Source organism: Hibiscus syriacus, unplaced genomic scaffold (assembly GCF_006381635.1).
Source record: "Hibiscus syriacus cultivar Baekdansim isolate YM2019G1 unplaced genomic scaffold, ASM638163v2 tig00110348_pilon, whole genome shotgun sequence".
Classification (NCBI taxonomy): domain Eukaryota; kingdom Viridiplantae; phylum Streptophyta; class Magnoliopsida; order Malvales; family Malvaceae; genus Hibiscus; species Hibiscus syriacus.
Window position 1 is genome coordinate 504,574 of NW_024062699.1, and position 72,089 is coordinate 576,662.

Here is a 72,089-nt window from a genome sequence, read left to right on the forward strand (position 1 = left end):
TCTGTTATTTTGAATATAAGATATCCAACTAACATCGGAGTATCTTTCTAAGACAGTAGGATCTCTGGAATAATGCAAACCATAATATCAATTATATCTAAGATATCCAATATCCTTGTTATTGCTTTCTAGTGATTTTCACTTGGATTGCTCGTGAATTTGTTTAGACTGCTTATAGTAAAAGCGATGTCTGGTCTCGTACAACTCACGAGATCCGTTAAGCTACCTATGACCCTTGCATGTTCCACCTGGTGAACACTTTTACCTTGATTTTTAGAAAAATGTGAACAAGAGTCTATTGGAGTTATGGCTATACTAGAATCATCCTTGTTAAATTTTTCAAGGATCTTGTCCAAATAGTGTGACTGTGTTAGAATATGGCCTTCAGATGACCTTTTAATTTGGATGCCCAAAATCGTATTCCGCCAATCCCATGTTTTTCATATCAAATCTCAAATTTAGCATGTCTTTGGTATGTTTTACTATTTCATTGTTACTCCCAACAATGATTATGTCATCAACATACAAGTATAGAATAACATATCATATATTTATAGTTTTTACATGTACACATTTGTCACACTCATTTATCTTGAAATAGTTTGTCATCATGACACTATCAAACTTATCATGCCATAGTTTTGGTGCCTGTTTAAGTCCATACAAAGACTTCACCAACCTACATATTTTCTTTTTCTTTACTTAGAACTACATGACCCTTAGGTTGTTACCTATAAATTTCTTCATCAATATCCCCATTTAGGAAATTTTTTTAACATCCATTTGATGTACTTTTAGATTTCTCAAAGCGTCAGTTGCAAGTATCATTCTTATGGATGTTATCCTTGATACAAGAGAATATGTATCAAAGTAGTCAATGTCTTTCTTTTGATGGTATTATTTTATTACCAATCTACCCTTATACTTATCAACTGTTCCATATGTTTTCATTTTCTGCTTGAAATCCATTTAGAATTTGTGGTTTAATCCCCGGAGGAAGATCCACTAATTTCCACATATGATTCCACATGATGGAATCTATTTCTCTCTTAATGGCTTCCTTCCATAAGGTGCCTTCAGAGGATCATATAGCTTCACTATACATTTAAGGTTCAGCCTCCAACATAAAGGTTAGGAATTATATTCCAAAGAATTTTTCAACCTTGCTCATTTACTCATTCTTGCCTCTATCTCAATTTCAACCTCTTGTTGATCATCTAGTCTATCATCATTATTAGTCTCTAAAGTTCACTTTATTGAACTTTGATCAACTTTCTTAGATTTATAAGTGAAAATATTTTAAAAAAATGATGCATTCTTTGATTCCATTATCTATTCTTGTGAATCTTAGGATTCTTTAATTCACACATAAGAAATCTATATGCATTCGTAGCCCATGAAAATACAATCCATGGTTTTAGGACCTATTTTCATTTGCTTTCGTAATGGGGCCATTACCTTGGCAAGACACCCTTATATTTTCAAATAGTTTTAGGAAGGTTTCCAATATTTTCTATAATCCATATGGTTTATTGTCTTTTTTTCTTTTGGGGTATCTTATTTAAAAGGTAATTAGTTGAAAGGACAACATCCACACATGTTTTGTGATAACCAGAATTGCCTAACAAGGCATTCATCAATTCTTTCAAACTCCGATTTTTCCTCTCAGGTACTTCATTTGATTGAGGAGAATATGGTGGTGTTACTTTGTGAATAATACCATGTTGTAAACAAACTTCACCGAATGGTTCAACATATTCACCACCACGATCACTTCTTACTATCTTGATCTTTTTATTAAGTTGGGTTTCAACTTCCTGCTTATAGAGCATAAATTTCTCTATAGCTTCATCTTTGCTCTTAAGCAAATATACATAGCAATACTTTGTTCTATCATCAATGAAGGTAGTTAAATATTTATTCCCCCTCTCGTTTGAACAAATTTCAAGTCACAGATAATATTGTGAATTAAATCAAGTGGTTCGGTATTTCTTTCAACAGTTTGAAAAGACAACCTTGTTAATTTTGCCTCAAAACATGTTTCACATTTATGATTATAATTAATATGAAATGAAAGGATATTTTCTAAGTTAATTAATCTATGCAGAGCATCATAATTAACATGTCCAAGTCTGTTGTACCATAAATTAAATGACACAAGCATATAAACGGAAGAATAAACATTGTTATTATTCATGCTTTTGGCTTTTATAGAGATAACATTGAGTTTTCACATATCATTCAATACATATCCTCTACCCACAAGCATTCACCCTTTAGACAAAATTAGCTTTTAGGATTCAAAAACATTCTAAAGCCGTGAACATTTAGGAGTGTTCCAGAAATAAGGTTTTTCCATATGCCAAGTACATAAAATACATTTTGTAGCTTGAGTTCTTTTCCAGAAGTCATCTTCATGACTACAATACCCTTCATCTTGATTTTAGAAGTCATAACATTACCATGTAGAGATTCTCCTCATCGTTGCAAGGTGTCAATTTAGAAAATGAATCCTTGTTGAAACATATATAACGCATAGCTCCAGTATCGAGCTACTATTCTCTTGGATTAAAGTCAACCAGATTGACTTCAGAGATCACAACATATAGATTTATAGCCTCCATATCATTAGATATTCTTTCCACTACATTATCCTCGTGATCTTTCGCTTTCTTTGGATGCATGTACTCAGAGGATTTGTGCCTCATCTTTCCAAAGTTAAGGCACTTCCGTTGTTATTTCTCCTTCTTGGAAATTCCACATTTTGGTCGTAGTTTTGACCATTAGTCCTCCTAATTTTAATTCATGGACTAGGAACTCTGGTAGAGAGCTTATGGTATGCACAACCTATTCATTCGAAAAAGAAATCCATCTACACTATAAAACTTGTTAAAAACACCTTTTGAATAGTTTTTGTAAATTTCAGAGAAATCTGGATCAGAAGAATAAAGTTCCTTAATGTGTTCAAAACCCAAAATAGTAGCATGCATTTGAGTAATGAGTGTGTACCTTCAGGATACTGCATTGGCTACAATGTTATCTTTCCCTTGTTTGTATATAATCACATAAAGGAAAGATTCTATAAATTTAACCCAATGAGCATGTTGTTTTCTTAATTTACCTTGATCGTTTAACCACTTTAATGATTCATGGTCCATATATATAACAAAGTCTTTAGGAATAAGATAATTTTCCATACTTCAAGTGCATGAACAAGTGAAATGAGTTCTTTATCATATATGGAGTAGTTGAGTTATGCTCCTTTTAACTTTTCGCTAAAGTAAGCGATAGGTTTCTTTTCCTGCACGAGTATTGCGCCTATACATATGCCTGAAACTTCACATTCTAGATTAAAAGTGATAGAAAAATTAGGAAGAAAGATAATGGGTGTAGAACATATCTTACCTTTAAGTAGGTCGAAATCATCTTGTTGTTATGGTCCCCATTTGAATTCAACTGACTTCTTGATTATTTTTGGAAATGGTGGAGAAATCTTTGATGAAACATGAATAGAAGCTTGCTAAACCATTTAATTATCTTACCTCGGTGATAGAAGACGGTGTGGGTTATTCTTGAATTTCCCTTACCTCCTCTTCATCTATATGGATACCCTATGCACTTCATGTTAGTAAATAAATGTTCTCGTCATGGAACTTTGAGTACGAAACACATGTGTCTGACATAAGATTCAAAAGAAGGTGAGTAGATAAAGATATCATCAAAGTAAACAATAACATAATTACCTATGAACTCTTTTAGAACGTGTTCATTAACCACATGAATGTACTTGGCGTATTGGTAAGACCGAAGGTCATGACGAGCCATTTATAGAGTTCGAACTTTGTTTAGAAAGTTGTTTTCCACTCGTTTTTTTCATTCTTTAAGATTTGGTGGTAACTTCTTTTTAAATCTATCATCGTGAAGATGCATGATCCATGAAGTTCAATTAGCATATCATCAAGGAGTGGGATGAGGTGTATATATTAGATTGTTATCCAGTGCTCGGTCTACAATATACACACAATCAGAATTTACCATCTTTCTTTAGTACAAGAATCATTAAAACAACATAAGAACTAAGGCTTTGACATATGTGCACTTTTGTAACAATGCTTCCCCTTATCGTTCCAATTCTTTAGTTTCTTCAGAATTACATCAATATTCAGGCCTGAATGGAATTAATGAACCTGAAATAATGTCAATTTGATGTTCTATTCCTTGTTTAGGTGGTAATCCATCCATGGATTGCTTAAGAAATCTGTGAAATCCTACAAAAGAGAAACAAAATAACTAGGTAAATTTATAAGGTAAGTAGAAATTGAAAACATGGTTTCTTTGAAACCGATGAGGATGCAAGTTTTGTTGTGGGAAAAGGTTTCTCTCAGGTCTTTCTAACTCGCATAATTGTTTTTGACACTCTTTTTTTCTATCAAGTGGATTCACTCACCTCCTGTAGGTCATGTTTTTTGCTTTTATCAGTTTTGACATCTTTTGCCTCTTTTTTTTTAAATTCCCAACCTCCTCACAAATTATTTTCTAATCTGGAAGAATATCTTTTGGATGCATCGACCTCAAACTGTAAGGTTTATCGTAGATATTTAAAGAGTATTTGTTTTCTTTACTATAGTAAATGACATCATTGTCATATTGTCATAGTTGTCCCAAAAGAATGTGAGATGCTTGCATTTGAAGTACATCACACCACACATCGTTAGAATATTTTCCCATCTTCAGACTAACGAGGCATTGTCTTGTGACCTTTAATTCAGAGCTCTTATTAAGCTAAGCAATATGGCTTTGGGTGTTGTTGACAAGGCAAGTTAAGTGTATCCACCACGTAACTGCTAATCAAATTAACATAACTTTCATTGTCAATAATCAAGGAATATGATTTATTATTTATATTAAATATTGTTTATAAGATGTTTGTACTCTATATATTTGAATCATCGATTGTTTTTATGCTTAGATTTTGTCTCACAACTAAGCATAATACATCAAATCAATCATTATCCGAATCATTTTGTTCATCGTTTTCCATATTATCGCGACAATCTATTTTTTATTCTGACCAACTAATGCCCTCCTCTCAGATTAACATGGTTTTTAAGTTTGAATAATCTCAACTGATATGACCATAACCTTTGCATTTAAAGCATAAGGGTTCTCTTATTTGATACTTTTTAGGGTTTTTGGTCATATCTTTATTAACCACCTTAGTCTTTTCATTCATCGTTTTCTTATTCGCCACAGAAGGTGGAGTAGAATATGAAGTGAGATTAAATGAATTACCTTTGTAAGAAAATGAAGTACCTTGATAATGCTCTCTAATTCTAAACTTTTTTGAAGTTGTGCTTCGATTGTTATTGTTTTCTTCAATGTGTCTTCCAGAATTTCGTATCCATGTAAATCAAGAAGATCAACTATTCTTATGTTTAAGCCAACAACAAATCTTGACATGGTATCTTCTTCGTCTTCAGTGATGACTGCTCAGTTTATGAGGGACTACATCTCCTTGTAGTATTCGACTGAACTTTTTCTTTGTCGAAGTTGGTGGAGTCTTTGTTTTACTTCCCTCGTGTAGTGTGTCATCAGAAAATAGTTTCTCATGAATATTTTTAGCGTTGCCCATGATGTAATGTCTTGGATATGGTTATCTTGGATTGCTTTTCTAGTCTGCATCTGCCAAGTGTGAGCATAACCAAAAAATTCCATAGTGATAAGTGGTACATGTTCATCTATGGGACAGTCATGGTAGGAAAACATGAGATCAATTTTTCCTTTCCAATCGATGTAATCATCCAGATCGTAGTCTCCTTTGAATGGTAGGATTGTGAACTTTAGTTTTGCAAAAAGTTTCGGCTTTGAAACTGGAGTTGTCCTCACCTAGGAACCATCACATTATCAACTTGTCTCGATTGATCAATTGATGGTGGTTGTTATTGTTGTCGTAAGGTGAGATTGAGTTCGTCAAACCGTTGTTAAAGTTTGGTAAGTACATTTGTATGAAGTTGTATAGTATTTGAGAGAACAACAAGTGTCTCGTTGAGTGCTTTTTTTCTTTTCATTCTGAAAATCACAACACTCAAATAAAATTTAAAAATAAAAAGAAAATAAGAAACCTCACAAGTTACTCCAAGGAAGTAATAAAACGAGAGGCAAGAAAGTTAATCTTTTACTCTTTAAAACTCTCTTCTCCAAAAAAGCTTTTCAATGTTTGTGTCGGAGTTCAATCACTAACTAATAGAAAACATTACTAAAAAGCTCTAAGAGGCCAACAAAGGTATGACTCCAAGAGAACGAGAATAAAAGGAGGAAGAAGTATGCAAACTCTTTTAATCCTACTAACAAAAGGAGAAGAATGTGCTAGATGATGTAAAAGAACAAAGAAAAGGTAAGACAAAGGAACCTAGGGTAATAAGAATCAAAGAAAGTTGAAAAACCTAAAACTTGAATCACTGGATGAACTTGAACAACATTTTTAGGGGTTGTCAATCTCCAAAAAATTTGAATATTTTTGTAGATGTTTTCCAATGGATTTATTTTGAATCTAGAAAATTTTAGAACCAATTTTTTTCTGAAATTTCTTTGAAAATTCATCAATAACCAGTTCTTAAATCTATCGAACAACCTTGAATGAAGGATCATAGGGGTCTATTGATGTTTGATTGGCTTGAAGTGTAAATTTGTCTTAGGATGAAGAATGTTCTTGTGAAAAATCAGCTCCAAATTCTTTCATTTGCAATTTCTAGATTTTTTTTGGCTTTTTATCTTTTTTTATTGCCTTTTTATTTCCTTTTTCTTTTCTTTTGATTTTTATTATTTTTCCCTTTTTTTCAATGAAAACAGAAAACTAACAAGAAGGAATTGAAACTAAATCAAAAGAACAAAAAAATCTTAAAAATGATGAATCTTAGCAAACAAGCTTAGTTGGGGTACCTTGGCGGTGTATGCTTGCAAGAACGGTCAAGAGCACTTGTTTCTCTCCAAGCATCATCCCAAATATGATACCAATTGATAGATAAGTGGCAACGATTAATGAACATTGCTCTTCGTTGAAAATTCAAACCTAACAAGCTCTAGACTAGATCAAAGAATGAGATGATGAGAGAGAGATGTGGGCGGCGGCAATAGGTTTTTGGATAGATTAGGATTTGCTGGAATTAAGACAATTAGAAGATTAAGATAAAGAAGATAAAAGAAATTGAAAGAATAAACACAAGTAAAGAGAAGAGATAGGATAGGATATGATAGGATAAATTACCAAATTAGGGTTTTTGGAAAAATTGATCATGACACATAATGGAACAAGAAGATAGGTGTTAGATAGGGGATAATATAAGGATTATGAATATGAAAACGGAATTGAAAAACTATGAACGGATAAAGAGAAAACTAAATTTGAAGTTTCACCTAGTTTGTATGTGTTGTCGTAAAGCTTATGGATATGGTGAAGGTGGCGTCAACTTGATGATGATGATAATATGATGGAAATATATGGATAATGGCCAATCAAACCCTCCTAGTCACAATGAAAAGGAAAACTAAACAATAAAACTCTAATCAGTCCTCCTAATCATAATGAAAAGGCAAACCGAAGTGTGGAGATCTATTTATGAAGAACTTGAAAAGAACTCAAAGGAAAAGAATATTCGAAGGCACAAGGCAATCATCTCTTGCAAAAATGTATTCACATTGTATTATTATTCTAGAAAAATGTGCCTTTACAATGGTGGGAGGAGCCTCATTTATATAGGTGAGGAGAAGTCCTTGTTGTAACACAACTATGTAATAAAACCCTAAATAAAATATATTCTAATAGCAATGAGATGGACGACATTGATGCTAGCCGTTGATGTAGTGCTGGTTGTGATGAAATCAAGGAGTTTGAATGCATGATGAAACCTTTCAGCTTGATGGATGGTCTTGATAAGTCTTCTAGAAGATAAGTTGGCAGGAAATCTTAGTAAGTAGATTTGATAAGTGCTCAATCCTCTGATAAGTGGGGTGATAGGCGACCATGAAGGGGTATGGATTTATTATTACCAAAAATTACTCTTTTACCCTTATCCTAATAAAATAAAAGAAGAATAATTAAAAAACTAAAAACTAAGAATGAAAATAATCCATGCTTCGTGATTCAACAATGGATACTTTTTCCAAAGTTTTAGTAATTTAAGAGGGTTTGAAGATATTTTCAGGACTATCTTCTTGAATCTTGCAATTTGATCATGAATTAACTTCAACTTGTGTTATGGAGATCCAAGTGGCTATGGGAGAAAGGATGAATGAGTTTCCTTCCTTGAATTCTTCTGTCTCTATGTGGGCTTAGATTCTTTTGTTGATGAATACTTGGACTGAAGTATGGACCTTGTTTTTTAGGAGTTTGACCCAGTTTCTTGTAATTGAGCCTTGTGGAAGAGTTAACCCATTTTCCTTAGATTTGTGGCATGTGGTACATGTATCACAAGGGACCGATTCTTTTTCTGGAAAAGTGCATAATTCTCAAGAACATGCATATATGAGTTACCAAACTTATATATAATCAATCATAGGAACTAGATACATGTTGGGACACTTTCATACCACTTCATACATGTCCAAATACACTTATACCATGCTTCATAAAACATGTCACAACACCGTACAAGGATTTTGCATTAAAAGTCAAAGTTCACTTTTAATACAAGTCACCTAGTCCAATTATGCAATTTGGGTCATTTCATGCATCCTATGAGTCTTAACACATTTAGTACACTTAGTTTAACTTGTCTAAGCACACCAAACACCTTCTTAAGGTACAAATCAACATTTGGCTAATTTTATGATCAATTCAACCAATAACATGCATTCAACAATTTTGATCAACCAATCAAGCAATTAACAATCTCCTATACAAAACCAATGGTCCACATAACATGCCACATTTATTACAACTCAACATATTAACAAATGTCTAGGTTCCAAAAATGATTCTCAGATTGCCATTACATGGGTTCAAACCACATACGCTTTATTTAGAAATGCCTTGCTCGACCACTCTAGATGCTTACTCTTTGCCTCTGACTCGACTGCTAATCATCTGAAAAGTGTTAAACAAAGAGTGTGGACTGAAAAGCCCATTGAACAACTAACATTCTAAGTAATGCACATTACAAAGCTAAAGGAAAACCCTATATGCAATCACAACTCACTTGTTTTTACCTCAACATTTATTCTAATGTATTATGCTTTTATACTCACATATCGCATCCTAAATAAACATAAATCCATAATACACATAAGCCATAAATCATTAAATAATCAATAGCAAACACATACACTCATGCACTATTACCTCTTTGGAAAATCACACACAATGCACACATTATTTAAATTAAAGATCAATGACCTTTTGTTCGAAACACATCTGACTCATTGGACAAACAAACTCCATACAACTCTCTTTTATTTGTGGATTCACTTATATCTAAAACCATAAATTTTATAGCAAAGCTCAATGCACCAACCTTACCTCGTGTTCTTCTCGGAGCATAACTCAACGCACCCCATATAACCCCATATCACACACATATAGAAAAACTTAGAGTACTCTTTCCTAGGCATGTCTTTCATATCCAAATGTCCTATTAAGAACAAATAGTCAATTAATCCAAGTTCATCAATAGTGGCTATCAATGATGCATAGTTTTTCACATATACGCTTTCAAACACATTTTGAAACATAATCAGATATGGTTGTCATGGTCAACCTTATATGGACATTAAGATGGTCAACTCGTCCATGTACACATTCACATATATATACATTTTCAAATACATATTTGAAATCCCTATGCATCATTCGCAACACAAACACATTTCACATAGCACATTCACATTTCCTATTACATTTCATATCGCATTTCATATCAATTAAATGTGTCAATAACAACTCATTTAAACCAGAGTTCAAGCTAAATATACACCTTAAACTACACATTCTTTTCCCCTTGAACATGTTCATCCACAAATAATGAAAGCCACTTACCTTTGTTGTCCATTAACCAAAATATCCTCCGAACACTTAGAAAACGCTCACCAAATACAATATACCATTTTTCCTCAACAATCAACACATCAAACACCTTGGAAAGCAAAATAACACATCTAAAATAGAGAAGAAATTTTTATTTCCAAAATAGAGCAAAAAGAATGAAATTACTGAAAACGTTACCGAAATGACTCTCAAAACCTTCAATTTGACCGACAACACTTCTCCTCAATAAGAACTGATCAAGAACAACTAATATCACAACTAAACTTAACTAAAACCTCATAATTAACCTCAACAAATCCTAATTCCCAAATTTCTTAAAAAAACACTGAAATCAAATTTGTTTTAATGAAATCGATATTCAAATCAAATGAGATTGCAAAACTGATTTAATATGATAATAACATCATAAAAAATCTTAATCAACACAAGAAAATCTTGAAAAGAAATCAAGAAAAATAGCTCATTAAATACCTCCGAAAATCACTTTTAATTCACAAACTTCTTTTTAAATAATTGTTCGATTAAAATCGTCAATCACATTTAATCATTAATCACCGAAGCAATAAAAGAACGAAGAAAAAGATAAATACTTTGCTGGAAAAGAGGATGAAAATCAACAATAGCAACACCTAGGTGATCAAGGAAGAAAACGATAAAAAGAAGAAAAGAGAAGAAACAATCTTGATTGAAGAGGGAAAATCAAGAATAAAGGAACAAGAATCAATAACAAAGGAATAGAAAATAAAGAATAAGAGTTTCACCCCTTAGAGAGAATTTGGGAGAAAAAGATACGATAGTTTTTTTATGAGAGAAAATGAAAGGAACTGTTAATGAAACTTAGAAATGAAAATAAGCAAAGATTGAGAGAATGAATCTAGATGGAAATTTGGCTAAAAGAGAAATTAAGATGCGGTTAAGCTTGGAGAGAAAAACCATTATACATAAGCCTTGGTAAAATAAGCTTCATAGATTATCGATTTGTGATATTTTACAATTTAGTCACTAAAATCATGATTTTCAAATTATTTAATTTAATCACTTTGTAAAACCAATTATAAATTCCCAAAAATATAAATATATAATTACAAACTATTTTAAATCATTTTAGTAAATACTTATCATTTAAAAATACCAATATTAATATTTTTACCAAAAATCCAAAAATTGACCCGACTACCAACCCGAAACTACCGACCCTCACTTTGGGACGTTACAATTATCTCCCCTAAAAAGAATTTCATCCCTTAAATTACTTAATCAAACAACTGTAGATACTTAGCTCTCATCAATCCCTCTATCTCCCACATCACCTCTTCGGTTTTATGGTTACACCACTACACTTTCACTAATGGAACTGACTTATTCCGAAGCACTTTCACTTCACTAGCCAGGATCTTAATAAGCTCTTCCTCGTAAGAAGAGACAACACGAACCTCAATATTATCCTTCGAAGCAACATGCAAAGGATTCGATCGATACTTACGCAACACTGACACATGGAACACATCGTGAATATGCTCAAGCTCAGGCAATAACCTAAGATGATACACAACCAGGTCATATAAACCTCAGACTAAGATTACCCTTACGTCCAAAACAACACCTTCTTCCAAGGCGAAACCTTCAAGAAAAAAAAGTCACCCACTATATACTCAATCTCACGACGCTTCAAATCAGTATAAGACTTCTGTCGATCCGAAGTAACCTTCAAACGCTTCATAATCAACTTAACCTTATTTTTTATCCTGAACTAGATTCGGACCAACAATATGCCTTTCACTCAACTCAGACCAACACAAAGGAGTATGACACTTACAACCAAGCAACGCCTCAAACGGTGCCATCTGAATACTCGCCTGATAACTATTATTATAAGCAAACTCTACAAATGGAAAATAACACTCCCAAGAATAACAAAATCTATAACACAAGCCCAAAGCATATCCTCCAAAACTTGAATTACACTCTTCGACTGACCATCCGCCTGTAGATGATAAGTCATACTAAGACTAAGCCTCGAACCCAAAGCCTTATGCAAACTCTTCTAAAACCTCGACATAAAATGCAGGTTATGATCTGAAATAATTGAAAAAGGAATATCATGCAACCACACTATCTCTACTATATACAACTCCACCAACCTTATTAATAAAAATATCATACGCACCATCAGAAAATGCACACTCTTAGAAAACGATCAATAATCACCCAAATCAAATCCTTCTTTAACAGTGTCAATGGTAAACACGTCACAAAATCTATCATAATACACTCCCACTCCGAAATAATAATCTATTGAAGTAACCCAAATGACACTAATGTTCACTTTTACACGCTGACAAACCAAACATCGCCTCACAAACTCAACAACCACATGCTTCAATCTTGGCCATCAATACAAATGTCGTAAATCTTGATAAATCTCCTTACAACCTAAATGCATCACAAACGACCCATTATGTGCTTCTGAAAGAATTTCACACCTCAAACTTGAATCCTTAGGAAAACACAAACTACCTAGAAAACATAAGACACCCTCAAAATTCAACAAGAAAACACCACCCAAACCATCTCTCGTAAGTTGCAACTTCGCTTCCAACTTCCTATCACTAGTTGTAAATCTTAAATCCGTTGCGACCACATAGACTTGATTTGTAATTCAGCGACTAACGCTCCATCCTCAGACAAGCTCAAACTCGCAAACAAAGCCCACAACTCACCCATCGACTTGCGAATCAAAACATCAGCAACCACGTTCACTTTACCCGAATGATACTCAATCAAACAATCATAATCCTTCAACAACTAAACCCAATGTCTTTAACTCAAATTCAATTACTTCTAAGTAAGGAAGTACTTGAGAATTTTGTGATCAGTGTAGATGACACACCTCTCACCATACAAGTGGTGACGCCAAATCTTTAGTGCAAACACTACCGCGGCTAACTCAATATCATGTATAGGATAGTTACACTCATGCGACTTTAACTTCCTCGATGCATAAGCAACCACTCTACGTCTTGCATCAACACGCACTTAAGACTGATAATAGATGCATCACTAAACACCACAAAAATCTTTTTCCGACACTAACTGCATTAAAACAGGAACCTCTATAAACACCAGCTTCAACTTCTCAATACTATTTTGCCTCTCTTCCGTCCACTCAAACTTAGCATTCTTTTTCAACAACTTCATCAAAGGAACAACAATAAGTTAAAAACCTTCCATGAAACGACGATAATAACTAGCTAACCCAATAAAACTACGAACTTCGGTAACACTCCTAGGCAACTTCCATTCGACTATCGCTTTAATCTTATTCGGATCAACCCGAATACCCTCAATTGAAACAATATGTCCAAGGAACGCTACCTCACTCAACCAAAAATCACACTTAGAAAACTTCGCGCACAACTTCTTCTCTCTCAACTTCTTCTCTCCTTTTAATATTTTGGATTGATGAATCATTGAGTACATTTAATAATTATGTAACATAAGTATAAATAAAATAATTACATATTTAGTATCTCAACTATCACTTTTGATCAAAGATAAAATGTTTAAACTCAAACCCTAGCCTTCCTTGATTGGGTTAGACGCTCAACCGTGGTTAGAGTGCATGTTATGATTGTTTCTCCAAATTATATATTAATTATTTTATGTTATAAAATAACAATATATATATTTTTTTTATTAATCTATAGTACTTACAAATGGTAATATCTGATATAAAAAGATTTAATCATTTGAGAATAAACGTTCAAATATCATATAATTTTTTGCGTTCAAACATGAGATCTCTAAAAATAATAATTATTTCTTTAATCGCTAAGGTAATTTAATTCATACACAATATATAATTAATTAAAGTTATAAATTCACCCAACTATCAAATTTTGAACCATATATTAAAACAATAGAGATCTTTTTTTTTTAAGGATAAAACAATAGAGATCTTGTATGAGCAAAAAAGAGACAGGTTTGAATAGTCGACATCTACCCAACCACAATTTGGCAATAAAAGGATGATCCTTAATTGGAGGAGTCGTCACACTTCCACTTTTACCCTTCTATGGTTGACACCCGAACCGCCCATTGCATTAAAAGACAAGTTTATCCGCTTTGGCATACCAGTTTCTAAATTTTAGCCAAACTGCTCCTTTTACTTTAATAAAATTAAATGGAATAATGCTCTAGAATTAGCAATAGCCATAACAACAGGCTAAACTTGGAAAAAGGTAAAAAAAAACTAATTAGAGGAACTGGATAATTTTAAAATTATTATGAAGATGAAGTAATTTATACAATAATTAATAAAATCGTTAATAATTAAAAGAAGTTTTAATAAATTATCGATCATTTTTTTATAATTTCAAGATTAAATTGAATGAAAATGGAAGTAAAAGATTAAAATAAAATTTTAAAAATTAATACTTTTAAGTAAAACGATTAGTATAAAAGAAATTTATATTAAAATCACCCTCGACTACTTTACTGATTACTTAACAAATCACCATATTTACATAATTATTCTTTTTTTCACTATTTTCCCCTAATTTAGCCCATAACAACTAGCCTAGCTGTTCCAAAGCAATTTACGTGATGTGCAAATTATATTCAAATTAAAGAGCTTTAATGAGCTTCCTAATTGTTTGTAGTCAAGTGCTTCTTTTTCCTTTTCTTTTTTTATTTCTAAGGAAATTATTAGGCAATCCTCCCTTGACTTTCGCGTCATTTCTTGATCTCTTACACAAATAAATAACTTGTAAAACTACACTAATACAAACTACATTAACGAGAGTTAATACAAGTGATTAGAATTAAAAATTTGAAATTATAAAACTAAATTCAAAAATTTTAAACTTATAAGATCAAATTTAAATTTTATTATTATAAATTTCAATTGAATTTTAAATATGTCCTTACACCCCTACCTAAATTCTTTAACCAAAAAAATCTGATAGAAACTACATTTCTCGCGGCTCAGTGCACAACACAGCAAAATCTCAAAGTATATCATATAATACCCCAAATTAGGTTGATGTTCATCACTAGTTTCAAGTATTATTTATGTATACAGTACGTCAAACCGTATTTATAGTTAAAAAAGGCAAACATAACAGACCCGTTGGAAAAAAGTTATACATCCAACAGGTTATGGATCCAATCCATAATACTGTCTTTGTTTCACAAACATTTACTCTGTTTTTCTCTCTTCCGTATCTTTGTGTATTTGTATATGTATTCCTAGTATTAAGTTTGGTCAAGCATCATCCTCAGAAATTAAAATCAGAACCCAAACTAGCACCTTGCTCGGCAAATATATCCAACAGGGAAATTGCCTGCAATTTTTAGCAGCACAAGTAAAAATTAATATCAGAACCCAGTCTGGTAAAACTAAGAAAATTTCCAAATTAGCATCACAGTTTTGGCCGTGTGAAAATTTTACCTCCGGAATGTTGAGTTCAAGCCGGAACTTTGGACCATCGTAGTGATGGAGAATTGGTCTAAATGAGTCTTCTTCAAGTGGCTCGCAGATCTTCCTTGTGATAACACGAACCTGCGGAGAATAAAAAACCATGGTATTGCTCAAAGATACTAACAAGAACATAATTTGATATAAATTGTAAGAACCAAATGAATACCTGAGCAGGGAATCGTGATTCGCCGGGGCATTTCTTGTCCTCCCAGGCTGTTGGGTCAATGTTTGATCCACCAAAGCTTGCAGCCTGAATAGAATAACATCAGACCATTATTAAATTTAGAAAGAAAAAAAACAGTATCAGAGTTAAGGAATAGTGTCGGCACCTCAAAAACTCCATGGAGTTGGTGGGTGGAGTAGTTGTAGAGGAACAGAGGCAGGCCCGGAGTTATTGCCCGGACTGAATCTCGGTAACGTGGAGGCAATCCTGCATACGATTCATAACAACAAAGTAGGACCCAATCTCAAAAACAGTAATACCTTTACAATTACAGAGGAAGAAAACAGGAGCAAAGACATACCAAAGAGCTGTTCCTGAGATTCTCTTCCATGGTATCGTTGTTGCAGACAAAGATATAGCCTCCTACAGTTTCATTCCTAGGCAAAGCTTCAGATGGTGGCAGTGTTTTAAACCTCTTATCGGCGGCAGTCTTCCAATCTTTATCATTATTATCGCTATTGTTCTTCTTCTTCTGCTTCCCATTTTTGCTTCCATGATTCTCCTCTGTTTTGTTTCTGTTAGCCTTCGAATTAACACTGAAATTATTGTTGCTTGCTGGATTCGAATAAATTCCTTTATTGAACCCTCCGTTGATCCCTAAATTCTTCTGGGATCCAACCGGACCGAACCCTATGGCGTTGTTGGTAGCGGCTCCGATTTTCCATCCATCGTTGTTGAAAGAGTTGAAATCGGAGACCTTTGGCTTCAAGTTGTTGACGGAATTAACGTCACCGCCGACTGTGATATCGAAATTCCTCCTCTCATCGGGCCTCTTGGGAAGATAGGAATTGCTCCATATGGAATCGTTGAGTGAAAGATTAGCAAAGTTTGAATTTTGGACTCTTAGTTGATCACTGAACTGCCAAAAGGATTGCTGGTTGTTCTCCATATCTAACGGAAGATAATTTCACAAACTGGATAACAGAGATAGAGAGTTCAATCCGTATTAACTTACGAAACTCCCAAGTCCTATGGTTTAAAGCAAGGCAATGAGAGAGAAAACAAGGTTTAAGGGGGGTGTTAAATAGATTAAAGGCAAATGAAACTTGAGAAATTTCGTGGAAGCTGGGTTGGTATTTTAAGATTAGGTGTCAACTTGTCAAAATCGAAAATTAAAATTAATTAATTAATTAATTAATCTCCACTTAAATAAATCTTGATTTGCAAAGGTAAGTAAGGGTGGAAATGGAGGAAGTCTCACTTGTGGCACTTTAATATTTGATTAAAGAAATGTATTATTGGTTTTATTATTATTTTTTAATATTTTTGTTGAAAATTACTAGAATCTTATTATTTATGTCAGTTTTATTATTATTAGGTATTTTATCGATTTTGTTAATATATCTAGTAAAGTATTAACTAAAATATTTTTTTACCGATTTTATTAATATTGAGCACTCTACTAAAAATATTAAAAAATTTTAATGTTTTAAGTATAAATAATATTTTATATAATTTTTTTATTAAAAATATTAAAAAAATAATAACAAAATTAATAATATATTTATTTAACTTTATATTAAAACTATAGTAAGATAAAACTCCATGTGAAAACGAGTTCTGACCAAATAAACGCGGTTTAACGTGGCAGAAAGGTGCTGAGTCTTCTAGGAGCTCCTTTTTCCCTTCATTTCGGTGTTAAAGGCTTGAAAAGCAATCATTATGTAGTGGTCTAATTATTTATGTAATTTTATTTTGGTCAATTAATTATTATTTTTAAAATTATATTTAAAGTTATATTTTAATTTTTTTTAGAAAAATTAATAATATTGATATGTCAAGATAAAATAATACCATATTATTATTGAAAAATAAAAAAAATTATCATATTAATAATTTTATTTATTTTTAATTACAAATGATCAAAATGAAATAAAAAATATAATTTTATATATGATTTTTTTAAAGATATTTGGATGACTAAAACGAAATCTTGAGAATAGTTGAAGGATTAAATATGTATTTTACTCAAAAATTAAAACAAGGGTGTTCTCTTTATGGGATCAATTCACAGGTGCGTGGGTAGTTTCTACACGTGGGAGAAGGCTTTTTTATGGGGGGGGGGGGGTATCGGTTTATTGGTTTAACGTCGAATCGGTCGGAAGAACCGGATGACGTCATAATTATTTAAAAAATTAAATAAAAATACCAAAAATATTTAATAAAAAATAATTTTTTATATCACAAGTCATATTCAAAGCAAGTCATAACATATATAAGTTAAAAACCATAAAATAAAGTGAAACAAAATGATTCAAATTAACTACAACATAATATTTAAGGTAAAACATATTAAATAATAAATATAATTATATAACTATAATTAAAAAATAAATTTGGGTTAAAAAATCATAACAAAATTATATATATAACTATAATTATATAACTATTTTTCCTCTTATAAGCTCGAATTTTAGCTTCAATCGAGCTTCTAATTTTTTTTGAGTTCAAGCCTTTTTGAGTTCAAGTTTCAATATTATATTTCGAGTTTGAATTGAACTTGATAATTTTTAGCTTGTGAGTTTGAGTTGAGTTGAGCTTACTTTTAAAGTTTTCAAGTTCGAGTCGAGCTCAGCAATACTAGAGTTCGACTTGGCTCTTTTAACAAACGACGTTGTTTGGTTTAATTTTTTTTTAAAAACAAAATCCCGGTTTTTTCCGATTTTCAGCCGGTCCGGTTCGAACGGTTCAGCGGTTCTGGCCGTTCACTAATAGTGGTTCAAACCGGTTTAGATTGAACCGGACTAAGCAGCGGTTCCGATTGAACCGGTTGAACCGGCGATCCGTTCTGATTTTCAAAACAGAGTTTTGGGTTACCTATGGGTCAGGTGATCCTTTTAAGATATATTAAATTAAGAATGAGTATCTAATTGACCTAAGTCGAGTTAAGTTAAAAATTTAAATTATTCGAGTTAACAATTCATGTTTTTTTTGCTTTAATTTAACTTGAATTTTTAAGTCAAGTCGAGTTTAAGAAATTCGAGTCGAGGTATTCGAGTTATATATAAATTTTATTATAATTATTTATAGTATTATGGTTAGAATTTATTCAATTTTTTTATTTTCTCTAACCATAATATATATATATCTTATATTCTTTTGATATTAATGTTATTTAATATATCAAATACAATTTAAATTTATAAATACATTTAGATATTTTAAATAAGATATTTTGAGGATAAAGTATCGCTGAAAGTAAAAAAAGTCAGAAATTGATAAGAAAAAAGAATTTGTAAGCAAATGCACTTAAAAGATCAAATTGAATAAATGCAAAGTTAAGGGATTAAATAAAAAGTATAATTTTAGTAAAAAAATAAAAAATGACATTATATAGGTATTATATAGTGGTATATGAGCATGTTCAATCTCAAATAAAATTTACTTAACAAATCATTGTAGGTGTAGTGATTAAATACTTGTATGCAAATATATTGGGCGTATGTTCAATCTCAAATAATTATTTTAATTTCATTATTGAAAGATTATATAAAATATAAATCAACAAATAAACTATTATAGTAATTTCATTATGCAAATATTTGGAATAAAAATATAAGTAAAGTATATAAATGTTAACTCTGCTTTGTTAATTTACCGATTATTAAAATATAATTTTATCATATTTCATATAGATAACAGGTTAAAATCCAGCTGAGACAACTATTAATTTTCTAACGAAAAAGATATAGTTTAAAATATATAAATAATCGTATGATTATTTTATAATTTTTAATAGTAGTTTTATTATTATTATTTTTACTCTACGTAAAAATATCAAGAGTTTGGTTTTGGGCTTAAAGTCAAAGGAAGAAATGTGGAACTTTTGTCGATGATTTCAAACCGTACTGGTTCCAAAATGGATGCAATTGTCAAGCTCAAGTTGGAGCCCGTCCTTGAAGAATAAAAATTCAAGATTGCGACTTGTGAGGCAAGATAAAGATCGAAATGTGAAAACCCTAACTGACCAAGTTGATTCAATTCATGGTGACATCTTTTCCTTTATTTTTAAATCGAGTAAATATATATTTTGATATTGAAAGTTTAATTGACTGTTTAATATTATTTTTTGGGTTCAATTGGGGTATTTAAGTTTAACTTAGTAGTTGAAATTAACATCAAAACGTCTATTTTTTAAAAATTGGTGCTTATGGGAAATGATTTATATAAATCAATTTAAACCATAAGGTTAAGTTTAGTTATGAATTTGAACATACAAGTCAAATTCATGTATTTAACAGAACACTAAAATTAAGTACCAAACAGAAATTTGAAAATCCATATACCTAATTAGATAAAATAAATAAATATCAAATTATACATTGGAACTAAATTTGAGTATTATATATATATTTACCTTTCAAGATAAACGAACTTAATTTTTACACACCAGAAAAACAGTTCTACCATTTAAAAAGTACTAATTAGCCCGTGATTTTGATTTTTCTTCTACTTCACTTTTTCGAGCGGGTTTGAAAGCAACGTGTAATGCTATCTAAATATTAATATTGAGTTAATCAACTTTGTCGTGGTATGAGTGATGCATGTTAATCAAATTATGAGAAAACGTTTTTCTTTTTGGTACAAGCATACGTGGCATTGATAAATAGATAACTTGTTACGTCATTAGCATGATTTTCAGAATCGGATCGATTAACGAATTAGTCATGTTATTAGTTCATTGGTTTAATCGGTCGAATCGATCCGACCGGTCGGAAGAACCGGACGACATCATAATTATTTAAAAAATTAAATAAAAATACCAAAAATATTTAATAAAAAAAATTATATCACAAGTTATATTCAAAGCAAGTCATAACATATATAAATTAAAAATCATAAAATCAAGTGAAACAAAATGATTCAAATTAACTACAACATAATATTTAAGGTAAAACATATTAAATAATAAATATAATTATATAACTATAATTAAAAAATAAATTTGGGGTTAAAAAAATCATAACAAAATGATATTGTTTGATTTAATTTTTTTTTAAAACAATCCCACATGGCTTAAGATACATAGAAGAGCATCCCAAAAGTCTAAAGAGTAAAAATATGAGAACAAAACAATCTCACATTGCTAAGAAACATAAAAACGCATCACAACTAACTTCTATAAATAATAGAGGTAATTTGGCATTCAAAACCATGGAACCTTTTGGTGAGCATTGAGTGAACTATTCTTTCACTTCAATCAAGCTCGAATTTTAGCCTTCAATTGAGCTTCTAAATTTTTTTTAGTTCAAGCATTTTTGAGTTCAAGTTTCAATATTATATTTCGAGTTCAAATTGAACTTGATAATTTTTAACTTGTGAGTTTAAGTGGAGTTGAGCTTTCTTTTAAAGTTTTCAAGTTCGAGTCGAGCTCAGTAATACTCGAGTTCGACTTGGCTCGTTTAACAAACGACGTTTGGTTTAATTTAAAAAAAAAAACAAAATTTCCTATTTTTTTTCCGATTTTCAGTCGGTCCGGTTTGAACGGTTTAACGGTTCTGGCCGATTCACTAGTAGCGGTTTAACCGGTTTAGATTGAACCGGACTAGACAACGATTTTCAGTTGAACCGATCAATCCGGTCCGATTTTCAAAACAATGGTCATTAGAGGAGGATGAAGAATTTTAGTGTGGTCAGTATGGGAAAAAGCTAATATTAAAAAATTCAAATACGATAGGCCTTCTCATTTTCAGCCACCAAAAACCTGAATCGAAGAAGTAACCTATTCAGCATTCAAACTAGAATGTATGATATTTAATAGATTTGTTTTCTAGATGATGGGATGGCCTGTTTTCTAGGGCATCAAATTCAACCAAAGTCCGTTCCGTTCTGTCTTGATAATAAAACTAATACAAATAGTTTTGATATTAGTTTTGAATAGCTTGGAATAATTACAAAATAACATAGGTTTATAATTATTCGAATATGCAATATCTAAGGAGATCAATACTCTCTTTTACCGTTGTATCCACTAAATGAATTAAACACAATTACACAAATAGTTGTAATGACGATGATTTTTAAGGCATCGGAGTCAAGTGGCTGTTTTGGTAGTTAAGCGACTGAAAACCAAATGAACACGTATCATGTTTTCTCTTTGGTTATCTCGCCAACTGTTTAAATTTCATTTCTAAAATAAGCATTGTGGCGGATTTTACTACCCACAATTTCAAAAAGCAAAGCCAAGCTGTTTCATTAACTCTTTTCTTTTTCCTTGTCGAGTAAGATTTGGTAGGGATATTGATAACTTGTATGACAAACTTGTTGAGGGAGAGTGTATTAAAAGACGAACGTTAACTGAAACAAAAAGGAAATGTAAACATGTTGTGTGGAATAACATGAAGACAAAGATGAATAGCAGTTGTGACTGTGTCTCAGAGACTCAAAATGAGGGAAGCTGGATCTGCTGACTCGACAATTACAAGTGTACGGTCATCTTATTAGAGTATCAAGTCGTTTCTGTTTAGTTAGTTGGACTGAAGGTTAGACAGCTATGGCTGTTAAGTCGTTTTAGACTGTTCTAATTTTTTATTTTTTATTTTCATCTGTCGAATTGAGCATTGAGCTTCTTGTCGTTATTGCTTACTTCTCGTGATTCTGTTGTTGATTGTCCAATTGAAGTTTGTTTTCTGATTGAAGTTTCCTTTGGATATCGGCCACGATTAAACATCATTTTGTCCACTGCTTCATTGAACGTTTCACTGCTATTTTAAATGGTTTACCACCAGAATGAGTCTTTCATCACTGTGATCCATGGTAGCTGAGCTCAATTCCTTCTGATTTACGTGCTGTTAGTGCAGTTCTGCTTAATGTTGATTGCTAGGAAAACTAGATTGCTAAGTCAAATTAATATTACTGCTCATGCCACCATTCAGCAACCATCTGTACAAGCCAGTCTCCCGGAAAATGGGGTCTTGAGTGGGGTTTGGAATTCGAGATGCATCTTCCTGGTCTGAGCCTAGATCTGGGACTGTAGGATTTAACTCGGGTGTATCAACTTCTGTCCTTCTATTTGGAAGTGGCGGAAGGACAGGGATTTGTGAGAGGTTGATGCCTGGAGCAGTCAGTGGTGTGCATGAAGATGTGACCTAGTCAACAATCTCTCACCGGAAGGACATGGTGTTAACGACATGTTGCTGAAATCTGATGGAGGTGACTAAAATAGTGACCTGACATGTACCCTCGATGGTGTGACCGGAAGATGGATGATTGAGATGCTAGAAGCATCAATGCAAATATTAATGCTCTTAAAGTTTGTTTGTGCGTCAAGTTACAAACTAATGGAACAATGCCATTGTTAATGCCATGTTTGAAAGAATGAAAGGTCCTCAATGTTTTCAGCTCGGTTTGAGTTTCAATGTATGCTATTATATTTTTATTTCATTACTAAAACTTTTATTAAGGAAGAATATTTGTTGGAAATATAAACCACAAAATGAGTCGTTAACAATTGATTAGACAAATAAAAATATATTGAATAATCGAGGTGAAAATCACTGCTTTAGAAATAAATTCGTCTCGATGTGTGTAATCACCGCTTTAGGCGGATTGTCCCTCGATGTTAACACGGTAACTCCAAATTCCGTACACGTAAAACCATAGTGGACTACCGGTGATACTGCTCTTCTGATAGCAACAAAAAGAATAACTCGAAAATATATTTAGATAAGAGGATATGAGAGTTTTGAGAGTGTTGAGAGTGATATAGAACTCTCTATTTATAGGCTAAGCTTCAGGGGTAAAATTATCCAACGGAAATCATATATAAAAATTTGATTAATTTCTGAATTAAAATCGTGTCTGAAACTGTTGCAATAAACGGATGGATTTAACCTCAATTCAGTTCAAGTTCGTGCTTTAACACTTAGCCATTTGTAACTCGAGGTAATTAACTCTGTAACTCTTGTAATTACTTTGTAACTGACACAATAAATACTCTGAACAGATATGTAAAATTTTCATGATTCATTCAACATTTCACAAACATTAATTCAAAAACTGACAATTTAAAGTTTTAATTTTCAGAAATCAAAACAACAACTGATTAGTTAGTTGTTACCCTCTGAAAATACAATCGCCTATAAATATCAGACAACAATTCTTTTATGCTTGAGAAAAATCCTTACGAATTTTCTTTAAAAAGATAGTATCTGAGCGGATGTGTCTTTGACACGTATTGGCACGAGTCGAAACAAGACAGACGGACGGCAGTAGTGACGCGTAAGATTTCCCTTTGTTCTCTATCACTCAACAAAGGATGGAAGAATGAACACTATAAATACTCAAGCCAAATGGTATTTCCCACTCAATGTGGGATAATGTTTTTCCACATTACCAACATTCCCCCACTTATACGAAATAATTCTTCTGAAACTCAAATTAAAACCTTCTCCGATGAGCAATAGTGGAATTAGTTGCTTAAGCACTAGTGAACGTATCTTGATCTAATACATAGTGATGACGAGCAATCATTCTCTTAGATAAATAAAACTAGTCTTGAACTTTCTAAGATAAGGGTAAACTCATAACATACAACTAACCCCTTTATCCACCGAAGTCCTCGATGTGCTAGATATATATACATAAGTGTATATTAAGCCATCTTACCTCAGGATTTTAGTAAGTACTCTAGAAAAATAGTCCAACGTTTTTCATAAAAGGTGGCTAACCCTTCTCACTTTCGTAGGTTATTTCATCAGGTGTATCTCAACATAAACCACCCTGAAAATTGACTATGAAATAATTAAAAGCCTTTTACAATGGCTCAACCTCTAAAAAGTTATAGCGATTTTCTTCAAGTTCACTACAAATGAACCACCCAAACTCTGGGATAAAAAATCATTAAGAATAAATATTCAACCTCTTTAGTCGGTGAATTTAATATGTCTTTCTCCCTAAGACCATCCAAACTTTGGATTTGAATTCATTAAGAGTTTTCCTTAAAAACTCAACCTATTATAGAGGTAAGTTTATCTTGACCTTCTCAATTAAGACTACCCACTCAACTCTAGGTTATGAACTTATTAAGAATAGATATTCAACCAAGGTCGCTAAATTCATCAAGTCTTTCTCACTAAGACCACCTAAAACCTGGCCTATGAATTTATTAAGAGCAAGCAAGCTCATCATATGCATGTACATCATTCATCATATGGATAGGTTAGTAAATGTACATTATGAGTCTTTCCATGGTTTCGTTTGACCTCATTAAACTTAGATAACTAAGTTGGGTATCCACCATGAATTCCTCAACCAATGGGCTTTAAATCCATCACCCTTGATGAATCTAGGACCAGTTTTTAACTTAACCCTTTGGTAAGTGGGTTTGTTAAGTTCTTTTCTGACTTCACATACTCTAAAGAAAATAATACATTCCTTATTAAGTGTCTAACATATCCATATCTTATGTGAATGTGTCTCATCTTACCATTGTAAGCTTGGTTCTTGGCCACACATATCACAGCTTGTGAATCACATAATAAAGATACTAGAGGAGTCAGTCTTCCCCATAACAAAATTTTAGCTAACAAATTTCTGAGCCAATCGGCTTCTTTCCTAGCTAAGTCAAGAGCTATAAACTCTGACTCCATAATGGAACAAGCGATACAGGTTTGCTTCGCAAACTTCCATGAGATCCCTGCTCCACCCAAAGTAAAAACATACCCACTTGTGGAGCTTACCTCATCATTATCAGAAACCCATTTGGTGTCACAATATCCTTATAAAACAACATGATAACCAACAAACTCAAGTTTCCAATCCATTGTGCCCTTAAGATACTTGAGTAAGTGTCGAAGAGCAATCCAATGTTCACCATTTGGATTATGAGTATATCTACTAAGTCTGCTCTTAGTGTAGGCAATATCAGGTCGAGTGTAGTTCATTAAGAACATCAGGCTTCTAATTATTTTAGCATATGCAGTTTGGGAAACACTACTTCCTTTATTTTTAAATAGATGTATGCTAGGGTCATAAGGAGTTCGAACAGGGATGACATCAAAACTGTCAAAAATTTTCAACACTTTCTCAATGTAATGTGTTTGATTTAGAGAAAATCATTTTTATGTTTTGGTAACTTTAACCCCTAAGATCACATTGACTTCTCCCAAATCGGTCATATCAAATTTAAAAGACAAGAAATTCTTTATTTTGTTAATGAACTCAATGTTAGTACTAAAAATCAACATGTCATCAACATATAAACTTATGATGACACAATCAATACCAAACATCATCGAATACACGCATGCATCCAAACCATTCACAACAAAACCAAAACTCATGATAGTTTTGTGAAATTTCTTGTATCGCTGTTTAGGAGCTTGCTCGAGGCCATAAAGTGATTTTTTCAGTCTATACACTTTGCCTTCCATACCAGGCGCCTCGAAGCCAAGAGGTTGCTCCATGTAGATCTCTTCATCTAGATCTCCGTTTAGAAATACAATCTTTACATCCATTTGATGTACTTGCAACTTGTGAATGGAGGCTAGTACAAATAATGCTCAGATTGTTAATATTTTTGTCACGGGAGAGTAGGTATCGAAGAAGTCTAAACCAAAATTTTGAGTAAACCCTTTGACGATTAGCCCTGCTTTATACCGCTGGATCAAACCATATAGTCTGAGTTTCTTACGGATGACCCATTTGTTGCTGATTGGTTTCAATCCTCTAGTAAAGTCAACCAGTTCCTATGTATGATTAGACATTATTTATTCTAGTTCTCCATTGATAGTGCTTTTCCAGAAACTAGCATCAATAAATCATATAGCTTCTTCATATGTCTTAGGATCGTCATCTAACAGAGACACTTGAGCTATAGGATCGAAAAGAGAGTCTAAATCATTTATCTCAGTAATAAAGAAAGTTATGAAATCTGGTCTAAAAGAGGATTCAATTCTTTGTCTTTTACTTTTTTTAGGCTCGAATTCAATCTCTTGAGAAGACTTAGCAAGTACACTAAAAGAAGTGGATGATTATTTTTCTATTTGTGTTTCCTCATTTAATATAGGTTTCTTTAGTGGAAAGATATATTCAAAGACAACAACATCCCTAGATTCACAAATAAAGAAGTCTTGTAAACATATGAACATGTATGCGGTACTATTTGTAGCATACCCTATAAACACCACAGCCACAGTTTTAGGACCGATTGTGGACTTCTTAAAGTCTCAAGCCCACTTTAGCCATACATCCCCACACTTTCAGGTATTGCAAATTTGGAACGTAGTCTTTCCACAACTCGTATATAGTTGAATCACTGTTTTAGGAAAGTACCAATTTATCTACCTCAAAACCTAACTTAATGCATGCCTTTTTTAAAAGTTTACCCCTTATTAAATTTCTACACAAGACAGGTATATATAAGACATTATTAAGGGCTAAAGTTTTACCAGAAGTCAGCTCGAGTAAAACCTTACCTTTTGCTCATCACTTTAAAGCTGCTAGAATTTCTCATGTACACACATTCACCTTTCTCCCCATCCTCAAACTCAGTGAAAAATTCCCTCCTTGCACAGAAATACCTAGAAGTGCCAGTGTTCACGGTCCATTCAATATTATTCTCCAATAGATTTACTTCCAAAACCACCGCGGTGATGACATCATCAACATTGTTCTTCATATTGTTCAACTATGGTTTGTTCATATTTTGGCAATTGAAACGGTGTTGACATTAATAGGCTTTCTAGATGACTATTCTGCACACATAACACTTGAAGGACTTTTGGCTTTGGTTATCCTGATTTTTTGAAGTTGGCATTCTTTTGAGGTTTCATCTTCTTGTTTTGATTTTCTCTTTTGAAGTTTGAGGTCTTTTTAAAATTAGACCATAAGGCAACAACAAACTTAACCAAGTTAGCTTTAAAATATAATTGACTAATAGAGTTAGTAACATTATCCTTTAACCAGATAATCTCTTCTATCTTCATATGGCCCACAAGCTCTTCAAGTGAAATGTCCCCTTTTTTATGTTTGAGAGAGTTACGATGATCGAACCATGACTTGGGTAGCTTATCGATCAGAATGTTGGCTTGCAGAGCTTCACACATCTGCATTCCCTCAGTAATGATGTCGGAGACCAATTTCTCATAATTTGGACTTGATATATGATCAGCTTGTCGTCAGTCATTTAGAATCTCAGCCACTAGCCAATGACGTATTTCTTAATGCCTGCATCATCAACACCATACTTCTTCTCCAACGTGTCCTAAATCATCTTGGCACTTCTTTCTTCCAGGAATATGTCAAACATCTTGTTAGACACGTGACTCAAGAGATGGCATTGCACTGTCTTGTTGCCTTTCTCATACTTTTTTGTTGTAGAGATGGCAGCAGCACAACAACGAAAGTAGAGACGACATCAGGTGTGGCCTCATCAATAGTACAAATTTTCTCTAAAAAGAAATGCCAGGAGAACAAGCACAAGCTGAGACGAGACGGACGACGGCAGCGATGGTTGTGTGCGAGATTTCCCTTTGTTCTTTATCACTCAACAAAGGATGGAAGAATGAACACTGTAAATACCCAAGCCAAATAGTATTTCTCACTCAATGGGATATTGTTTTTTTTTGCATACCAACAATATTAGTTGGTGGAGCTATGAGATTTTGATTTAGTGGTTTTTATTTCATGGATTTTAAGTTGAGGGTTTAATTTTATGTAAAGGTGAAGTTCTCTGGTGTGGTGATTCAATATTGAGACAAGGTTAGATTAATAGTGTCTGGATGAGGGTCTGTAGTCGATAGGCAATTGGATAGTAGTGGCTCCGATAGAGGAAAGAGATGATTTTGGGAAATAAGAATAGATATTTGTTTGAATTTTGTAGATTTAAGATCAAATTGTTATAATATGTCTAGGTTTAGGGTGTTTCTTATAATTAAGACCAAATTAACACAATTTATAGAAAGGTTGAGGGATACATTTTTATTAGGCTTAATTAGAAAATAAGTGTCTAAATTATACCCTTTTTCTCAAATAGTTGTCCATACCTTTTTCGATTTATCCAGGTGTAACGTTACAAACGTAACCATTTAGGTACCTTGACCGTAATCGTCATTAAATTCTATCGATAAATGACATATGTCATGTTATGAAAATTTAAAATTTTTTAAAATAAAAAATATTATTATATTAAAAAACTCCAAAATTTTTGAAAAACTTAAAAAAAACTCAAAACTTTTGAAAACCCTAATTTCAACTCATAGACTAAAGTCAACCGACACTCTTTGTCATCGATGAACCTCCACCCAACTTTACCTCCATCCGACGACTGATAACCCCAAGAAAAGCCACTGGAATAGGAGTCAATCGATGTGTGTGCCTCGATGAACCTCGACATTACAAATCACAACCTTACGTGATCCCGATAACCAATTGGCGACAAGGATGACGACGTTTGACTAGAAAGATGGCAAGGATGACGTCAACGATGACTGTGGTCAGCAAGGACAACATCGATGGTGGTGGTTGTGGTCGGTAACGACGATGTCAGCTGATTAATGTGAGGTATTTATGATTTTTAGGGATTTAATGCCTTTTTGTAATTTAAGAGAAATTAAGGTTATTTTTTAAAATATTATAATATTTATATTTTTAAATAAAATTCTCAAAATAATTAGAATGTAACACATCACTTAACGGAATTTTTAACGAACGTTATGGTTGAGGCACCTAAAGTGGTAACGTTTGTAACGTTAGACATCTAAAGTGATAATATTCGTAATGTTAGGCACCTAGATGAATCCAAAAACAATTTATGAAGCTATTGGAGAAAAGAGAATAGTTTAGGCACTTGTTTTCTAATTAAACCTTTTTTATACCAATTTATAATTTTCATGTCATATTTTATTGTAAGTTAATGATTTGTTTAGAAAAACCAAAATCGATTGTTAGATGATTGATTAGTTCGTGTTATTGTTTGTTGATTTCAAGTTTGGAAATAACACAAAGTATTCAAGCAACTCAAACATCCAATCCATTAAACTGTAAACAAGGCTTATAAACTTGCTCATATGACCTTAAATGCTAAATATTTCACCTCATTCAACCATTGCAATTATGTGCTTTTCACTATCAATGATCCAAAGAATTTAACATAAACAAGTCCAGCTCCAACATTCAAGGAACAAAAAATATAGACAAAATCAAGGGTGAACTATACAATTAACCATTTAATTAGTCTCTTTTAATTTGACCACCATTTTTGAATTCTTAAATCATACCACTCAATATTTAAATGCATTCAATCAAGTCACTAGCAGTTAACGGAAGTGATGACATAGCAATTAATAAAATTGATATATAATTTACATTTAGTCCTTATTACTTACACACAATCTATCAAATTGGTCATAACTTTAAATTAATTCGATATATTTTATCCTCCAATTTATGATGACACGTGTCACGATATCATTGGAGGGCTTTTATTAATTTAATTTATATTTAATTTAAAGATTTTTTTCTCCAATCAAATGGTGACATGTGGCACCATATGATGGAAAGAAAATAAATTGAAACAACATTATCCTTGGAGGGGGAGGGATTCAAACCTAAGACCCCTTGAAATTAAAAAGGGCCTTAACCATTATTCCAAGATTAATTTTTGGTATAAAGCTTACATCAACTAATATTTATCTTATAATATAATAAAGGTCAGAACAATGAAAATAGAAACAACACTAAAACGACTTGATTCGAATAAATTAATAATTTAAAATATATTGTTTATTTTCAACCTGACCCACCCAAAAAATATATTGTATATTAGACTAGCTCCAACTTGTTTCGAATAAATTAATATTTTAAAATAATTAAAAATATAAATAAAATTATAAGTCGAATATAGACAATATATTTTCTAGGTGAGTTGAATATTTTTTAATTATAAGTCAAATTAATTTTATACTTATAAAATAATTATAAGTCGAATATAAAAAATATACTTATAAAATAATTATAAGTCAATATAAGTATATTTTTTAATTATTTTAAAATATTAATTTATTCAAATCAAGTTGAAGCGAGTCAATATAAACAATATATTTTCTGAGTGGGTCAGGTAAACATTTTTGAGCCATGTTTTATAATATTTTGATATAACAAATTAAGGCAAAATGTTTTTGGGCTTGATTGAATTTGTTCAAAATTTTTAAAAATAATTCAAAGTCCATTAAACTAGAATTTGAGCACAAAACTGTTTTCTGGGTACGTAGTACCGATACTGTTCTTACAGTATCGATACAATATGAAAATACCTATACTGTTCATGTGTTAAAGAAGTATCGATACTCTCTAGGTAGTATCGATACTACCAGATGTTTTCCAAATTTCTCAAATTCCAGAATGCAAATAGGTATTAATACTCAAAGGGGTACTGATACTACTTTACACTGTGGTATCGATACCAAAGCATAGTATCGATACTTGTCAAGCCCAACGATCTTTAACGGCTAGTTTCTTTAAAATGTACAAAGATAGTACCGATACTAATTAAAAGAGTACATATACTCACTATCTTGGGTAGTTTTATTTTGCATAAAATTAATTCCCAATGGCTAGAAACGACCACAAACTCATTCCAACATATAAAAACAAGTCGATGACACTTGAAGAAGGTTACCAACACCTATCCACGAAACCAAACACAAAAGAAGAACTTTTTATTTTTTCCTTTCTCTTGTAAATATTAGTGTTTTTGTGAGCTTAATTTTGTAAACATCTACCTTGTTAGATTTTCTTGTTTACATCTTTTAAACCTTTTGAAAAAGGGGAGTGGTTTTATCTTAGCCATTGAAAAGATAAAGATTTGTAGAAGTTATCTATTCTTCATAGAAAAAGAATAAACAAATTAGTGAATTTGTTAGAAAATCCTAAGTGATGAGCTTAGGTAGTAGATGTACACTTGGTTAAGAAGTCGAACCATTATAAATCTTTGTGCATCAATTTTCTCATTCTTAAATCTCCTCAATCCCTAAATTTTTTTCTCAAATCCACTTCAACCTCTCTTAGCAAATCATTTGGTTGTTCAATTTGAGCTTCATCGAAATCCCAACAATTGGTATCAGAGCTTGACTCATTATAAGATATAACAACATTGAGACAAGTCTTTAAAAAGCTCTATCGATTCTCAACACAACCGATAAGATGGTTTCAACCTCCAGTTCCTATTACATTGAAGACTCTCAACTGATCTACAAGCAGGTTATTTTAATGGTGCAAATTATGCCTATTGGAAGAATATGATGATGCTCTTCACTCAAGCCAATGATCTAAGAGCTTGGAACTCATTCATGAAGGGATATTCTTTTCCAATCAATGATATGGATGATTGGAGTGATAGAGAAAAAAAGAAGTTCAAATGCCAAGGAGATGTGGGACAAGCTCAAAGTCATTCATGAAGGAAACAATGAAGTGAGGGAAACCAAAATTAGTCTTCTCAACCTAGCTATGATAATTTCAAGATAAAAACCGGATGAAGATATAAAAGCTATGACGGATAGATTTTACGTGATTGTCAACGGTCTCAAGGGATTTGGAGAAGTGATACCTTACGAGAAACTTGTAAGGAAGATGATCTGCTCTCTCCTAAAGTCTCGGCAATCGAAGAAGACAACGATTATCGAAGCTAAGAACTTAAAGTCATTAACTATTGATGGGCTTTTTTGTTCTCTTCTCACTCATGAGTTAATGGTAAAGAAAGAAGAATAAAATGAAGAAATAAAAACAAGAAGAATGAGGTAGATATTGCCTTCAAATCCACCAACGAGTAATCAAGACTCAAGTGAAGAGGTGGATGAAAAGAAGAAGAAGAGATGGATAAGCTCATCAAAAGATTCAAGAGATTCATGACTTCTAAGGAAGTAAAACATGAATCAAGGAAAAAGAAGGGTCTCCTGGTGTGCTTCGAATGTCAAAGAATGGGGCATGACAAGTATGATTGTCCCATCCTAAAGATAAAGGGATTAACTAAGAAAAAGGCATTTGTGGCGGCTTGGAGTGATGAAGATGACTCCAATGATGAAGATGAAGTAGCAAACCTATGCCTCATAGGCATCAAAGAAGATTCAATGGTAACTTTTAGCTCTAGTGAACCAAATTCCTATTCTTTTAATGAGTTACAAGTTGCCTATGATGAATTGTATTTGGAATTTGAGACTATGAATTCCAAATATAAGAAATTGATTTCAAAATACAAAATTGAAAAAAAAAATTCTCTTGAAAGAAAAATTAGATTCTGAAAAGTAAAATGAAATTTTGAAAATTTATTTTGAGCTTTCAAAAACCAAAATTGAAGATTTGAAAAAAGAATGCTTTGATTTAAAAATTAAGCTTGAATACTTAACAAAAGAAAAGGAAATCATTTTAAATAATTCATCTAATTTCATAATGACAATATGCTCACATTATCATTATCATAGTCACAATGAACATACTTGTCCTTTAAAGAAAGGAAAACGTTTTAAAATTAAACAAGTATGGATTCCTAAAGGGAGAAGGGCATGAAAACTAAAGTTAAAGGATCCAAAGCAATTTGGGTACCAAAATCTACATAAATGTCTCTTGTAGTTGTGTGAGAGAAATGGTGATGAAAGTGAATATATTCAAATACTCTAGCCACACTTGATATGGAATGGGTAACCTCTAAGCTTATTTTGATTATCTTGCATAATTGGTTGCTCATTTAGTTTAAGCATGCATAAGTTTTGATTTTAAATAATTTTATGTTTTCTATCTCATGTATGTTAAAAAGTGGTGTGTTGAACATTTTCTAAAGTTTTAATGATTTTTCATAAATGTTTGTTCATCATAATGAATTTTGGTCAAAATTGGTTTTAATGTTTTGTTTTTACAAATTTTAATTTTTGACCTTAATTTAAATGTTTATGCATGTGATTTATTGCATATTATATGTCTCTAACAATTGATATCAATTTTTCAAATGCATAACATTTTTGGATAACTTTATGCACATTCACTTAAATATAACAATTAATATTGCATAAAGTATATTAGACTTAGATATATTGAATTTCATGTGCTACTAACATGTTTGTTAATCTTTGTTGAAATTCAATATCTTTTAAGTGTCAAGTTTTTGTTTGGAATGCTTTTATTGAGGGGAGCTTTGATTTTTCAAATGATTTTATGCTAAAATTTACCACTTACTCTCTATTGTTATTTTTGAAGTTTAAAAATGAATTATTTTTTATATAACAAAAAGGGAGAGAATTATGAGTTTGAAAAAAATCAATTTCTCAATGAAAAAGAGGAGCTTTAATATTTTTTTCAAATATTGCTATTTTTTATTAAATGTTTTATTAAAGGGGAGTTTTGCCAAAATAAATTTTCAAATATTTTGTTATATCAAAAAGGAGGAGATTGTTGAACCATGTTTTATAATATTTTGATATAACAAATTAAGGAAAAATATTTTTGGACTTGATTGAATTTGTTCAAAGTTTTCAAAAATAATTCAAAGTCCATTAAACTAGAATTTGAACACAAAACTATTTTATGAGTTTGTAGTATCGATACTGTAAGAACAGTATCGATACCACATGAACAGTACCGATATTGTTCATGTGGTACCGATATCAAAGGTAAGAGAAGTATTGATACTCTCTAGGTAGTATCGATAATACTAGATGTTTTCCAAATTGCTCAAATTTTAGAATGTAAAATAGGTACCGATACTCAAAGGGGTATCGATACTACTTTACACAGTAGTATCGATACCATAAAGCATAGTATCGATACTGGTCAAGCCCAACGGCCTTTAACGACTAATTTATTGAAAAAGTACAAAGGTAATGCTCATTAAAAGAGTATCGATACTCCCTGTCCTGGGCAGTTTTAGTTTGCAAAAAATTAATCCCCAACGGCTAGAAACAACCACAAACTCATTCCAACATATAAAAACAAGTTGAAGACACTTGAAGAAGGTTACCAACACCTATCCAAGCAATCAAACACAAGAGAATAACTTTTTATTCTTATTTTCTTTTCTCTTGTAAATATTAGTGTTTTTGTGAGGTTAATTTTGTAAACACATAACTTGTGAGGTTTTATTGTTTACATATTTTAAACCTTTTGAAAAGGGGAGTGATTCTATCTTAGCTATTAAAAGGATATGGATTTGTAAATGTTATCTCTTTGTCCTAGAAAAAGAAAGAACAAATTAGTGAATTTGTCAGAAAATCATAAGTGAAGAGCTTAAGTAGTGGATGTAGACTTGGTTGAGAAGTCGAACCACTATAAATCTTTGTGCATCAATTTTCTCATTCTTAATCTCCTTAATCCCTAAATTTTTTCTCAAATCCATTTCAATCCCTCTTGACAAATCATTCGGTTGATCAATTTGAGCTTAATCGAAATCCCAACAATTATAAATAATATATTTTAAAATATTAATTTAATCGAATCAAGTCGTTTTAACATTGCTTTTATTTTCATTGTTTTGGCCTTCATTATATAATAAAATAAATATTAGTTGATGTAAACTTAATGCTAAACATCAGTCTTGAGTAGTGATTAAGGCCCTTGTTATTAATCTAAGGAGTCTCGGGTTCAAATCTCTCTCCCCTCTAAGGTTAATATTGTTCCAATTTAAATTTATTTTAGATGGTTTCACGAGGAAAAACATTTAAATTATGTACCAATTTAATAGATTATGTTTAATTATTAGTGCCTTGATTGAATTCATTTAAATTATTGGATGATCTGATTGACACGTATATATACCAATCTAATTATACTTCCTCTTGATTACCTTGAAGCTGGATGATCGGATAACATCATCGTCTCTGTTGAGGGCCGCTTCGAGAGCTGCCGTTGATTCCGGTTTCGTAAAGTAGGTAAAGAGAAGGTAAATGTCGTCCAAGTAAGTGTTGGTTTCTCGAACTTTATTTTTCTGAACATTACCTCCTCGTACTTCTGGGTAAGAGAAAGCCTTTCATCTTCAGACATGTCGGGTCTCAAAACCGCCATTGTCTCGTACAGTCGGAGCCCCGGAGGACACTGGGGTTCCTCTTTATCTTCCAATGCAGCTATGCCAGAGCCGGGTTGGAAAGGCGGGTCATCGTCGGAAACGATACCACCTGTAAAGAATGAACCTGAGAAGTCCAATGTCTGGGCATTGACGGTTAAGGTTACGGGGTTGTCTCTGCTGAGGGAAATCCGAGACTTGGGGTTCGGTGGGATAGGTTTGAGGCTGTGAGTGAAGGAGATGACGGGTAAGTGTGAGAATTGGGTGAGAAGGTGAGGGCAAAACGGGGAAATGGTTATAGAAGAAGTTGGAGAAGCCATTTGGGTGTTCTTTGGGGTTCAGTGATTACCGAGTCCAAGGAGAGTTGGATCATGAGGATGGGGACAGTGCGCGCCTAGCTGTTTTTGGTTGGGTGGGCTTCTGCATTTTCACTGTTATTATCAGGCTTTTGTTATCCATTCAATTGGGTTTCTTGTTGTCTCGTCAGCTTTATTTTCCAACTATCGCTGCTTGGTTTGTCGACAATCCTTAAATAAAATCAAAATCAACTCGTACAAAGGCCGCCGCACCCACCGTCATTAAAATCCCCATGTTTAAATACAATTTAGCTTTGAATACGTACAAACATGCTGAAAGGGCAGATAACGCATTCAGAAAATAGATGAGAAACATTGGTTGAAAAGACAAATTATTTGGTAACAAGCTGCTTCAGTTAGCATCATGTAGATTACAATGACCAACCAAGCATAATCTCTCGTTAATATCATATACAGAGAGTTATAGTCTTAAAAGGCTCTGGCAGTCTTGTTGGGATCATTGACGACCACCTCAGACAGATTCATCTCCATCTTCGTCTCTTTCCTTGCTGCTATTATTCTCTTTGTGGACTCGTAATATGTGGCGTACAACAACAGCTGCGCGATGCTAAACAATGTCCCTAGTCCATTCGGAACCTGATTGCAATATCAAAACCCAAACCAAATATGTATCCACTCTCATTTCCCCTTTGGAAAACTACTTATTTCATTGCCTTTTTAACACACCATAAAAGGTATGCACGTGGAAAGAGAGGTTACTGACTAACCTACCAAAACAAAACAAAACTCCGGTCCACTGTTTTTGTTGTTTTGCTTAATTTGATTATACAAATATAACATACAAAATCAATCAAGATACATCATATTTGCCAATAGTGCATGAAAACCTTCCATTGAATTTATGATTTATATCACCAACGTGGTTGGTTTCGTAGGCCAACTTTTCTATTCTGGGGTAAACTACATGTTTAGTACATTAACTATTAGTTTTGTTCCATTTTGATCATCCAACTATCTTTTTTTTTCAAAATCATATCTAGTGTTATGTTTGGTTTCATTTTGGTCACTTACTGTTAAAAAATTAACAAAACTGTTGAGGTGGTATTTTTTTTTTCAATGATGACGTGGTATTACCTTATGATGACATGTTAGCATCAGTGATATTTTTTTAACGGTGGATGAAAAAAATGAAACCAAAACTAAACCTTAGGATGATTCAAAAAAAATTGTTGGGTGACCAACACAGAATAAAAGTGATAGTTGGGCTACTAAACGTATAGTTTACCCTTTCTTATTTTACTATTCTTCGGTTAGTTGAAAATTTAAATGATGAAGTGAAAAGGTAAAAGAAATGTTGAACATGCAACTTACAGCAATGAAAGGATCAAAAGGGAGGAAAGCGTAAGTAGTCCAAGCAACGCCGTTGGCAAAGGAAGCCAGGGAGAGGAAAAACGGCATATACTCCACACTTTTCGTCGAGATCACCAGTTTCTGCACTAACATCTCAAGAGTTATATGATACATTCTCCTGTTTTAGATAAGGGTAGAATTTTTTTTATGATACTAACCATGACGGATAAAGGCGAAGCATACATCATGATGTTACCCAAAATTGCTATAATTCCGACGACCATGGACCGGCGTCCTGTGGTGTGAGCCACGGTGAGAACCAGTGCCGTAAGAATGGTCATGAAAACCAGCTCCACCAGCATGATCAACAGCACTCTGAGTCTCTTTTTCTTATCATTGCAAAAGATCAAGAAGATAGTTAGATACACGAGCTCAATGGCGGTCCCTGTTCCATTAATGGTAACGACGAGAGTGCTGTTGGGGTGAACCATAGGCAGCCCGTAAATGACCCAAACCATGCAGTTTATTAAGGTTGCCAGATACGGGGCTGGCGAGAATTGCTCCACTGACCTTTTCTTCCAAATTTGAGCAAAAGTTGGCCTGTAATCAACTAAACACAGGTTAATTAAGCTTAGATTTACAAAAGGGAAGAAAAAAGGTCAGGCGAGGCAAAGCTTACAGAGGAGACAAGAAGAGGAATAGTGAGATAACGTTCCCTGTGAAGAAGAAGAACAAAACCCACATTAGTTTACTTTTCAGGCAGGTTTTAAGGAAACAACGTTTTATGGTAAACTGACATACCTGTGACTCCAACTATATTACGGATAGTGTTGACTAGGCGAGAGACCATTGCTGCAAGCTGTGTAAAGCAGTGAATGAAACGAGTAGGGGGAGGGGGAGGAAGAAGGGAGTGATAAAGGGATCGTTTATATGGAGATTTTCAAGTTATACAACATATATACAAAGGGGGGATGAACGAGGTCAGTGTTGAATGCGGTGTGGGGCAAACGCATCTGAGCAAGGATTTGGCAAGTATCTAAATCTGGTTGGCCCGTACTCTCTGGCATGACATGTATATGCATGTAGTCGGTCGTAAAGTTTGAAATATAACGCTTGGAAAAAGGGGGCGAACACTGAAAATAATCCAAGGAAATGCTTTTTGATTCAGAGGTGGAGTTATTAGAGGGCGGTTTTGGCACTGCATTCAAGATTCCGGATGGTACTGAGGTTTTTTTCACAGATAAACTGCTTGCCAATTGTAATACATTCACAGCTAGTTTCAATGAAATATTTAAGTCTAGCTTATCCATAATCCATACTGGGATTTAGTGGACCTAAACATCCATTGGCTTTATTTTTTTATAATTGTAATCTTAATTTATGTCAGATATAAGTTTAGCTTATCCATAATCCACACAGGGTTCAATTTTTATGTCATACGACGGCATAACCGCGTAAGGAATGGAAGAAACACTCTCTGGCATGACCATTCGTTCATATATATAGTAAAATTATCACAAATATAATCCGATGGTGAATTGATATATATCTTGATTCTGACTTACATGTAATTGGTATGATTTACCAGAGCCATGTGGAGATTTCTGACTACTCTTTTTGTCGATATTTCACAATGTTTAAACTTTGAAGTTGTATTGTTTTGAATACGGGTGGCTCATAATTTTTTTTTTTTGCATATGGCTCATGAGTTTTATGGAGATCATTTATATAATATAAATATTTAAAATTTTTTAAATAACTTCAGTGATTTAGAAGTCTTCAAATTCGAATAATTTACTTTAAACTATTTAAAAAATATTAAATTATTTATCATTCGATCTAACAACAATAAATTTAATAATTATTAAATATATATCACCCATGTTAGAAAGGTACATGATGGTTAAACTTCTACAACGTTGCGTTAACATTCCTTTCACATACATGTTCTTTTCTTGTATTTTATAAGATTGCTATAATTATGTCAAAAAATAATATTTTAGTAGTCTGATTAAGATTTGAGTAAATTTTTTTAATATGAATGTTTTATTAAAGAATTTCACACATCTTTATTGCTATAATTATTTCTTGTATTAAAGAATTTTCTTTATTTTGTCAGTTAAGATTTGAGTATTTTTGTCTTTATTATTATTGTTATAAATACACACAATAATTGGTTCTAAATAAGCCATAAAAAGGGTTATGATCCCTAAGAAATAGATAATTTTGTATTTTCTCTTATCCCGTCAGAAAATTTATACTCAAGAGAATTTTATCTTATTGGAAGATTACAATAAAAAAAGATTCAACGATTTCAATCTATTAATTAATTAATTAATTCATGTACTTTTTCGCGTTTAGTATTTTTATTCTTGATGATTTGACATGATTAGATCCTGTTTATTTTTCATATTTATTATGATTTGGTTCTAACAAGTGACATATCATGTTGAATCAGTGATAATCAAAATTTTCTTTTATTCCTTGTCGATTTGATTTGTTCTTAATAAATTGGGTTCGAGATAATATGTATTTTTCAGTAATGAAACCCTTAATAATCAAGCGATTCGTAAATTGCATATGATAGACAATAATCGATATGGTTGAATTTTCTTATTCCATGACTCTATTTATTAATTATATTTATTGCATGGTTTCTCATATCTTGTTTTATTCACATATATTTTTTTATTTCTTTGTTCCATCATAAACTATGTTTTTCTTCTTGTGTATTACCCAGGATTGTCGTGATAATTTTATACAGTCGATAATGGTTAACAAAAAGAATTATTAGTTTTACCTTCATTTTGGTGTAATGATCGTATTCAAATTTTTCTACGATTCTTATGGTTTGAGTTTTATTCTGGTTTGACTTGTGTGTGTTTTTTTATTATAAAAAATCTGTATAAATCCCAAACAAGCTTCACATTTCACCTATGGCATGTTATGGCCTTTTAGTTTATTGGATTTGAATGATGTTGCATATTACTGCTTCATTTTTAGGTTTCAATTTCGATCATTTTTTAATTTATGATTTTGATTTATTAAACATGCATGATTAGATATTTCCATAATATTTATATTCAATTTGGTTTTTTTTATCATGTTATGGTTTAATTTGGTGAATCCATGATAAAGAAATTCTTAAGTAATAGGTTTTCGGTTTCTGATAGCGTTCTTTTAGACAATCTTATTATAGATTACTTTATAATCATAATGTGATTAGAAAATTCATTGTTATTTTTTTACTGTTACGAATTATAGAATATATATTTGGTATTGATATATTCAATTCAGTTTGATTAAAGATCTAATTCATTGATATATACTTTGATTTTGACTTTTGGTTGAATATTGATTATTTTAAATTCAGTTTTTCTTCGGTAGTTTATGAAGTTATAAATTGATTGCATGCTTAAGGAATTCTTCAGAAATAATCAAAGACTTGAGTTTTCGATTGACCACTATATAGGTAACCTTATTTTGAGTTATTTCGGATATCGTAGTGTAATCATAAATTTTAGTTTTGACATTTGATTGTTATAGAAATATTAAATTTAAATATTATTATTTGCTTTGAGACGGCTTAATTAAGTAATCAGTCGTTAAAGTGACCTCTTTTGTGTAGATTGGCTTTTTTAAAATATCAAGATGATTATGTGTTTTTTGTGATTCATGCATTTATTAATGTGACACCTGTGGTAATAACATATTACAATTACAAGGTATTTATTTTATGTGAGCATTACATTAGTCCAAAGATTAGTCTTTTGTTCGACATAGCTTATTGTTAATGTTTGATTACTACAACAAGAGTACCGTTTAATGTTAATATTACTGTCCAAAGACTTGATATTGATATAGTGTTTGGTATCTTGTAATGGGAATTAGTCATTATTTTAAATTTATTTGTTTACTCAAAATACGAGCTTCAGTTTATTGATATTTTGTTCTATATTCATGCTTAGGAAAGTGAATATCAAGGAATGAAAAAATGCACTTATATAAGGCTTTGAATATATGAACATAGAATTACATTAAGGAAAAACAATTTCCACCTCTAATGGGGATAACATCGATCCTTAATTGGTAAGAGATTTGAGAGGTGGAATTTGTTCAAATTGCATAAGTCTAGTGGTCATGAAACAATATTTTAGAAGTCTTTAGGGACACATAATTTGAAAAGATTACAAAGGCTAATGATTTTCTTGATAAAATTGAGAAATGTTTTCCTAAAAACAACAAGGTTTAAATGACATCACTTTTAACTTATTTGATGTCGATAAGGTATAAGTGTCAAGAAAATATGAGGGAATACATTATGGATATGTTTCATATTGCTTCAAGATTTAAGGCACTTAGATCGAGTTCTTCTAAAAGAATAACTTGTACTTGTAATTTCAGTATCTCTTTACGTAGAGTTTAATCAACTCAAAATGAGAAATGAACTCTAAATGAGCTAGAGTTCATTTTTTCATTATGTGCAAGAGGAAGAAAGGTTGAAGCATAATAATGAGTTTGAAAGTACTCACTTGAAAAATGTATATAAAGATAAAGACAAAAACAAAACCAGAATATAATTGTTAAGAGTCCAACTCAAAAAAAAAAAAAAGACATTTTAATAAAGGACGTTCTCTTTTGTAATAAGTTTGTTCATTGTGATCAACATATCTTGACAATAATAATAATATACATCTACACTTTTAGAAATATACTACTGCAAACAAATATGTTAGTACTAACTATAAAAGAATAAATAAAACAAAAATTAATTCACGTATTAATTGTATCATGATTGTTTTAGAAGAAAATGTATCTTGTTGAATGAAACAGGTCTTTTAAGATTAATATGGTTCTTCAAAATTTTATACACTCAAGTTTTTAAGGGGAAAACAAATAATATTGCTCTTCTCGAAAAATATATTTAATTATAAATCTATAGTCAGAAAAACAAAAAAGAATTATTGAAAGCTCGTGAAGAAAAATGAGATAGTAGAGGAAATTTAGAAGCGAGCGACTCTTGTTCTGAAAAAAATGAGACTTTTCTCTAAAGAGATATATAAATGTAATACATATTGAAGACACACGTCAGCACGAAAAACAAATTGGACCAGATCAGATTAGACGGGCAACAACTAAGTAAAAGTGTGCTGGGCCTCTACCCCATTATTGAACGAGGAGTGAAGTAAATGGTCTATACAAAACTCTCTCAGTAGTCATTTTTCGTCCAATTTGAGATTATTTGCATTATCAACATGTAGGCGTGTTCGTTCGGTTAAAAATGGTGACCAATCGAACTAAATTATTTTTAATCGAATTAATAATTTTTTTTTCTTAAAGCGTTAATTGAAAAGAACTTTTTTTTGAAAATGTTAACCGAACCGAATAAATTTCGGTTAAATCGGTTAATTTTCGGATTAACCGAATTTTTTTAAAATTTTCTAATTTACATAAAAATTGAATATTTTTAAATTAAAAAACTATTTATAATTAATTTAAATAATATATAATTATAAAATAAAAATTTTATATGTATTTTTATAATTAATTAATATTGATTTAGGTTTAAAAGTTATTAGATCTTAAATTATTAATTGAGTTTTAAATTGTTTGGGTTGAACCCATATTTTATATATAATATATTTAATATTTAAAATTTAATTTCAGTTAATTCGATTAATTAATAGATTTCGAATCGAATTAACTGTTAACCGAATTCTAAAAAATTTATTAATCGTTTCCCGACTGAACTAATTCGGTGGCTGATTGAATTAACCGAACTAATTTAGTTCAGTTGATTAATTCGGTTAAAACCGAAAAATGAACACCCCTATCAACAAGTGGTTATGCATTCTTATGCCATGTAGAGAATTATCATATTATTTTTCATCAATAATATAGTGGCATGTAGAGAATTTTCATATTATTTTTAATTAAAATTAAAATTAAAATGATAAAATATATAAATAATAATGATCAAATATATTATTATTTACCTATTACATTAATAATTTTATTAACCGATAACATTCAATGATCAAAATAAAATTAATTCGATTATTCTAATTTTTTATTAGTAAACATATAAATTTATTTAAATAATTTAAAGAATAAAGATCAAATATAAAATCTGAAAATAAAAATTATATTTTAAATAATTTAAAATGATTATAAAATAATAATTATTTAAAAGGACTTCCTTAAATTAATTACAGGGGAATAACATATGATATGTTGACTATAACTAAACTGAAAGATCATATTAATAAATTAAGTCGGAAAAGCTTCGATCAAAAAAAGAAAATTAATTCGGAAAAGCAAGCGAGCAGGAACCGAACACGCAAATATCTGGGGAAAATAAACGGACAGGATCTCCCCAACACAAGATCGATTTTGATTGGCTAAGAAAACCGGTCCTCCAAGCCTTATTGGTCCACGTCATCAGAGATGACTTGTTTCTCTCATTTGAAAAAAACTATTTCAGTTGCAGATTGCGGACACTTAAGATATAAAACGCTGGAACCGCGACTAGCTTTGCAACTTAAAACTTACGAACACACGTTTGGCAGAAAAAGAAAAACTAAACTGTACAGAGATTCAACTCTCCGAATTGAAAGCGCGATGGCTGTCTCGTGCCGAGCCGGCGGCTCTTTGGTGGTTCTAGCGATTGTCTTATCTGGTAAGTGCTGCAGTTACTATTTTTTGCTGGATCTGCTTTTTTTCATTTGATTTCTTGATCTGCTATTTTTTCTCTGTTTCATAGAAAATATTGTAGATCCAGTTCTCTTTTTTGATCTTATTGTCCGTAAATTGGTTCATATTGGATCTGATTTAAGTTCTATGCTTCTATTGATGACTTGATGTACTAGATCGTGAAATGGGAGTTTCAGTGATCTCATATCGTGTGAAATTCTCTTCACTTATTCTAGAACTGGAAGTTTCTGGATTTTAGAGTGAATAATTCGCTAATTATTGTGACTAGGATTGTGATCTAGTTAATAGAATTTGAACTAATGAAGGACAATCTTGTGTTTCAGTTTATTTTATATATCTATATTGGGTGCAATATCTTAATATATTTGTAATTTGTTAAAGATACTGTTATTTATTGTTTATTTCTATGGTACACTTGATAGTTTTGCCGAATCTGATCTTGAGCCTTCTTTTAATCAACCATGATTGAACTGAAAAATGTTCCTTAAAAGGTTACTTAAAAGTTGTTGTATTATAAGTTATTAACCTTGTGTTAACTTTGCAAACAGGATGTCTCTTTGCAATCTCTATTGCAAAGGAGGAAGCCACAAAATTGGGGACTGTCATTGGAATTGATCTTGGCACAACTTATTCTTGTGTTGGTGTATATAAGAACGGTCATGTTGAAATTATAGCCAATGACCAAGGTAACCGTATCACACCATCATGGGTGGCTTTCACTGATAGCGAGAGGCTGATTGGTGAGGCTGCTAAGAATCAAGCAGCTGTAAACCCAGAGAGGACCATCTTTGATGTCAAGAGACTTATTGGAAGAAAGTAATTCACATTCTTCTTATGTTTCTTGTGTTAGGCTTTAGGTCTGATTGGGAAATGATTCTTACTGGGTATGTTTTGTCCTTTTTGCAGGTTCGAGGATAAGGAGGTCCAGAGGGACATGAAACTTGTTCCTTATAAGATTGTAAACAAGGATGGTAAACCTTATATTCAAGTAAAGATCAAGGACGGAGAGACCAAGGTCTTCAGTCCCGAGGAGATCAGTGCCATGGTTCTGACTAAGATGAAGGAAACAGCTGAAGCTTTTCTTGGGAAGAAAATCAAGGATGCAGTCGTCACTGTTCCTGGTGAGCACGTCACAAGAAACATTGTTATCTCTTTGAAAACGATTCTGTTATCTGATCTAGATTATGCTCAAATTATCTTTCTGTTTGATTTGCAGCTTACTTCAATGATGCCCAGAGGCAGGCCACCAAGGATGCTGGCGTTATTGCTGGGCTCAATGTAGCAAGAATTATTAACGAACCAACTGCAGCTGCCATTGCCTATGGTTTGGACAAGAAGGGTGGTGAGAAAAACATTCTTGTCTTTGATCTCGGTGGTGGGACATTTGATGTCAGTATCTTGACAATTGACAATGGTGTATTTGAGGTTCTTTCCACAAATGGAGACACTCATTTGGGAGGTAAGCATCTTCCATGTTCTATTTTAGGCTTTTAAAAATTCTTTTTGTTATGTGTTTTGGCTTATGGTCATTTCTCTTGTAGGTGAGGATTTTGACCAGAGGATTATGGATTACTTTATTAAATTGATCAAGAAAAAGCATGGAAAGGATATCAGCAAGGATAACAGGGCTCTTGGGAAGCTGAGGAGGGAAGCTGAGCGAGCCAAGAGAGCTCTTAGCAGCCAGCATCAGGTCCGTGTGGAGATTGAATCACTTTTTGATGGTACTGATTTTTCAGAGCCACTGACCAGAGCTCGCTTTGAGGAGTTGAACAATGACCTCTTCAGAAAGACAATGGGACCTGTGAAAAGGGCAATGGAAGATGCTGGTTTGGAGAAGAACCAAATTGATGAGATTGTTCTTGTTGGTGGAAGCACACGAATTCCAAAGGTTCAACAGCTCCTTAAGGACTATTTCGATGGAAAAGAGCCTAACAAGGGTGTTAACCCTGATGAAGCAGTTGCTTATGGTGCTGCTGTACAAGGTGGCATCTTGAGCGGAGAGGGCGGTGATGAAACCAAAGGTACATTTTTATATTCTTTAATTTTGTCCATTATAACTATACATGCCAATAACCAATAGCTGTTCAAATTGCTGTTATTGAATCAACCCAGGCTGATATTTGTCTGTAATGCTGTTCTGTACAGATATTCTTCTCCTTGATGTGGCCCCACTTACCCTTGGAATTGAGACAGTAGGCGGTGTAATGACCAAGTTGATTCCCAGGAACACTGTTATCCCAACCAAGAAGTCACAAGTTTTCACCACTTACCAGGATCAGCAGACCACCGTCTCCATTCAGGTAAATTTTACAGGATATTGTTAGAACTTGGAAAATGTTTGCTTGAAAGTTGGATTTTATTTTCCCAGTTGAGAACCTGATTGTTTTGTACTTAATTGCTGTGTTTGATGTCAGGTATTTGAAGGTGAAAGGAGTCTCACAAAGGATTGTAGGTTGCTTGGGAAATTTGATCTGACTGGGATTCCTCCAGCTCCAAGGTTCTCTCTCTCCTCCATCAGTTGTCTTCTTTGTTTTCTGAGCATCTCACCTCTTTTAACTGACTCGACTTTTTTTTATCCCTCATTTGATCAGGGGAACCCCTCAAATTGAAGTTACATTTGAAGTCGATGCAAACGGCATCTTAAACGTGAAGGCGGAAGATAAGGGCACAGGAAAATCAGAGAAGATCACCATCACCAACGACAAAGGTCGTCTGAGCCAGGAAGAAATTGAAAGAATGGTTCGTGAGGCAGAGGAATTTGCCGAGGAGGACAAAAAGGTGAAGGAACGGATCGATGCTCGTAACAGCTTGGAGACCTATGTGTACAACATGAAAAACCAGGTAAATGACAAGGATAAGCTTGCTGACAAGCTCGAATCTGATGAGAAAGAGAAAGTTGAAACCGCAATAAAGGAGGCTCTCGAATGGCTCGACGATAACCAGAGCGCCGAAAAGGAAGACTATGAGGAGAAGCTCAAAGAGGTTGAGGCTGTATGCAACCCCATCATAACAGCTGTATACCAAAGATCTGGTGGAGCCCCAGGGGGTGGGGCGACTGAAGAGGAGGATGATCACGATGAACTCTAAAATGATGCCTAATTTTATCTACTGAACAACCGGATAAGATGAAGTTACTGTAATTTTTCTCATGGTAGAACCGTCTTCTTTCTTCCCTTGTTTTTTTCGTGTAAAACTAAAATTACGTTTGATTTTGAGTAATTTACATGATAGATAATTGAATTTGCTCCCAACTTTCATAAAATTGTAAAGTTTAATTTAATTATTTATAAACTAAATCATTTGGCTCAACAATCTTACTTGACATCCTTTTTATATCTCAACACATTAATATATTAATATTTTATATAATTTAAATTGTTTTTTTGCATTAAGACTTTGAAAAAAATTAAATTCCCAATCATTTATCCATTAAATCACGAAGATACGGAATAGAGACAGAGACTTGAAATATGTATCCATTAAATCATTTTATTTTTAGGCATTTAATTGATAGAGTTAATGAAAATTTGTTTGTCGCCGACTCAAGTTTATTGTGTTGGTATAATGATTTGTGATTTAAGAATTTGAGTTTATAAGGTTAAATTTAAATCTTACTATTGTTTTGATAGATAATTTGTAAATTTTATATAAATATTAATTGAATATTAGGTAGGCTCTTGCCCTGATTTGGAAACCACCCTAATTTAAACTTTCTTTTTTTAAAAGAAAAAATGGATTTGTTTTGTTATAACTTTGAAAAATAGTTACGCTTAGATTTAAGGATAAGCTATGTGTTTAGTTTCTAAACTATCATGATTGATATATTTTAATATTTAAAATTTTAATTTTTTAAATCATACTTAACATTTAGTTTTTGTTTCATTTTGGTACTCGTTAAAAATTTAACGTTACGTTTAATATTTTTTTGAAAGTTTAGGTAATAAAATGAATCAAAACTAATAGTTTAGGTACGAAACATGTTAATTTTTTGAAGGCATGATAATAAAATGAAACAAAATAAAATGAAACAAAAAATAAATATTACGTATGATTTTAAAAAATTAAATGTTACGTATGATTTAAAAAAAATTAAAAGTTTAAATACTAAAACAGATTAAAATTGATCGTTTAGATACTAAATGAGTATTTTGCCGTAGATTTAATGGGATTGAGTGGAGTGAGATAAAACAGTAATAATTTTATTTGTTTGTTAAAACTTTAGGGATAAAACAGTAATAATTGCTCATTAATCTTACACGATGATTGTTTTTAATTGTGTTTATAGATCAGCATATATTGAATAATTATCCTAAATAAAAAGTTTGTTCGGTTGAGAAATTCTAAAATTATTGTTAATTAGATGGAAGCCGTCTTGTTGGGTTGACTCGAATGTTAAAGATTAAGAATTATGACTATAATATTGAAAAAATAATTCAAATATCATAATGGTCTGAGGAGAATTGTTGTAATATAAATTAACAATATAAAAGTCATGAATCTTGATTATGATTCGATAATTATATTATATTATTATGAAAAGTGTTACTTAAATGAAAAATATATAAAAAATGAATAAATTGAAAACTTATCTATAAATTGTTTTGAGTTTATAAAAAGTTTATTTTAGATTAATTTGAAATAAATAAAAATATAATATATATTTAGATTTTAAAAAAAAAAACTTATCTTTTAATATTAAGCAATAAGGTAAGAGATTAATTTTATAGGTAAAATACACAAATAGTCGAGTATTATTAAAAATTACAAAAACAATATTAAAAATTCAACATAGTGGAGCAATCTCAATCTATGCAGCGTGCAAGTCGAAGTCTTATACAAGATAGTAATTGTTAATCTTCACATTTTCATTGAAATTGAATCTAATTGTTTCTGGGAATTCATATAAGGCCATTACATCTTGTTGAAAATTCAATATTAGCCTAAATAAGTTCACACCTAAATTAATTTGATGTCATTGCTTACATCAATTTAATTTTGATGTCATTGCTTACATCAATTTAGTTAGGTGAAAATTAAGTATTTTTCTCATGTTTTAATTTCAATGGTTTAGATTATTTAGTGATTATTTTAATGAGTGGTTTAGATTGTTTCTTGTAACCTATAAATACCCTACTTGTATTTGAGTTTTATCATCCAACAATCAAAGCTTAATTATAAGCATTTGAAAGCTTTCTTAAGAGTTCTCCCCTTTTGCAATTTTGTGAGATTATTCTAAAGAGTTTTTTCTTCTTCTCGATCAATTAGAGTTTTTACTCTATTTTGATTCAACAATTGGTATCCGAGCCACGTTTTTAAGGTCTCTTGAAATTCTGAGTATGCTCTGTGGCTGCAGTTTTTAACTGATCTTCCACATCAGAAAATATTTCTTGAGTTATTGTCGGGGTTATTACAAACCTTGTGGAGCTTCTTTGTGTTTAGAGTAATTTAGTACTCTGCACGTTTGTTACTCAAGCTTGTTCGGTGTAGTCAAAGCCTTGCCGTTAAGATAGGTGATCTTCAAGTAGTTGGAGGGATCAAGAAGCTCAACAATAAAAACTACAACACGTGGGCAACATGTATGGAGTCATACTTACAAGGTCAAGACCTTTGGGAGGTTGTCGGTGGTGGTGAAGTTACACAACCAACGACAGAAGATGCCAATAGAATCTTGCGAAAGTGGAAAATTAAAGCAGGCAAAGCAATGTTTGCTTTAAAAACCACAATTGAAGAAGAAATGTTAGAGCACATTCGGGATGCTAAAACACCAAAGGAAGCATGGGACACTTTTACTACACTCTTTTCGAAGAGGAAAGATACAAAATTGTAACTTCTCGAGAATGAACTTTGATCAATGGCGCAACGCGACATGTCGGTTGCCCAATACTTTCACAAGGTGAAGTCAATATGTCGCGAAATTTCAGAATTAGATCCTACAGCTGCTATTGGGGAAGCCAGGATAAAAAGAATAATTGTCCATGGTTTGAGACCTGAATATTGAGGGTTTGTTGCCGCTGTACAGGGATGGCCGACACAGCCATCGCTTGTTGAGTTCGAAAATTTGCTTGCAGGTCAAGAAGCCATGTCCAAGCAAATGGGAGGAGTCTCGCTGAAGGGTGAAGAGGAAGCGCTCTACACCAGCAAAAGAAGAGGCACTTTTCAGCGGTATACTGGAAGTGGATCTAAAAAGGATGGTGACAAGGTGAAAAATTACCAAGGAAAGGGAGGCCCTCATTCAGGGGGAGCATCCAAGAATCGCGGTAATAGTAGAAAGTTCGATGGCAAGTGTTATAACTGCGGGAAGATGGGTCACATGGCAAAAGACTGTTGGACCAAGAAAAAGCCTGTTGAAAGTAATACTGCTACTTCTTGTTCGAAGGAGAATAGTGAAGATGGTTGGGATGCTGAAGCGTTATTTGCTACGGAGGAAGAAGAATTAGCTCTCACGGTAACAACACCAGAACGGATTGACTACAAGAATGATTGGATCGTAGATTCTGGCTGCTCAAATCATATGACGGGTGACAAACAGAAGTTGCAAAACCTGTCTGAGTATAATGGAGGTTGTGTGGTAGTGACAGATGACAACTCAAGGTTACCGATAACTCACATCGGTAAGATAATAGTTACGCCTCGATATAATACTAACCAGGTGCAACTCCAAGATGTTTACCATGTCCCAGGAATGATATATGTGGCTCAACTAACATCATCAGGCCATTATGTCTTATTTGGTCCCCAAGACGTGAAGGTTTATCGTGACGTCAAAATCTCAGAAACACCAACAATGGAGGGACGACATTTGGAATCAATTTACGTGATGTCAACAGAGTCTGCATATGTAGACAGGACAAGGAAAAATGAGACATCAGATCTATGACACATACGGTTAGGTCACGTTAGCTATTCCAAGCTAAGTGTGATGGTGAAAAAGTCAATGCTTAAGGGGCTTCCTCAACTAGACGTGAGAATAGACACGGTCTGTGCGGGATGCCAGTATGGTAAAGCACACCAAATACCATATGACGAGTCGAAGTTTAAAACAAAAGAACCGTTGGAGTTGGTTCACTCTGATGTGTTCGGACCGGTTAAGCAACAATCAATTAGCGGTATGCGGTACATGGTAACATTCATTGATGACTTCTCCAGGTATGTGTGGGTTTTCTTTATGAAAGAAAAATCTGATACTTTCTCAAAGTTTAAAGAGTTCAGAGACTCAGCTGAAGGAGAAGTGGGAAAGAAGATATGTTGCTTGCGCACAGACAACGGAGGAGAATATAGATCAAACGAGTTCTCTCAATACCTAAGGGAATGCGAATACGTCATCAGTACACTTGTGCCAACACGCCACAACAGAATGGTGTAGCGGAAAGAAAAATCGGCATCTTGCAGAAATTTGTCGAAGTATGCTACATGCAAAGAATGTACCTGGAAGGTTTTGGCCTGAAGCAATGAGGACTGCAACCTTTGTGATCAACAGACTTCCTCAACCAAGGTTAGGATTTGTTTCACCCTTTGAGAAACTATGGAACATAAAACCTACAGTTAGCTACTTTCGAGTATTTGGCTGTGTATGTTATGTGTTTGTTCCTGATCATTTACGGAGCAAATTTGACAAGAAAGCTGTTAGATGTATCTTTGTGGGATATGACAGCCAGAGAAAGGGTGAAATGTTGTGATCCAATTAGTGGAAGATGCTACACGTCACAAAATGTGGTATTTGATGAAGCATCTTCTTGGTAGTCCTCAGAGAAGGAGGTGTTGCCAGATTCGAGAGAATTTGGAGACAAGCTACAACAAAAGATGGGGGAGCATGCTGTTCAACTCCAAACAAGTTCAGATGAATCAGAAGATCCAAATGGCGATGATGTCGAACAAAGAGTGACTCAGAATCCTTGGCAAACTGGCGTGTATCAACAACCAAACAAAGAAGGTGGGCCTAGTGAAACAGAAGAATCAATTCCACAATCTCAACTCCGAAGGTCAACAAGAATACGAAGGCCAAATCCCAAATATGCCAATGCAGCCATAATTGAAGAAGCAACGGAGCCTGAGACGTTCGAAGAAGCATCGAAGAGTTCTGAGTGGATGACAGCTATGAAAGAAGAGATCGATGTACTTCAACAAAATCAAACTTGGGATATTGTACCAAAGATAAAAGATGTGAAACCCATATCTTGCAAATGGGTTTACAAGATAAGCGTCGTCCAGATGGTCAATCGAGAGGTACAAAACGCGATTGGTAGCTCGTGGTTTCTCTCAACAGTATGGACTAGACTATGATGAAACATTTAGTCCAGTGGCAAACTTACAACCGTACGAGTCTTACTTGCACTTGCAGCCAACAAAGACTGGAACTTGTGGCAGATGGATGTGAAGAATGCTTTTCTTCATGAGAACTAGATCGAGAGATCTACATGACCCAACCAATGGGTTTTCAGAGTCAAGATCATCCTGAATATGTGTGTAAGCTGCGAAAAGCACTCTACGGATTGAAACAAGCACCTAGGGCGTGGTATGGTAAGATTGCTGAATTTCTAACGAAAAGTGGTTATTCAGTAACACCTGCAGATTCTAGCTTGTTTGTCAAAGCCAATGAAGGTAAGCTAGCTATCGTGCTAGTGTACGTGGATGACTTAATCATAACCGTGATGATGAGGTAGAAATTCTTCAGAAGAAGGAGAATTTATCAGTTCGTTTCCAGATGAAGGAACTTGGACAACTTAAGCACTTCCTTGGTCTAGAGGTTGATCGCACACATGAAGGAATATTTCCATGTCAACAGAAATATGCTAAATATTTGTTGAAGAGGTTTGGAATGCTCGAATGCAAGTCACTTCAACGCCAATGGAACCAAATATCAAAATGTGTGCACATGAAGGAAAAGATTTGGAAGATGCAACAATGTATCGACAATTGGTAGGTAGTCTGATCTACTTAACCTTGACCCGACTTGACATTTCTTATGCAGTTGGTGTGATGAGTCGGTATATGCAAAATCCAAAGAAGCCTCATTTGGAAGCAGTTCGACGAATACTGAGATATGTGAAGAATACAATTGACTATGGTCTTTTGTACAAGAAAGGTGAAGACTGCAAGTTATTTGGTTATTGTGATGCTGATTATGCAAGAGATCATGACACCAGGAGATCAACAATGGGATATGTGTTTAAGCTTGGCTCCGGAACAATTTCTTGGTGTAGCAAAAGACAACCAACGGTATCATTGTCAACCACTGAAGCTGAGTATCGAGCAGCAGCAATGGCAGCTCAAGAGAGTACATGGTTGATACAGTTGATGAATAATCTACATCAACTAGTAGATTATGCAATTTCGTTGTATTGTGACAACCAATCGGCATCGACTGGCGGAGAATCCTGTCTTTCATGCAAGAACTAAACATGTGGAAGTACATTACCACTTTGTTAGGGAAAAAGTTTTGCAAGAAGAGATTGAGATGAGGCAAATCAAGACAGATGAGCAAATTGCTGACTTGTTTACAAAAAGCTTGAGTGTTGGAAAGTTTGAACATTTCCGTCGTCAGCATGGCGTGATTCAAAGAATGGAGGCTAACATTGAGGGGGAGTGTTGAAAATTCAATATTAGCCTAAATAAGTTCACACCTAAATTAATTTTATGTCATTGCTTACATCAATTTAGTTTTGATGTCATTGCTTACATCAATTTAGTTAGGTGAAAATTAAGTATTTTTCTCATGTTTTAATTTCAATGGTTTAGATTATTTAGTGCTTATTTTAATTAGTGGTTTAGATTGTTTCTTATAACCTATAAATACCCTACTTGTATTTGAGTTTTATCATCTAACAATCAAAGCTTAATTATAAGCATTTGAAAGCTTTCTTAAGAGTTCATCCCTTTTGCAATTTTGTGAGATTATTCTAAAGAGTTTTTTTCTTCTTCTCGATCAATTAGAGTTTTTACTCTATTTTGATTCAACACATCTTAGTGACTTACAATATTAAAAAGGGTGCAAAGTGCATCAAGGTTATAGTAATATTTATAATAGAGACACAAGACGCGCACCTTATTGAAGTGTGGCGCATTTTTAAAAAATAATATATATTTTTTCTAATTGTATAGTCGAGCAAAAAGAACATATCTTATAATGTAAACACCAAAGAGTATTCATCATCAACATTTTATGTATTACGCATCACTTCAAAATTATTTACATTCAATAAAATTTTGGATGATATGAAGAATGAGTTTCTTTGAATGTTCAACTTCAATATAAATCAATTAAGGAGAACCTATAAATACATATGAAACAACTAAACAAGAAAAAAATTAATACTTTTAAAAGGACTATATGTAATACCCCAAATATCATATTAGTAACCTTATTGTAAAGATTTAAAATTTGAAGACTTATTTGTATAAATGATAAAAAGATAGGAAATGATTAAAATAATGTTTAAGACCAATTTGTAAAAATGAATGAATATAGAGGGTATTTTGGTCCTTTAAGGAGAAATGAATTTAAAATTCACTCTGTTGAAAACATTTTGAAATTTCAATTTAACAAATTAAATTAAATGAATTTTAAGATTTTCCAAAAGATTTTTTAAGTATAGTCGATATAATTATTCGAATATCAAAATATTACTCCAAATCTTCCAAATGTCATTTTTAATCCTTACTCAAGTGTAAAATTAAGTTTTAATCTTAAAATAATTTCAAAACAATTTTACAAAGTATTTTGAACCATTTCAAGCCAAAAATTCCAGATTGTCCAGAGGAAACCGATTCCCCCTTGAATGGTTTGGCTCTGAGAAAAACAGAATGCTCGGAGGGAACCGATTCCCCCCAATGGGGTACCGATTCCCCCATGATCAATGATCGAAATATTTGAATTTTACACTTCGGGAACCAATTCCCTATGAGGGGGTATTGATTCCCCCCAAGCTCCAAGTTGTTTTATTAATTGATTTCACACTAAAACGGCTCTATTGACTCCACTAATCATCCCCAACGTTCAGATTCAACTGAAGGAGTATTTAAACAAGCTTAGAAACCATTGATAAAAACAAGAAACACAGAAACAAGAATCAAGAGAGAATCAAAGAGAAAGTATCAAACCTCAAGTTTGAGCATTTTAAGCCTATTTTTCATTCAAAATTCATTTTGCTTTCAAGAACAGTACTTGTACTCAATTGTATTAATTTTTTAGTGTTCTTTTCTTTGTTCTAAAATTGTGCAAACAATATACTTTGTGAGGATTTCCTTGTAAGTTTGCAAATTTGTAATCTTCTCTTTGAGAAAGAGTGTTCTCAAGAATTGGGGTATATTCTTGAGGGAGTTGTAAGGTTATCTCTTTGGCCTCAAAAGAAAGAAAAAAATAGTGAATTTGTTGGAAAATCCTTAGTGTAGATAGTTAAGGTAGTGGACGTAGACTTTGGTTGAGAAAGTCGAACCACTCTAAATCGCTGTGCAAATCTTTTCAATTTTCTGCAAAAGCTTCCACCAAAATTTTAATTACCAATTCACCCCTCTCTTGGCCAATTCCATCGATCGATTAACTCAACAATTGGTACTAGAGCCTCACTAATTTGAAGGTTTAATCGCCTCTTGAGTCAATTCGGGAAGAGTTATATCGATTATCAAGTCATCAATGGCCTCTACTTTAAATATCGACTTCGGTCTCGATTCGATGCTCGTCAACAAGCCTCATTTCTTCAATGGAGCTAACTATGCCTATTGGAAGAATAAGATGATGTATTTCATTCAAGCAAGTGACGTGGGAGCATGAAATGTTGTAGAATACGAATATATCAAGCCTCTCACTCATCCAAGATTGTGGAGTGAAGGAGAGACAAGAATATTCCAGCTCAACTCCAAAGCCATCCATATCATATTTTGTGCTCTTGAACCAGATGAATATGGAAGAGTTTCATCTTGTACAACCGCCAAAGAAATATGGGATAAACTACAAGTCACTCATGAAGGCACCGACGAGGTAAAAGAATCTAAAATTAGTCTTCTAACACATAGCTATGAAAATTTCAGGATGAAACCAAATGAAGATATCAAAGCTATGACGGATAGATTCTCAACGATTGTAAATGGTCTCAAATCATATAGAGAGATCATTCCAAATGAAAAGCTTGCGAGGAAGTTAGTTTACTCACTTCCAAAATCGTGACAATCTAAGAAGACGACAATCATCGAGGCTAAAAACCTAAAGTCCTTAACTCTTGAAGAGCTAATCGGTTCCCTCCTCACTCATGAAACGATGCTTGAAGATGAGGTGGACCTCGATAAGATTGACGAGACACCAAAGGAGAAGGAGAAGAATAAAAACATTGGAGTTGCTCTCAAATCCAAAAAAGATGATAGTGATTCAGATTAAGATGATGACGATGAGGAAATGACATTGTTTGCCAAACGGTTCAGAAAAATGATAAGACCTTACCGAGGAAGAAAATTCAAAACGAAATGAAGGCCTAAAAATGAACCAAAAGAGAAGGACCCTATCATTTGCTATGAATGCAAAAAGTCAGGGCATGTCAAATATAATTGCCCACAACTGAAGAGAAATGGTCAATCAAAGAATAAGCACAAGGTTCATGTGGCTACATAGAGCGATGAAGAAGGTTCCGATGAAGAGAAACAAGAAGTAGCAAACTTGTGCTTGATGGCATTCGGGGAAGATTATATGGAAAATGAGAATTGCTACAAGGCACGGGAAATAAATTCAAACTCATGGTACATTGATAGTGGATGCTCAAGACACATGACCGGAGACAAAAGCCGATTCATAGAGCTTAACGCCAAAAACGGAGGAGAAGTGACTTTTGGTGATAATTCAAAAGGTTACATCGAAGGTATAGGTACAATAGGTAATACCTCTTCCATACAAATTAGAAATGTTTTATATGTGAATGGATTAAAGCATAATCTTTTGAGCATTAGTTAATTTTGTGATAAAGGATTCAATGTCATGTTTGAAACTAATGGTTGTAAAGTTATTGACATTGCATCTAATCGGATTATGCTTGTTGGTCATAGAATATGAAACATATACATGGTGCATTTAGACTCTATAGATATGACTAATTTATGCCTAGTTGCTAAGGATGAGCATGATAGTTGGTAATGGCATAGGAGACTAGGACATGCTAGTATGAGTGTTTTGTAACGGTTAGTTCAAGGAGATTTGGTTCGAGTGCTGCCTAAACTAAAATTTGATAATGATAAAATTTGTGATGCTTGTGCTAAAGGAAAACAAAAGCGAATTTCTTTTAAATCCATTAATGACGTATCCACTAATAGAGTATTACAATAGATTCATTTAGATCTTTTTGGGCCATCTAGAACTACTAGCTTGGGTGGAAAACAATATGCATTTGTATTGGTAGATGACTATTCTAGATTTACTTGGGTTCTATTCTTAAGTACTAAAGATAAAGAATTAGAAAAATTCATCACGTTTTCAAAATTAATCCAAAGCGAAAAAGGTTACTCTATAACTAGTGTTAGGAGTGATCATGGAACCGAATTTGAAAATTTTGGATTTACTGAATTTTGTAATTCTAATGGTATTAGCCATAATTTTTCAGAACCTAGAACCCCTCAACAAAATGGAGTTGTTGAGAGGAAAAATCGAACTTTAGAAGAAATGGCTAGAACCATGCTTTGTGAAAACAATTTGCCAAAATATTTTTGGGCGAAAGCCACAAATACCGCTTGTTATGTTATTAATAGAGTAATGATTAGGCCTATTTTGAAGAAAACTCCATATGAACTTTTTTAAAAATAAAAAGCCTAACATTAGCTATTTTCATCCTTTTGTATGTAAATGTTTTATTTTAAACAACGATAAAGACAATCTTGGCAAATTTGATGCTAAAAGTGATGAATGAATTTTTATGGGTTATTCCTTAAATTCTAAAGATTATCGAGTATTTAATAAAAGAACTTTAGTTGTAGAAGAGTCTATACATGTTGTTTTCGATGATAATCTCCTTCCGAGGAAGGATTCTTGTGTGAATGATGATGTAGGCATTATAAATACAAATGACGTTAGACATGACATTGGAAAACCATCATCAAAGGAAGAAACGAAAGATGAGGAAACTCATGATCCTCTCGAGAATCCAACCATTGAAGAAAGGGAAGTATCTTATCCATGAGAGTACAACTATGTCACGAATGGTGAGATTATAGGTGATCCATCCAAAGGGGTAACAACTCGATCTTCTCTTAGAAATATTTGTATTTATGTTGCATTTATCTCATGCATAGAGCCTAAGAATATTAAGAAGCATTAAATGATGAACATTGGATTATGGCTATGCAAGAAGAGTTAAATCAATTTGAGAGAAATAAAGTATGGACATTAGTTGAAAGTCCTAGTAATAAATCTACTGTAGGTACTAGATGGGTATTTAGGAATAAGCTTGATGAAAGTGGTAATATAGTGTGAAACAAGGCTAGACTTGTTGCTCAAGGCTATTCTCAAGAAGAAGGCAAAGACTATGATGAAACATACGCTCCCATAGCTAGGATGGAAGCAATTAGAATGTTATTAGCATTTGTATGTTTTCATGAATTTAAATTATATCAAATGATGTTAAAAGTGCTTTTTTAAATGGTTTTATAAAAGAAGAAGTATATGTGGAACAACCTCCTGGTTTTGAAGATTTAAAATTTCCAAATCATGTTCTTAAATTGACAAAAGCACTTTATGGTTAAAACAAGCTCCTAGAGCTTGATATGAAAGATTGTTAAACTTTTTAATTGAAAAGGTTTTTCAAAAGGGAAGGTTGACACTACATTGTTTTTAAAGCATAAAGGTAAAGATTTATTAGTAGTTCAAATTTATGTTGATGATATAATATTTGGTTCTACTAATGATGTTCTTTTCCAAGAATATTCTAAGCTAATGCAAAGTGAATTCGAGATGAGCATGATGGAGGAGCTCTTATTTTTCTTGGGACTCCAAATCAAGCAAAGAAAATATGACATCTTCATCAATCAAGCTAAATACGTCAAAGATATGCTCAAGAAGTTTGGACTGGAAAATGAGAAACCTCATGACACTCCAATGAGCTCTTCTACAAAGCTTGACTTGGATGAAGGAGGTAAATGTGTGGATGTTAAATTATATAGGTCAATGATTGTTCTTTGCTCTATCTAAGTGCAAGTAGACCAGACATTATGTTTAGTGTTTGCTTATGTGCTAGATTTCAATCATGCCCTAAGGAATCACATTTACTAGCTGTTAAGAGAATCTTTAGATACCTTAAGGACACTCCTAGTTTAGGACTTTGGTATCCTAGAGACTCTAGCTTTAGCTTGCATGCCTTTTCTGATGCGGATTATGGAGGATGCAAATTAGATAGGAAAAGCACCTCCGGTACTTGCCAATTTCTTGGAAATATGCTGATTTCTTGGTTTTCAAAGAAACAAAATTGTGTTGCATTTCTACCATTGAAGCAGAATACATTTTAGCTCGTAGTTGTTGTGCACAAGTTTTATGGATGAAACAACAACTTTTTGATTATGGAATTGAAGTAGATACCATTCCTATCAAGTGTAACAATACTAGTGCTATTTGTCTCACTAAAAATCCCATCCAACACTCTAGAACTAAGCACATTGAAATAAGAGATCACTTCATTAGAGACAATGTCGCTAAGTAAGATATAGTTCTAGAATTTGTTGATACTTTGCATCAATTAGCGGATATCTTTACAAAGCCTTTAGACAAGGAAAGATTTTGGACACTTAGGAGAGAATTAGGTTTAACTGACCTATCTTCACTTAGTGTTTAAAATAATTTTAGCACTTTTAAGAATAAATGAAAAATGCTTATAATTATTTTTGATTGCATTATTTGCTATTAGTTAGGGGGCGTTTATGATTCTTTGTAAAAAAGTGATTATATGTTCAAATAATTTTTAAATGATAGATTTGATTGATTGAACATAGTTAATTTTTCATAATATGAGTTGCCAATACCACTAGAGCAAATTAATTTAGCATTTTGAGTGTTTAAAATCAAATTTTAGCAATTTCAGTGTAGAGGGAATCGATACCCCCTTGAAGGGGAACCGATCCCCCCTTTGAAGGGGAACCGATTCCCCCTGTAGAGAATCGATACCCCCTGAGGGTTCTGGTTATATCACGCCCATAAAACCCTCTCTCTCTCAAAACCTCAATTCTTTCTCTTTACCGCCGTTCTCCTCTCTACTCTCTCCCTATCTCCATATTTAATCAAAAACACCATTTTTAATCGAAATTACTTCAAATATCAACTCTAAACCTGTTGGAATCATCAAAATTGTGTAAACTTCATTCAATCTCACTCAAATCCGAAATTCTTTAAGGTATTTTTCTAAAACTTCTATTTTATCAATTTTTGAACATAGAACTAGTTTTAATTAGTTCTAGATTGAAATAGTGATTAGGTATTGATTGTTTAGTGTTTAGAAACTAGATTTTACAACTAATTTCATCAAAATCTCATAAATTTTCAATTAATTCTTGAATTTTTGAAATAAAAAAAATGAAATTTTTTAATTAATTTCAAACTGTTTTGATTTAATTATGTTGTTAGTATGAAAACTATACATATATTGATTTTCAAAACTTTAATAGTTTTCAAAAACTTTGCCCATTAGGATTGGTTTAGAGAACCTTGAGATATTGAGAACTCAATTGAGTTTTGGGATTGATTATATTGCATACATGTGTTTTAAAATTGCAGGTTATTCTTTCCATTCCGATTACCTTAAATCATGTCTCACAAACGTTTCTAGCCAACCTCCAAACTCACCTCCAAATCCTCCACCTATCCAACAAATTCCTATTCCTAATCCCGATGATCCAAACATGACCATTCGCAATTCTTGCTTCAATGAACCCGGTCGTAGACAAAATCTCTATTTTAGGTTTTGTCAATACTTTGAGTCCTACAAAATCCGGGAAGAACGCATCCCATCTCTTCAAGCCATGTTAGACATCAATTTTTGACATCTTCCTACTCTTCAAGAGTGGAAATTTGACAAACTTTTTGAGCTTGAACCAATAGTCTACCATCAACTCGTTCGTATCTTCTACTCTAATGCCGTTTGCATTCAAAACCGGGAGAAAACCTTTACCACATGAATTCGATCCTATCTTCTAGGACGATTCTTTCATCTTGACTCGAATACATAGCCAAAGCATTAGGATTAGATAATGATGGGTTAGACAATGAAAAACTGACGGTAGGATCTCAGTATAAACGAAGGGATAGTGCGAGTGTGTTAGATCTTCACGACCATTTTCTTCATCTCAGGATCTCTTGGTGGTTTCGACCATCCAGAGGCCGTTACTATACTCTCTGAGCCATGGATTTATTTCGGCTACATTGTGTCCAAAATAATCTTAAAATCAACCTTCCACAGATTATCTTTTCTGAACTTATCAAAACTGTAAATCTTGTTCCCAATAAGAAATTATGTTCTTCTTTAGTTTACGGTTGTATTCTTAGTAATCTATTTAAGAAGGCTGGGCTTAGAGTTGGTCTTGATGCTTCCTTTCCCCTCAAAAATCAAATCAACCTATTTTCTTTAACCAAATCGGGATAGAAGATCAATGAAGAAACTGGTCTTTGGGTTCGTACTCACGAACACTCCGAAGCCGCCGACTCTGACGATGAACAAGAACAACACGAGGAACAAGCACAACCAAAGGAACAAGTATAACAAATGCCTCCATACTTCCTATCATTTATGGAGAACATTGATTTGAGGCTTGCATCCATCGATTGAAATTGTCTGCTACAACCGAAATGATAAATTATTGTCTTGACAGTTTGGAATTAAAGGGTCGATTCACTTTCACGTGATGTGACCAATATTTGGTCATATTTATCTCCTCCTGATGCACCGATGGACAATTAGGCCCTGTTTCTTGCTTAGCTTTATTGGATCAAAACTTCAAACTTATTGTTTTTAATATTTTGAATGACTTTGGATTGTTTTTACTTTAATTGTTGGATGTTTGAATTTGGTTGATGGATTATGGATGTTTGAACTTATATTTCTATATATTTGGTTTGGTTAAATTTATTCATTATTGATCATTTACATTATGTTAGATATATGACCAATTTTACCATGTCACATTGTTTATGAATATTGATTATGAAACTAATGGCTAACGTTTCTCTTGATTGTGATCTTAGCAGCTTAAGCTATATTTATAATCAATTGCTAAATGATTTCAAAACCTTGTTTAAAATATTTTAAAGTTTTTTTTTGATTTAACAAAAAGGGGGAAAATGTTAAAGTGCTTTTTAAAGGGGAGAAGTGTTAGAGTAAGGGGAGTAATTTCAAAATTTGATTTCAAAATCTTAAAATTACTAAAATGTTTTGTTATATCAAAAAGGGGGAGATTGTTGAAAACATTTTGATATTTCAATATAACAAATTAAGTTAAATGAATTTTAAGATTTTCCAAAAGATTTTTTGAGTATATTCGATATAATTATTCGAAAATCAAAATATTACTCCAAATCTTTCAAATGTCATTTTTAATCTTTACTCAAGTGTAAAATTAAGTTTTAATCTTAAAATAATTTCAAAATAGTTTTACAAAGTATTTCGAACTATTTCAAGCCAAAAATTCCAGATTGTCTAGAGGGAACCGATTCTCCCTGAATGGTTTGGCTCCGAGAAAAATAGAATGCTCGGAGGGAACCGATTCCCCCCCAATGGGGTACTGATTCCCCCTGATCAACGGTCGAAATATTTGAATTTTACACTTAGGGAACTGATTCCCTATGAGGGGGTATCGATTCTCCCCACGCTCTAAGCTGTTTTATTAATTGATTTCACACCAAAACGGCTCCATTGACTCCACTAATCATCCTCAACGTTCAGAATCAATTGAAGGAGTATTTAAACAAGCTTAGAAGCCATTGATCAAAAACAAGAAAACACAAGAAACAAGAATCAAGAGAGAATCAAAGAGAAAGCATCAAACCTCAAGTTTAAGCATTTCAAGCCTATTTTTCATTCAATATTCATTTTGCTTTCAAGAAAACTACTTATACTAATTGTATTCGTTTTTGAGTGTTCTTTTCTTTGTTCTAGAATTGTGCAAACAATCTACCTTGTGAGGATTTCTTTGTATGTTTGTAAATTTTAATTTTCTCTTTGAGAAAGAGTGTTCTCAAGAATTGGGTATATTCTTGAGGGAGTTGTAAGGTTATCTCTTTGGCCTCAAATGAAAGAACAAAATAGTGAATTTTTTGGAAAATCCTTAGTGTGGATAGCTAAGGTAGCGGACGTAGACTTTGGTTGAGAAAGTCGAACCACTCTAAATTGCTGTGCAAATCTTTTCAATTTTCTACAAAAACTTCCACCAAAATTTTAATTGCCAATTCACCCCTCTATTGGCCAATTTCATCGATCGATTAACTCAACACACACATTATTAGGGATTTTAGGAAGAAAAGGGGGAAAGTTAAAAACCAAGGGAGTTATATCTTTTATTCTTCTTCCCGTGCAAGGACCATCCTCCATAGCCAAATATCATAACCAAGCTCCTGAATCTAGAAAGAAAAAGGGCAAAGATTAAGTTGCTGAATAGCCAGACATCTCTACATCTTATTAGTGAGGATTACCAGGTGAGTGCATTTATTATGTACTTATGATAGTCATAGATGCATGTTGCTTAATATATGTGTGGTAATTACCAAATGACACTATGCGTGCAAAACTAAGAAATTCATAATATGTTTATAAATTACCTTATTACCACTACGTGTGCAAACTATAGAATTTATAACGAATTTAATGAGTTAATTGATATTATGAATAATTATTAAAGTAGAAACTATTCTAAAATAAAAGATTAATGGCCTAGTTGTGCATTTGGCAGAAATGTGTCAATTATGTCAGTTAGATGAAAAGTTAAATACCTTATAGTAAAAGATTAATGGTCTAGCTGTGCATTTGACAGAAATGTGTCAATTATGACAGTTAGATGAAAGGCTAAATACATTTGAAGAAAAGATTAATGGCCTATCTGTGCATTTGACAGAAATGTATCAATTATGTCAGTTAGATGAAAGCTTAAATACCTTTGAGTAAAAGATTAATGGCCTAACTTTGCATCTGACAGAAATGTGTCAATTATGCAGGTTAAATACCTTTGAGTAAAAGATTAATGGCCTAGCTGTGCATTTGGCAGAAATTTGTTAATTATGCCAGTTAGATGAAAGGTTAAATAACTTTGAGTAAAAGATTAATGGCCTAGCTGTGCATTTGGCAGAAAGGTGTCAATTATGCCAGTTATATGAAAGGTTAAATACCTTTCAATAAAAGATTAATGGCCTAGCTGTGCATTTGACAGAAATGTGTCAATTATGCCAGTTAGATGAAAGGTTAAATACCTTTGAGTAAAAGATTAATGGCCTAGCTGTGCATTTGGCAGAAAGGTGTCAATTATGCCAGTTAGATGAAAGGTTAAATACCTTTGAGTAAAAGATTAATGGCCTAGCTGTGCATTTGAAAGAAATGTGTCAATTATGCCAGTTAGATGAAAGGTTAAATACCTTTGAGTAAAATATTAATGACCTAGTTGTGCATTTTATAGAAAGGTGTCAATTATGCCAGTTAGATGAAAGGTTAAATACCTTTGAGTAAAAGATTAATGGCCTAGCTGTGCATTTGGCAGGAAGGTGTCAATCATGCAAGTTAGATGAAAGGCTAAATGCCTTTAGGTAAAAGACTAAATGCTTAACAGTGAAATTTGATATAAATGGTTTCATTCATTTATTTGACAAAAAGGCATGAAATGATGCAATAAATGAAATTGCATAACAGTGCATTAAACATATGAACGTGTGCTATAAATTAAATTAATGAATAATTGTTGAGTTAATCGATCGATGGAATTGGCCAAGAGGGGGGTGAATTGGCAATAAAAATTTTGGTGGAAGCTTTTGCAGAAAATTGAAAATATTTGCACAACGATTTAGAGTGGTTCGACTTTCTCAACCAAAGTCTACGTCCGCTACCTTAGCTATCCACACTAAGGATTTTCCAAAAAATTCACTATTTTGTTCTTTCTTTTGAGGACAAAGAAAAGTAACCTTACAACTCCCTCAAGAATTATACCCCAAATTCTTGAGCACACTCTTTTTCAAAGAGAAATACACAAATTTGCAAACTTACAAGGAAAACCTCACAAGGTATATTGTTTGCACAATTCTAGAATAAAGAAAGAACACTCAAGGATAAATACAATAGAGCACAAATGATGTTCTTGAAAGCACAATGAATATTGAATGAAAAATAGGCTTGAAGTGCTCAAACAATGAGTTTGATGCTTTCTCTTTGATTTTCTCTCAATTCTTGATAATTGTTGTTTCTTGTTATTGATCAATGGCTTCTAAGCTTGTTTAAATACTCCTTCAAATGATTCTGAATGTTGGGGATGATTAATGGAGTTAATGGAACCGTTTTAGTGTGAAATCAATTAATAAAACAGCTTAGAGTGTGGGGGGAATTGATACCCCCTTATAGGGAATCGGTTCCCTAAGTGTAAAATTCAAATATTTCAACCGTTGATTAGAAGGGATTCGGTACCCCCTTGGGGGGGAATCAGTTTCCTCTGAGCATTATGTTTTTCTCGGATCCAAACCATTCAGGGGGAATCGGTACCCCCTTGCGGGGGAATCGGTTCCCTCTGGACAATCTGGAATTTTTGGCTTGAAACGGTTCAAATACGTTGTAAAATTGTTTTGAAATTATTTTAAGATTAAAACTTAATTTTACACTTGAGTAAGGATTAAAAATGACATTTGAAATATTTGGAGTAATATTTTGATATTCGAATAATTATATCGACTATACTTAGAAAATCTTTTGGAAAATCTTAAAATTCATTTAACTTAATTTATTATATCGAAATATCAAAATGTTTTCAACAATCTCCTTTTTTTTGATATAACAAAAGATTTTAGTAATTTTAAGATTTGGAAATCAAGTTTGAAATTACTCCCCTTACTCTAACACTTCTCTCCTCCCCCTTACTCTAACACTTCTCCCCTTTAAAACACTTTAACACTTCTCCCCCTTTTTGTTAAATAAAAAAGACTCGATAAGGATTACAAAACAAGGTTTTGAAAAACATTAGCCAATTGATTTAGAATTTTAAAGCTTTAAGCTGCTAAGATCACAATCAAGAGAAACGTTAGCCATTAGTTTCATAATCAATATTCATAAACAATGTGACATGGTAAAATTGGTCATATATCTAACATGATGTAAATAATACAAGAATGAATAAATTTAACCAAACCAAATATATAGAAATATAAGTTCAAACATCCATAAACCATGAAATAAGTTCAAATATCCAACAACCAAAGTAAAAACAATCCAAAGTAAAACAATCCATGAACATCAAAATGTTTCATAATTCAAAGTTATGAGTTTGGGATGATAAATCCATTGGCCTATTTCCTTATCCTTTTTCCATCTTGTTTTCTTCAAGAAAGTAAGATTGATTTGGTTTTGAAGAGGGATAGGAATATCAGAAGAGACCCTAAGACCGAGTTTGATAAACAAATTACTAAGGAGACAACCATAAACCAAGGTTTCTATAGTCTTGAATGGAATAGTGTATATGGAAACTCACTAAAGATGATCCGTGGTAGATTAATCTTCTTTTTATGTTGTATACAATATATCCACCATATATCTATGTTCCTAAGAGAGGAGTACCTACCTCCGGATGGTTTAAACCACCAAGAGATCATATAATGAATGAATCTATCACGATAAGTTCTTAGGGTACTCTCACTATCCTTAGACTTATAGGGTGAATCCATAGTCTTTTTTCATTAAACCTGAGTTATCTAGTCTAAAATGGGTAGCGATTGTGCCGAAGCCAATAAAAATGAATTGTCGTAAAAGATAGGATCAAATTCCTATAATTTCAGATCGGTGCTCGTTTTGGACACATACCACATTGGAATAGAAAAATGCGGACTAATTGATGATAAACCAAAGGTTTGAGTTTAAAGAGTTTATCAAACTTCTTGGATTTAAGCGTAGGAAGATATTGGAAGTCCATATCTTCTATAGCTTGGATCGAAGGGATAAATTCTTCCTGGATTTTGTATGACTCAAAACAAGTATGGTACCTATGATATAGATCTTGTCTACGACGAGGTACGTTGAAACAAGAGTTTAGAATGGTCATATTTGGGTCATTTGGATTGGGTGGAGGAATAAGAGGTCAGTTTTGACTTGAGCGACTAGATAATGTCCTAGGTCTTTTAGGATTTGACATGGTTTAAGAATCGAATATAATATGTAACCTATAAATTTAAACACATGTATGCAATATAATCAAACCCAAAACTCAAATGAGTCCTCAATATTTAAAGGTTCTCTAAACCGAATCCTAAAGGGAAATGTTTTGAAAAACTATTTGGAAAATAATGTTTGAAAATCATAATACGTATAGTTTTTATGAAAACAACATAATTGAATCAAAAACATTAATTACAACAACAATTCTCGATTTTTTTATTTCAAAATTTAAAGATAATTTTGAAAAATTGAGTGTTTTTGACGAAATTGGTTGTAAAATCATCATATAACCAATGCTCGATGTAATGTTCATCTTAGAACTAATCAAAACTAGTCATATGTTTAAAAATCAATGAAATAGAGGATTTTGAAATATTATCTTGAAAATTTGGATTTTATGAGAATGTGAGGTTGTTTGCAAGGATTAGAAGTCGAAGAAAGATCTAATTCCGACTTATATTTGATGATTTTGGAAAAAATGGAGATTTAGAGAGAAAGAGAGGATGAACGACGTTTAATATAGAAGAGAGGGTTTTGAGAGAAAAGTTTTTCTGGGCGTTTAATAACCAGAACCCGTGGGGGTATCGATTCCCTAAAGGAGGGAATCGGTTCCCATTCAAAGGGGGAATCGATTCCCTTTCAAGGGGGTATCGATTCCCTCTGCACTAAAATTGCTAAAATTTGATTTTAAACACTCATAATGTTAAATTAATTTACTCTAGTGGTATTGGCAACTCATATTATGAAAAATTAACTATGTTCAATCAATCAAATTTATCATTAAAATTTATTTGAACATATAATCAATTTTTCACAAAGAATCATAAACTCCCCCTAATTAGCAAAGAATGCAATTAAAATTTATTATAAGCATTTTTCATTTATTCTTAAAAGTGCTAAAATTATTTTAAATACTAAGTGAAGATAGGTCAGTTAAACCTAATTCTCTCCTAAGTGTCCAAAATATTTCCTTGTCTAAAGGTTTTGTAAAGATATCTGCTAATTGGTGCAAAGTATCAACAAATTCTAGAACTACATCTTCCTTAGCGACATGGTCTCTAATGAAGTGATGTCTTATTTCAATGTTCTTAGTTCTAAAGTGTTGGATGAGATTTTTAGTGAGACAAATAGAACTAGTATTGTCACACTTGATAGGAATAGTACCTACTTCAATTCCATAATCAAAAAGTTGTTGTTCCATTCATAAAACTTGTGCACAATAACTACCAGCTGAAATGTATTCAGCTTTAGTGGTAGATAATGCAACACAATTTTGTTTCTTTAAAAACCAAGAAATCAATATATTTCCAAGGAATTGACAAGTACCGGAGGTGCTTTTCCTATCTAATTTGCATCCTCCATAGTCCACATCAGAAAAGGCATGCAAGCTAAAGCTAGAGTCTCTAGGATACCAAAGTCCTAACTAGGAGTATCCTTAAGGTATCTAAAGATTCTCTTAAAAGCTAGTAAATGTGATTCCTTAGGGCATGATTGAAATCTAGCACATAAGCAAACACTAAACATAATGTTCAGTGTACTTGTAGTTAGATAGAGCAAAGAGCCAATCATTGACCTATATAATTTAACATTCACACATTTACCACCTTCATCTATGTCAAGCTTTGTTGATGAGCTCATTGGAGTGTCATGAGGTTTCCCATTTTCTTGTCCAAACTTCTTGAGCATATCTTTTATGTATTTATCTTGATTGATGAAGATGCCATCTTTTCTTTGCTTGATTTGGAGTCCCAAGAAAAATGAGAGCTCCCCCATCATGCTCATCTCAAATTCACTTTGCATTATCTTAGCAAATTCTTGGCAAAAAACATCATTAGTAGAACCAAATATTATATCATCAACATAAATTTGAACTACTAATAAATCTTTACCTTTATGCTTTAAAAACAATGTAGTGTCAACCTTCCCTTTTGAAAAACCTTTTTTTTAATTAAAAAGTTTGACAATCTTTCATACCAAGCTCTAGGAGCTTGTTTTAAACCATAAAGTGCTTTTGTCAATTTAAGAACATGATTTGGAAATTTTAAATCTTCAAAACCAGAGGTTGTTCCACATACACTTCTTCTTTTGTAAAACCATTTAAAAATGCACTTTTAACATCCATTTGATATAATTTAAATTCATGAAAACATGCAAATGCTAATAACATTCTAATTGCTTCCATATTAGCTACGGGAGAGTATGTTTCATCATAGTCTATGCCTTGTTCTTGAGTATAGCCTTGAGCAACAAGTCTAGCATCGTTTCTCACTATATTACCACTTTCATCAAGCTTATTCCTAAATACCCATCTAGTACCTATAGTAGATTTATTACTAGGCCTTTCAACTAATGTCCATACTTTACTTCTCTCAAATTGATTTAACTTTTCTTGTATAGCCATAATCCAAAGTTCATCATTTAATGCTTCTTTAATATTCTTAGGCTCTATGCATGAGATAAATACAACATAATTACAAATACTTCTAAGAGAAGATCGAGTTGTTACCCCTTTGGATTGATCACCTATAATCTTACCATCCTTGACATAGTTGTACTCTCTTGGATAAGATACTTCCCTTTCTTCAATGGTTGGATTCTTGAAAGGATCATGAGTTTCCTCATCTTTCGTTTCTTCCTTTGATGATGGTTCTCCAACGTCATGTCTAACGTCATTTGTATTTATAATGCCTACATCATCATTCACACAAGAATAATTCATCGGAAGGGGATTATCATAAAAAACAACATGTATAGACTCTTCTACAACTAAAGTTCTTTTATTAAATACTCGCTAAGCTTTAGAATTCAAGGAATAACCAAAAAAATTCCTTCATCACTTTTAGCATCAAGTTTGTCAAGATTGTCTTTACCGTTGTTTAAAACAAAACATTTACATCCAAAAGGATGAAAATAGCTAATATTAGGATTTTTATTTTAAAAAGGTCATATGGAGTTTTTTTCAAAATAGGCCTAATCATTACTCGATTAATAACATAACAAGTGGTGTTTGTGGCTTCCGTCCAAAAATATTTTGCAAATTATTTTCACAAGCATAGTTCTAGCAATTTCTTCTAAAGTTCGATTTTTTCTCTCAACAACTCCATTTTGTTGAGGGGTTCTAGGTGCTGAAAAATTATGACTAATACCATTAGAATTACAAAATTTAGTAAATCCAAGATTTTCAAATTCAGTTCCATGATCACTTCTAACACTAGTTATAGAGTAATTTTTTTTGTTTTGGATTACTTTTGAAAACGTGATGAATTTTTCTAATGCTTCATCTTTAGCACTTAAGAATAGAACCCAAATATATCTAAAATAGTCATCTACCAAGACAAATGCATATTGTTTTCCACCCAAGCTAGTAGTCCTAGATGGCCCAAAATGATATATCGATCAATTGTAATACTCTACTAGTTGATACATCATTAATGGACTTAAAGGAAGGTTTTCTATGTTTTCCTTTAATACAAGCATCACATATTTTATCATTATCAAATTTTAGCTTTGACAACCCTCAAACTAAATCTCCTTGAATCAATTATTGCAAAACACTCATACGAGCATGTCCTAGTCTCCTATGCCATAACCAACTATCATGCTCATCCTTAGAAACTAGGCATAAATTAGTCATATTGATAGAATCTAAATGCACCATGTAAATGTTTCCTATTCTATGACCAACAAGCATAATCAAAGTAGATGCAATGTCAATCAATTTTGCAAACACTTAAAAATAAGACATTGTATCTTTTGTCAAATTCATCTAATTGGATTATGCTTTAATCCATTCAAATAAAAACATTATGCAATGTTGATTATCGATATTAAAAGAACATGCATAAAGTTTTTGAAATGTTATGCATTAAAACAAAAAAATGCATAAACATTAAGAAAAATTTAAGGTCAAAATTTTGCAAAAACCAAAGTTCTTGAAAAAAAAATCGATATCAATTGTTAAAGATATATCAAAAACATAATTAAATGAGAAACATACATAATCTAAATGAGATAAAACATAATCATTTAGAATTATTCAACATTTAAAGCCTCATGAATGCATAAACTAAATGAGCAACCAAATAAAATAAAAACATTAAGTTTAGAGGTTACCCATTCCTTTTTCATGTAAGGCTAGAGCATCTTGAATATCATCATCTTCATCACCATTGCTCCCACACACCTACAAAAGACATTTAAGTAGATTTTGGTATCCAAATTGCTTTGGATCCTTGAACATTAGTTTCAATGCCTCTTGTTCCTTTTGGAACCCATACTTGTCTAATTTTAAATCGTTTTCCTTTCTTTAAAGGACAAGTATGTTCCTTATGACCATGATAAGGACAATGTGAACATATTGTCATTATTGAACTAGATGAATTATTTAAAATGATATCTTTTTCTTTTGTTAAACATTCAACCTTAAATTTCAAATCAAATTTTTTTTTCAATACTTTTAAATTTTATTTTTGAAAGCTCTAAATCCTTCTTCAAGATTTCATTTTGATTTTCAAAATCCATTTTCGTTTCTAGAAGAAGTTTGTTTAATTTGAAAATTTCTTTTTCAAAGTTTTCATATTTTATTTTTGAAAGCTCTAACTCCTTTCTCAACATTTCATTTTTATTTTCCAAGTCTGTTTT

At 32.6% G+C, this 72,089-nt stretch overlaps 2 protein-coding genes, 1 long non-coding RNA gene and 2 pseudogenes across 3 annotated transcripts; 2 read left to right on the top strand and 3 right to left on the bottom strand.

The window, feature by feature from the left end:
* Positions 1-3,664: 3,664 nt before the first annotated feature.
* Positions 3,665-15,978, top strand: LOC120120854. The gene is made up of 3 exons (XR_005515940.1): positions 3,665-3,674; positions 8,364-8,373; positions 15,812-15,978. It is a non-coding gene; the product is annotated as an uncharacterized LOC120120854 (long non-coding RNA).
* On the bottom strand, positions 15,248-16,698 carry LOC120120853 (annotated as a pseudogene).
* An 18,789-nt stretch (positions 16,699-35,487) lies between these two features.
* Positions 35,488-36,060, bottom strand: LOC120120786 (annotated as a pseudogene).
* Positions 36,061-36,513: 453 nt separating this feature from the next.
* Positions 36,514-38,705, bottom strand: LOC120120890 (bidirectional sugar transporter SWEET7-like). The gene is made up of 6 exons (XM_039140401.1): positions 38,358-38,705; positions 38,197-38,254; positions 38,075-38,111; positions 37,614-37,995; positions 37,417-37,536; positions 36,514-36,681 (listed from the first exon to the last, which is right to left on the bottom strand). The coding sequence occupies exons 1-6, from the start codon at positions 38,703-38,705 to the stop codon at positions 36,514-36,516; spliced, it is 1,113 nt and encodes a 370-aa protein (XP_038996332.1).
* A 5,222-nt stretch (positions 38,706-43,927) lies between these two features.
* LOC120120796 (luminal-binding protein) lies at positions 43,928-47,278 on the top strand. Its single transcript, XM_039140328.1, has 8 exons — positions 43,928-44,074; positions 44,658-44,925; positions 45,016-45,230; positions 45,326-45,568; positions 45,651-46,130; positions 46,255-46,409; positions 46,524-46,606; positions 46,701-47,278. Exons 1-8 carry the CDS (start codon positions 44,017-44,019, stop codon positions 47,194-47,196), a joined length of 1,998 nt encoding a protein of 665 aa, XP_038996259.1. The 5' UTR covers positions 43,928-44,016; the 3' UTR covers positions 47,197-47,278.
* Positions 47,279-72,089: the final 24,811 nt, after the last annotated feature.

Excerpts from the sequence above, each read along its gene's own strand:
- LOC120120796 (XM_039140328.1), top strand. The coding sequence starts at position 44,017 with ATGGCTGTCTCGTGCCGAGCCGGCGGCTCTTTGGTGGTTCTAGCGATT. Across the intron at positions 45,231-45,325 it reads TGCAGTCGTCACTGTTCCTG|CTTACTTCAATGATGCCCAG; the intron begins GTGAGCACGTCA and ends TTTGATTTGCAG. Across the intron at positions 46,410-46,523 it reads AGACCACCGTCTCCATTCAG|GTATTTGAAGGTGAAAGGAG; the intron begins GTAAATTTTACA and ends GTTTGATGTCAG.
- LOC120120890 (XM_039140401.1), bottom strand. The coding sequence starts at position 38,705 with ATGGATAAGCTAGACTTAAATATTTCATTGAAACTAGCTGTGAATGTA. Across the intron at positions 38,255-38,357 it reads ACCTCGTTCATCCCCCCTTT|CTTGCAGCAATGGTCTCTCG; the intron begins GTATATATGTTG and ends TGCTTTACACAG. Across the intron at positions 36,682-37,416 it reads CTTTTGATCCTTTCATTGCT|GTTCCGAATGGACTAGGGAC; the intron begins GTAAGTTGCATG and ends TATTGCAATCAG.